This window comes from Apium graveolens, chromosome 6, assembly GCF_009905375.1.
Source record: "Apium graveolens cultivar Ventura chromosome 6, ASM990537v1, whole genome shotgun sequence".
NCBI lineage: Eukaryota > Viridiplantae > Streptophyta > Magnoliopsida > Apiales > Apiaceae > Apium > Apium graveolens.
Window position 1 is genome coordinate 250,486,826 of NC_133652.1, and position 72,089 is coordinate 250,558,914.

The 72,089-nt window shown below is 35.0% G+C and overlaps 2 protein-coding genes across 2 annotated transcripts; both read right to left on the bottom strand.

Annotated features, from left to right (window-relative positions):
• Window positions 1–36,014: 36,014 nt before the first annotated feature.
• LOC141667699 (uncharacterized) lies at window positions 36,015–37,281 on the bottom strand. Its single transcript, XM_074474296.1, has 3 exons — window positions 36,966–37,281; window positions 36,701–36,887; window positions 36,015–36,632 (listed from the first exon to the last, which is right to left on the bottom strand). The coding sequence occupies exons 1-3, from the start codon at window positions 37,121–37,123 to the stop codon at window positions 36,336–36,338; spliced, it is 642 nt and encodes a 213-aa protein (XP_074330397.1). The 5' UTR covers window positions 37,124–37,281; the 3' UTR covers window positions 36,015–36,335.
• An 8,276-nt stretch (window positions 37,282–45,557) lies between these two features.
• On the bottom strand, window positions 45,558–47,215 carry LOC141667524 (uncharacterized). The gene is made up of 2 exons (XM_074474049.1): window positions 47,129–47,215; window positions 45,558–47,031 (listed from the first exon to the last, which is right to left on the bottom strand). The coding sequence occupies exon 2, from the start codon at window positions 47,028–47,030 to the stop codon at window positions 45,837–45,839; it is 1,194 nt and encodes a 397-aa protein (XP_074330150.1). The 5' UTR covers window position 47,031; window positions 47,129–47,215; the 3' UTR covers window positions 45,558–45,836.
• Window positions 47,216–72,089: the final 24,874 nt, after the last annotated feature.

Genomic DNA, 72,089 nt, shown 5'->3' on the forward strand with positions numbered 1-72,089 from the left:
AAGGAAGAAGCCTCCTTGGATGCCAGCCTTCAATTAATATTAATTGATTCCCTTGATCCCTTGATGAACAGACATGTGATGAACTGTAAAAATTCTAAACACATGTGGGAAACTATTGAGGTAATTAATGAAGGCACAGAGGAAGTTAGGGAGAACAAGTTGGAAATCCTAACCTCTGAATATGAACATTTCAAATCAAATCCAGGAGAAGGAATTACTGAAGTGTTTGAGAGGTACAATGCGTTGATCAACAACCTGAACATCAATGGAAAGTATTATTCAATCAGGGAGGTCAAAAAAAAGTTCCTTTTAACACTGCCAGCTCATCTTGAATATAGAATCACTGCCATTAGAGAAGCTAGAGATCTGAGTGAGATTTCTTTGGACAGGCTCTATGGAGTGTTAAAAACTTATGAGTTGGAGCAGATTCAACAGAAGGAAGTCTACGGGAAGGATAGAATGGTCAGCACATCTAATGCACTTGTAGCTGAAGGTCAACAACAACAACAATCTCAACAGTTAGAAAGAATGGTACAGTTTTCCAAGGGTGAGGAAAATGAGTTAGTAGAAGATCCTCCTACTACAAATCAATCAAGTGATGATTTTTATTCCTTGGAAGAGCTGGAGCAATTGGAAGATGAATCAATGGCCCAAATTGTCAAGAGATTCTCCCATGTCAGATTCAGGAGGAATCCCAAGCTTAAGTACAAGTCCAACTACAACAAATTCCAGAAAGGTGGATCTTCATCCTCTAACACCAGCAGTGGTGGGTACAAAACATGAATGGTTGATCGGAGCACCATTAGATGCTATAACTGCAATGAGTTGGGACACTTTGCCACAGAATGTAGGAAGCCAAAGCAAGTAAGAAAGAACTCTGAAAGGGCTTATCTGGCAAAGGGAAGAAGCTGGGATGATACTGACAGTGAAGATGAAGATGAAGGAAATCTTGCTCTTATGGCTATTGATGGAAAAGCTTCATCGTCAAGAATAGAGGTAAAACTTTCTGATGCTGAAATGGTTTATCATCTAAGAGGTAACTTAGATTGTGCACGTCGTGATAATGAACTGTTAAGTTTACAGATCACAGACCTTGAGAAAGAGGTCAATGAATTAAGACTTGTGCACATTAATCAAGACAAATTAAAAGAACAGGTATCTTTTCTAGAGAATAGAGTTGACTGTTATAGAAAACTCGAAACTATTCTCAAAGACAAGATCACCGGTCTTGAGACTAAGGTTAGAGCCTACTTCAATTCTTGTTCGAAGGCTAAAGAGTTCTACAGTAAGCAAGCTGTTAATCAAACATCTGGAATAGGTTATGATTACAATGTTGCTATTGGAGAATTAGGCATAAACTCTCCTCCTCATGTCTGTGCTAAAGGGAGGGAAGTACCACATGTGCTTAAGGGTGTTGATGAACCCCTCTATAAAGCATCAATTGCTGAACCATTTGATGCGACCTCTTCTGTTATTCAAGAAGAAATACGTGCTGAAGATCTTGCTAATGAGAAGGTTGTTTCCAAGTCAAGTGTGTCGAAAGTTCCAGTCAAAATTGTGAAAGCAACTGAGACTAACTCAGACACACATGAGTTGGATAACAAAAATGCCATGTCTACCATGCATAAATTGCCTGCTGTTAATCACTCTCATAAAGCATGTGGTGTTTCTAATTGTATGTCTTGTGCTTTTAATATGATGTATGCTTATTTTAATGGTAAGCATGTGTCTAATGATAAGACTAGAAAGGAGACATTTGTGCCTAAGCTTAAACAGAAATTTGTTAAGGCTGTTTACAAGGTCAAATGTTCAGTCATTGAGAAAGTTGAGACAATTAAAATTAAAAATGTTGTTTTGCCTGACAAAGGACAGTTCTACAAGTATGCCGGGCCCAACCAAGTTTGGGTTCCGAAGAAGGTCTAATCCATTTGTAGTGCAGGGCATTAAACAAGTATAACCGGTAGTGTGGATTCTTGATAGTGGATCATCAAGACATATGACCGGAGATAGAGCCCTGCTATCAAATGTGGTTGAGAAAGCTGGCCCCCTGATTACCTTTGGAGATAACAGCAAAGGTTTATCTGAGGGATATGGCTATTTGCAAGCTGGGAATGTTATCATTGTAATTTTGTATATTGTGCTAGGTTATTATCAGGAAGCAGTATCCAACATATAGCACCAGTGACGAGACTTGAGAATATTATGACATATCAGGCACCTGCTGCACATTACACTTGGAATTGGACTCTAGGAAGATGTGTACAAGTGTACTCCTGGTTGGTGAGTCAAAAGAGGAAGTCAATGCACCTCAATTCATGGACTTTGCACTTGCAGATCTATTGGACTATGCAATATCTTCTTCACAATCTCACTTCAGGTTGGTATGAACTAGTGTACTGCTCAAGCAATCGTCATATTTATAACTCTCTAATCACTAGGCACAATCATATTGTTTAATATGTGCAGTGAGTTTTAGGAGTAAATCAAACTTCTTTCTACATTAGTGATTTCTTATTTCTTGTAAAATCCTTTGAAATCACTATTGTACATCATCTCTCTCAAAAGATTAAATGTATAATTTTCATTCATTATAGATCTTAAGTACATTTTATCTCTCTATATTGCCCTATGTTCTGTGACACAGGTTCAGTCTCCAATGGCTTTCTTTCATTGACAGTCATGAGGTTGAAAACCCACAACGTCTATCCCAGACTGTAAAGACAAACACAGAAACAGAACCAGCCAACACTCTCTTACCACTAAATGTAGTATGAATGCGCGTAAGGGAGATAGTGCCTTAGTGCACCACATAAGGAAGGTTCTGTAGTCAACCCAGTAGCTCTGTCTCCTACATAGATGAGTAGTATTTAAACCGAGACAACTGCTAGCCCCCATACATCTTCTCAAAAAGATGTAATGGCTGAAAAGGCACATAAACAGTTACTAGATTCATTCTCTCAACAGGGTGCGTCTATTGAATTTTGCCTGTCGGCCAAGGCATCCGATGTAGTGTCACCACTTCAAACATAAACAATTCTTGATGTACAAGGAGAGGTTACACACACAAAGGATGAGTTGACGGAAACAAGAGTTTCGACCATTTTAAGGTCAGATTCGATTGTTCAAGGTTCGTTAATGGACCAATTGCCTTTACAGGTATTAGGAGAGGATACTGATCTAAAAGCCATATGTCAGTGGTCAGTGTCTACCTCCCCAGGCTTAAATCCCCTGGATGCATCTGCGGATAGTGGATCTGACATAGGTACAGATCGGCAACTTGTTGACAATGATTCATATATTACCTGATGAGTCACAAGGAAATGTCTTCACAGACATTAGAAGGGAACTTTGATCTTTATGCTAAATTCTTTGGATCATTGTTTACCTTCCCAGAATTCAAATCTGGAACCCTAAAAGGGAAACTAGCAACTTGTAGATTATGACTCAGATTCATCTGACGAGTTTAACAAGGATGGGGATTTGCGAACTCCCATTGCACCACCTGTGACCTCCTTAAGGATGGCCAAGGTGATTTTCCTTGCAGGTACAGCTGGATTATGGAGCTATGAGAGAAGAGTGATACACTTGTGAGAATGAGTATAAACACGAGTGGAGAGAAGAGTGAAACTCATGTGAGGTACACTAAACACAATCACACACTCACAGTGAGGAAGAAAGAGAAACTACTTGTTATTTCTTTTCCAACCAAGTGAAATATGATAACTCCTTCAGACGACGGCATACATTCCTTCTTTAAGGGGGAGATAAAAGCTTAAGTAATAGTTTGGAGGATTCCTCAACTAAGGGGGAGAAATAGCAGGGAGGAAGAAAAAGATCCTAAAAATGTACACTACACCACACCATTGTTGTTTGTAACTACGGATCCTATTGTATGGGAGAGGTGGTAAACACAAGGTGATTTCCTAGTAAGGGAAGAAGCTGTTAGGGGAGTACCATTGGTTTTTATCTGCGGATCCTATTGTACGGGAGAGGTGGTAAAACGAAGGTGATCTTCTTTAATCAGTTAATTCTCATAGGGGGAGAAGCAAGAGATATGGGCTTCTCAACAGGAAATGTGGTTGTACATGTGAAGATGGAACTACTTGAAGATATGTTCAGTCTAGAGGAACATCTACTTGGAATCTGGAAAATGTTAAATCTAGTCCAGAACTTTTCTACTATTTACTTTGCATTTCTGTTTATATCTTTTTCTTATTTGTTAGTTGAGTTATCCTCTAGGTATTTGTGTGTTATTGTCTAACAAACAAATAGGGGGAGATTGTAAGTCATATGTCATAGGCCTATTTGTATATTCGAGGATTCAACTCAACTCAAATAAGAATGTAATAAGTAAATAGTGGATCGACCGTCAGAGAGATCTCGCAAAGTAATATCTGTCAAAGGATTCAGAAACAAGGTTCATCTACAGACTTGAGGAGTTAATTCACTGGAAGAAGTTCAAGAATTTGATCATGCCTCAGTGATATAAATCAAGATCGTGGATTTAATCAAGTGACAGAGATCTCGTCAGGGTATCATTTATTACAAGGATTTAATCTGAAGAAAATCAGAGTATCAAAGTCAAGACATGAAGAAACGTCACAGAAGTTAGTCACTCATGAACCAGACAGTACATCGAGTGTCAGCATTGAAGTGGCGGAATTGATTCATAAGTCTTAGTGATTTTCAGAAGATTATCAGAAGAATGGATGCTGCTCAGGGTTAGTATTAATTCTCTATTAACTAATTAAGTCATTTAATTTAATTAAGAAAATAAATTATATCTGCAAAGATTAATTTATTGATTAATTGAATTAAACTGATTAATTAATTTAGAATTAATATTGAGGATTTACAAGATTTTAATTGGTTTAAAATCTGCTTAAATTCAAAACAAGACAATTCATTTGAACTAGTATGACAATCGGTATGACAATTGATAGTCATACCGAAAGTCATGCCAATACATTTAATTGTCTTATTAGAATTTCTGTTTAGATTAAAATCTGTTATTAATTCAGCAAGACAATTTATTTGAACTAATATGACAATCGGTATGACAATCAATAGTCATACCGAAAGTCTTGCTAGTTCATTTTGATTGTCTTGCTAGTTGTAAATATTTTCATACCGAAAGTCTTGCTGGCCAAAGAGATTATCATGCCAGTACATTTTTCAGTTCGGTGTTTGATAAAAGAAGCAGAAGACTTTTATTGATCAACTCTCTTACAGAATCCAGAACACAGAAGTCAAGAACAAAACAGAAAAGAAAAACAAGAAGAAATATTTCATCTTTTCATCTGCATACTTCAAGATTAAATTTCTAGATTGTAAAGTTAAATCCAATCCACTAGAAATCTTTATCTTGCTCTTGTGTAACAATCTAGCGGATCAAAATCCCTAGAACTTAATCTCAAATGGCGTTTAGCATTTGATTCTAATTATTGCAAAAATAGAAAAAGTTCATGTCGAATTTATTCTAGATTTGTGATAATTGATTTGAGATTAATACCTTGTAATCGATACAGTTGTTGTAACACCTTTCAAGTTTAATAATATTTTTATTTAACTTGAATTTTGTTTCACATTTTTTATTCCGCATTTATTCAATTATTTGGTACTGTTTATATTCAACCCCCCCTTCTACAAACAAATTGGGACCTAACAAAAGGGCTTCATAGGGTGGCATCCCAATGCTGGCATGATAACTGTTGTTGTAAGCAAACTCTACCAGAGGTAAATGTTCGTCCCAACTTCTTTTGAAATCAATAGCACAAACACGTAACATGTCCTCGATTTTCTGGATTATTCTTTCACTTTGGCCATCCGTCTGGGGGTGATAGGCCGTACTCATATTCAGTCTTGTTCCCAAACATTCTTAAAAACTCTTCCAAAATCTTGAATTAAACCTTGGATCTCGATCAGATACAATAGACACAGGAACTCCATGACGAACTACAATTTCCTTCAGGTACATATGGACCAACTTGTCGAGCGAAAATCTTTCATTTATAGGCAGAAAATAAGCTGACTTGGTAAGTCTATCCACTATAACCCAAATAGCATCATGATTAGCCCTTGTCCTTGGTAATCCAACTATGAAATCCATGGCAGTATGTTCCCATTTCCACTCTGGAATCTCCAATGGCTATAACAATCCACTTGGTCTCTGATGCTCTGCTTTAGCTCTCTGACAGGTATAACATTTGCTAATCCATTCCACAATTTCCCTCTTCATGTATGGCCACCAATAATTCTTCTTTAAATCTTTGTACATTTTGGTACTCCCTGGATGGATGGAATACCTTGAATTATGTGCCTCCTATAAAATTTCATTTTTCAGCTCCGTTACTGGTGGAATCCAAATTCTAGATGAAAACCTCAGAATACCTTGGTCATCTTTCTGCGTGCATAACTCTTCCCCTACCAAGCGATTTATATCTTGATCCATTACATCTTCCTGACATTTCTTTATTTTCTCAAATAATTCCGGTTGGAAAGTCATATTGTATACTTTCGCTTCCTCAGACTTGCAAACTTTAATCTCCAATTCCAATTTCTGAAATTCCTTATATATATCTTCAGGTACTGATAACACATTCAACCTTTCCTTCCGACTCAATGCGTTTGCTACCACGTTCACTTTACCGGGATGATAATTAATCGAGCAATCATAGTCTTTGATCAACTCTAACCATCTCTTTTGTCTCATATTAAGTTCCTTCTGTGGGAATATGTACTTTAAGCTTTTGTGATCCGTGAAAATCTCGCACTTTTCTCCATACAAATAATGTCTCCAAATCTTCAAAGCGAAAACTATGGCTGCTAGCTCCAAATCATGAGTAGGATACTTCTGTTCATGTGGTTTCAATTGCCTTGACGCATACGCAATCACCTTTTCGTGCTGCATTAGAACACATCCTAATCCTTTGTGAGAAGCATCACTATAAATTATGAAATTCCCTTGATCATCTGGAAGTGACAAAACATGTGCCGTGATTAATCGTCGCTTCAACTCCTGAAAACTTTCCTCGCATTTGTCGTTCCAGATAAACTTCTCATTCTTTCGTGTAAGCTTTGTTAATGGTGTGGCAATCCTCGAGAAATTTTGAACAAATCGACGATAATATCCCGCCAATCCTAAGAAACTTCTTACCTCGGTGGGTGTTTTCGGTCTCTCCCAATTCGTAATTGCCTCGATCTTTGCCGGGTCCACTTTGATCCCTTCATTACTAACTATGTGCCCTAAGAACTGAACTTCCTGTAGCCAAAACTCACACTTTGAGAATTTAGCATATAACTTCTTTTTCCTTAAAATCTCCAAAGCCATTCTCACATGTTCCACATGATCCTCTTCCGTCTTTGAATAGATTAAAATATCTTCTATAAACACAATAACAAACTTATCCAAATACTCCTTGAAAATTCTGTTCATCAGGTCCATAAACGCTGCCGGGGCATTGGTCAACCCAAAAGACATCACTAAAAACTCGTAATGTCCATACCTTGTTCTGAAAGCTATCTTTGGTATATCTTCTGGCTTGATCTTTAGTTGATGATATCCTGATCTTAAATCAATTTTGGAGAAATACTTGGCTCCCTTCAACTGGTCGAACAGATCGTCAATTCTGGGTAACGGATACTTGTTCTTGATTGTCAGCTTGTTGAGCTCCCTATGGTCGATACACAGTCTCATGCTTCCATCTTTCTTCTTGACAAATAATACCGGGGCTCCCCACGGGGATACACTGGGTCTGATTACTCCTTTCTCTAACAACTCCTGCAATTTCTTCGCTAGCTCTTTCATCTCGACGAGCGCCATTCTATACGGGGCCTTGGATACTGGTTCTGTTCCAGGTGCTAAGTCGATCACAAATTCAATTTCTCTATCTGGAGGAAGTCCTGGTAACTCGTCGGGAAATACGTCTGGAAATTCATTCACAACTGGAATATTTTCAAATTTTGTTGGTTCTTGACTTCTGTCAATCACATATGCCATGAAATGCTCACATCCTTGTCGTAGTAACTTCTTGGCTTGAATCATCGTTAAGAACTTCTTTACTTGTTTTTGACCCTTGAACGTTACTATCCTTTCGTCTGGCATTTTCACCATTACCTTCTTATTTCGACAATCTATCTGAGCATCGTGCTTAGATAACCAATCTATCCCTAATATAACGTCAAATTCTCCTAACTTAAATGGTATCAAATCTATACAAAACTTACTACCAGAAATCTCAACCTCACAATTCCCACAAACTTGATTCACAGTTACACGTTCTTGATTTTCTAATTCCACAGTCATTATTTCATTTAAACACTCAACTGGACAATTTAACTTACTAACAAAATCTTGTGAAATAAACGATCGAGTTGCTCCCGAATCTATTAACACTTTGGCACATAAAGAATTCACATTAAGCATACCTGCCACGACATCCGTATCCTGGATCGCATCCTTCACCGACGTGTCAAAAACTCTAGCCCTTGGAGTCTCATTCACTGCTGGGGTAGATCCCATAATCCTTAATGCATTACAGACTGGGGATGATGTCTTGCAATCCCTGGCCATATGTCCTGGCTTTCCATATTTAAAGCATGTAAATCCAATGGCTGGAACCTTTATTGTTGGATTCCGGAAAGGCTGATCCTTACTTGCTGTTTCTCTTGCTGGCTGATTTCGGCACTCCCTCGAATAGTGCCCTTTCTGGTTGCATTTAAAACATATCACATTCAACTTATTACAAACTCCTCCATGCTTCTTTCCACAAACTTGACAATTTGGAAAAGTTAATTTCAACTGATTCGGCTGATTCACATTAGCTGGACGGTTGCCCAGGCCTCCGTCTCCTGCATTTTGTCTCCTGAAATTAAAATTTCTCCCTGGTTGAAACTTGCCCTTCTTAAAATTTGGAAGCTTCCCTGGTTGTGGATGACCCTCACTTCCCTCAACTTTCTATTTCTTGCTTTCTTTCTCCTTCTGGAACATTTCACTCTCTGTCTCTGCGATCATAGCCTTTTGTACTACTCCTGCATAGGTATCCAATTCAAAAATGGCTACCTTCCCTCTGATCTAGGGTTTCAAACCTTGCTGGAATCTTTTAGCCTTCTTCCTGTCAGTATCCACATACGACGGTACATACCTTGACAATTCCTCAAACTTACCCTCATAATCTGTTACCGACATGTTCCCTTGCTTTAATTCTAAAAACTTCAGCTCCATTTGATCCTGAACCAACTGAGGAAAATACTTTTCTAAAAACAATTCCATAAACCTTTCCCAAGTAATAACATCTGTACCTTCCAATGTCTTCACCATCTCCCACCAATAGGTGGCTTCATTCTTCAGATAGTAACTTGCAAACTCAACCTTCTATTCCTCCTTTACTTTCATTAAGGCAAATGCCTTCTCTATTTCCTTTAACCAAACATTTGCTTCAATTGGCTCTAAGGAACCCTTGAATTCTGGTGGGTTTACTGCTTGAAAAGTTTTAAAAGTTACCTGGGGGTTGGTCTGTCTTTGTTGTTGTTGTGCCAGGTGAACTGTTTGTTGGGCCAAGATTTGAAGAATCTGGGCTATTGCTGGGTCTATGGGTCTTGGGTTCACATTTGGGTTTGTATCATCTTGGTTGTTGTTGTTGTTGGTTTCTTCATTCTGGGTGTTGGTGCGGGTATTTCTTCTGGGAGGCATTTTCTGTAAAGAATCAATCAACTTATTTAGCTTTTGAATCAATCTTTTGCATAAAAGAATAGTTTTGCAAAATAGAAATATCTCTTTTTAAAAACAGTTGTAACTAAGTAAATTGCATGTTTCTTTACAGAATATAAGCAGTTATGGAAAACAGGGTACATGGTATCACAGGGGTATAACTGGTGCAATAGATAAGGTAAGGTAAAACAGGTGTAATAAAATAAATGACAGTGCTGGAAAGGAAAAAGGTATTGATATATATAGATCAAAAGTTTTAGGTAATACAAACGTAAAGACGCTTCGGAAGTAAAAGCAAAATGGTACAACAACCTACTCACTAGTCAGCATAGCTAGTCTATAAATACAACTCAAAAGTCTACTGATACACACTACACACTACTGTACATACTACATAACCATAACAACACTACTCAACATCTTCATCTCTGAATCTCTGGCTCATGGAAAATCTGGACCTCCTATCTCCTCCAGCTCCTCTAGAACCCACTTAGCCCACTCCACTAGGAAATCAGGGGTGATGTTCTCATGTGTAGCCTCAGCAATCCTCACAACAGCTGCTCTATGAAATGCCTGGAGCCTCTCCCTAAGTTGCCTCTCACCACTCCCCATCTCTCTGGTACGCATGATATGCAATAGCTCCTGGATCTGACCCTGTAGGAATCACTGCTCCATAAGGTAAGCCTCAAACTGATGATATGGGACATGATAGGAAGAGAACTGGAAAGGTACTCCTGTGACTGAATAACTAGTAAAGCCTGAATCAGCTGGTGGGGGTCCTCTGACAGGTGGCCTCATGCCTGGAGGTGGAATAGCCTGCAATGGTACGGGATGCAACACAGATGGAGGTAGTATAGCCAACACTGGTGAAACAACAGGACGTGGATCCGAAGATGGCACTCCAACTGAAGGCTCTGAGTGATCAGCTGATACGGGAATAAAAGAGTCGGCCATCGCTGCTATCTGAAATCATATCACAATATCAGAATCTCGAACCATAACGCAAATTATACTAATACCTGATATACCGAAGCACTCAACCTCTCGACGTTCTATCTTTCTATTCCTTACTTCTAATCCTAACCCTCTACCCATTCTCGTCAACCTAGGCTTGTGTCAGTGACTTATAACTTGTAGCTCTGATACCAAACCTGTGGCGCCCTCCAAACCCGGGTCAGAAGTTTGGGGTCCACACACTTTATTTATAACCTGCTTATAACAATAATAAAGATACCAATAATATGCAGTGACCCTATTTACTAACTACCACGGATCGCAACAGGTTAAAGTATGCACACAAGCCACACATCTACTTATATTACATACCGTTCAAATCCCAACTATTTCAAACTCAACTGAGTATTAAATATATTACAAACTTTTACAAACTTAAATTATTCCAAGAGAAGCCTACTAGCTCAGCTTCAACAACCTTAATCCCTAGCTCTCGCGCTGGACTGGGGATCCTTGATACCAACTGGTTCCTTTTTAACTGGAAAGAATATAAACAACATTGCACAAATGAGCTAACTAGCTCAGCAAGTCACAATGACAAAACTGAGAATAATGATCATCAAGTGAACATGATTATGATATCAAGTGAACAATGGATTATGATTTAGAATTGGATATTATATTTTCATGTTAAAAACTAAGGTTAGGCTGCTGATCAGTCACACACTAACCCCGAGCAAAGCACACAACACTGCTCTAACTACTGGATCCAAGGCACACATTGGCCTAACTTGACCATTATATGGTCTGACCACGAATCTGGTCCATAATTTTATAAAAACAATCCAATTCTAACATAATAACAGAATAAGCAATAATAATCAATAACCAGAATCATTAACAACAATGAGTGTTTAACAATGAAAGAGTTTCAATCCTTGTAAGGATCAATAAGGTAATTTCAAAGCTTGGATGCTGGGTAATGAAAGAATTGGATAACAAAGGAATTAATGTTTCAGGGTTTCAAGGATTTGGTCTTTCAAAGCATAAAATACAAAGATTTGATTGTGTAAGCAATCTGGTTCAGTGTTTAATATTTAGTTTGTATGTATTTGTGGAGTAGGATCGTATACTTGAGGTTCGTGTTTGGGTATACAACAATCAATGGTCTAGAAAGAATCAGGTTACGGCTCAAGATCAATAACTGGAATCAAGGTTTAGAGTACAGTGCTTCAAAGCACTTGCAATATCAACAAGACTATCAAGTACTACAGTATCTCGAGAAAGTTCAGAACACTTGCGTGGTATTAGCTTACTACACTGCACTCACTTCCAATCACAATCGTCTTACTCCTCAACTACCTGTTTCCCTTTCCTACGCCTTGCCTCTTCTGCTCACATATCATAAGCATCTATCAATAATCGACTCAGAGAGTTCTATTCAACACATACTTCTATCTACCCTTCGTTTTACCCAAATCCGATTAACGGATTGAAAGTTATGCAATAATCAAGTAAACATCGAATATATAGACTGATAGTCAATCAACAAGTCACATATAGCACATAATACATCACGTAGTCAATGATATATTATTTATAAAGAAGTCTCGGGTCATAAATAGGCTTTCTGATATTTAAAATGATTTTTAAAACATTTTTCGGAATTAAAACGGGTCGTTGGATCAATTTCGGGTTAATAAACAGGGTTCGGTAGGCCAATTCTGGCTCCGAAACAATTTTATACTAATTATCGAGCTTTGCAAATAATTTAGAATAATATTTTAAAGCTCGAAACTATTTTTCGGAATTTTTAAATCATTTTTAAATAATTAAATCTAATTAAATAATTGATTAAAATCAATTAATAATTAATTAAATCAATTAATCAATTAATTTTTGAATTAATTGACCAATTAATTAAATAAAAATTAACTGAAATTAATTAACTAATTAATTTAGATTTATTTTTAAATTAAAAATAATTTTCGGAATTAAAATAATATTTTCAGAATTTTCAGAAATTGAAAATGAATTTTTATAATAAAAATAAATCGGAAATATGATTTTTAAACATTTTATAAACAGGAATCCTATTTTTGAAAACTTTGCAAACTACATGGACTAAACTTCACCATCTTCAAAAATACAGGGACTAAACTGCAATTTTGCAGTTTCAGTCGCCGGAAAATCGGGGGTGGCCGGAGAACTCACCTCCGGCATCCTCCCACCACCATCACCTCCAAAATTAAACTACACAACACCAGGAACCTATATCTGCAATCAAAATTCATCAATAACCCCAGACTTGGCCGGAATTTGATCAAGAAACTCGCCGGTTTCGGGCGGGTTCGACGTAAACTTCAAAACTGAACTCCCTTCTCTACAGACCTCGTTGATTCATGAAACTTGTACGACTAGATTGTAAATTTCACAGAGAATACAATACACTATACCACAACATCAATCTATTTCAGAATAAGAAACCCCCAAATTTCAATTAAGAACATTCATACGGGTTATAAACCCTAATTTTAAAATTCGAAAATCAGACTCAAATTTGAACATGTTATTGAACTCCAAATCAGACGTATAATATATCAAAATCATCAGAAAAACAAGCTCTACAACCTGAAATCATCAAATCATACAAACAATCATCCGAACAAAAATTCATATTTTTAATAAATTTAATTCGAAAATAAATAAATTTCCAGAAAATAAACCTTTGATTCTGTAGTGAAACAAAGCTCAGAATCTGATAGAATACTTCAAATCCTTCGTTTTGGTTACTCAAGCTTTGAAAACAGAGATCGGTAACGCCTTCGTTTTGCTGTTTGATTCTTAGAACAGTTTATGTAAATAGGGTTTTTTCTCTGAAAATTATAGAATTAACTATCTGCAAATGATTTTGATACCAAATAAAATACGGAAAAAGGCTATTTATATTTACGGAATATTAGTATCCTGTTGGATCATTCCGGATATAAAACGGTACATTTATTTGTAAAAACTGATCCAAACGGTATCGGTTTTCGGGATAATTATCCAAATCAGTATAATTTGTACTGCGGTCTTGGTCTCAGCGCCTGGTTACACGTATTACGAAGTGATAATTGTGATAGTTTAATAAAAAGCTCCCATTTATCGAAAATACGGGTTTTATTGATTTACCGAAACGACTATTGTATCGAAAATGTTGCGCCGGGACCCGCGCAGGACAAACCGTACGCCGGATCGAAAAAGTTGAAACATGGAATATGCTCGGAATATTACAATTAGGTTAGGAAGGAGTTCTCGGAAGAGTTTCGGGTTCCAAAAACGTAACAACGGTTGGCGTCGGTTGGTTCCCGTTTTTATAAAATAGATTTTAAATACTCGGAAAAAGATTTTATAAATTTCATATGATCCTTATAAATCCTTAAATCAACATAAAAATAATTAGGAAGATATGACAATTATCTATGTTTTATTTTGGACATATAAAGATTAAAATACTCAATTAATATTATTTTTGAATATCCAAGTACATATAACATTTAACAATTAACTCACAGAATAGATACTGAACTCACATAATAATTATTTAATAGCAAAATAATTATACGATATATCCCGAATATTACATCATCTTGTAAGAAACTGGATAAATCTGAGTGGAAAGGACAGGTTATGTCCTAAAATTTGTGAACCATTTGAGGTATTGATAAATATAGATAAAGTTGTTCATGAGTGATATGACCGTCACATCAGTGTGTACATATAATGTATTTTACTTGTCAATGTTAAATCGATAAATATTGGGTTTGAATTAAGTGATTGATCAGGAGCCAATGAGGCTCTTGTCCAAGTTGTTCTGCATATAGTGATCGATCTAAATTCTTGATCGTTAAAGGCAAATCATTGAAAATGAATGTATATCTATAGTAAGTATGTCTGAACCCTCGAGTAGAAGGGTCTACTTAGAAATTAGAGTCAGATATGCTTGACAAATATCCTCACTTGTGTAACTAGACCAGATTCTGAGGACATAATCTTTTTAAGGGGGGAAGGATATAACGACTCCTGTAATCTTTTTGAATTATTTAATTGTGCAATTATGGAAATTATTAAATAAATAAAATATGCGTGTCGGTTTTGACCGCTATGTGTTGTTTGATTATTATCCATATGTGATTTACAGTGTACCGGGTTGTCCGCGCGATTAATTATGGGATCGTATTGAATTGTTTTCACTTTCAAAAATGGATTTAGTGCAAATTTATTTGCATAGATATTGGGAATGTTTCTAAAATTGTTTTTATGATTTTATAATTACAATAATTATTTTTAGGATTTTATAAAATTGAGAAATCAATATTTTATTAATTATTTATCTTTAAATGATTTTCTGAATGCTTTTATTTGCAAAATCCATATTTAATTCTAAAATTCTTCAAAAATTATGAAACTTATATTTATTTAAGTTTGGAATATTCTGAGAATTTTAAAATTATTTTGAAATTTTTTGGGATTAATTTCACCCGCACGTTGTTTCGTTTAACTGATAAAAGCGGGTACAAATTGCATTTTAGAAATTGTTTAAAAATTTCAAAATTTATGTTTTCTTAAACTTCAGGATATTTGCAACATTTTAAGACTGTTTTCATAACTTTATGAAATTGTTTTATGCACATTTTAGTTCGATAAATTGCGGAATTCGGTACAAAATTAAGTTGTCGGGTGTTAATTGTACACGTGTCTCTCTTTCGTTAATTGCAGGATACGTGTCAGCTGCCCCGTTAACAAAACAAAATAACACAAATACAGCCCTGCATCTCGACTTAGTCTCTCCTTCACTCCCGATTCACTCTCAAATTCTTTTATCTTCTCTCGCAACACTCGATCTCTCCTCTCCTCTCTTGTTTATTTCCTGCCATATCTTTATATATCTGCTTCCTGTTCCTTTCTTTTATTGCCGCCTTCTATTATGCGTCTCGCCCCTGTTATGCCTGTTTGTTCCGGTACAAGAAAAATCGCCGCCTTGGTTCCTTATTTTTCCGATTTGTTTCCGGTTGTTATCACCGAGTCTAGCTTCCTATTGTTCATTTCTTATTTTCCCCGTATGTATATGTATCCGTTGTGTGTAATATTGTGTGTGATGTATGTGAATTTGTGTGTGTGTGTTTGTATTGTGTTTAGGCATGCGTGGGTAGTGGCGCGTGGATGCGCGTGTGAATTCGTGAGATTGAATTGTTGCTGTGTTGCTGTGGTTCGAAATAATCCTAATATGAAATTTATTAATTTTGCAGGAAAATAAATGATTAATGTCCGTGATATAAATTATTTTCCGTGTGAAGAAAATATAAATATGTTTTGTTAATCGGTGGAATTCGCGTTGGAAACCCGAATTTAATCGGGAACCCGCGAATTTTATCGCCGTCGGCGATGAGCCTCGGCGAGCCGACCGTGGACTGTGATGATCGTTATCTGAGTCCTAAAATTTCAAAATATTAATTTAGTTCGAGAAATATTTATCCGATATTTAGAGTTTGTATTGAGACTTGGATTGCGTATTTAATTGTGATTGGGTTATGAATTTGAGTTGACGGGAGTTGTGATTGTTGTATTGTTGATTGGTTTGACGTCGAATCGTTTCGACAGGTAGTCCGATAAACAAAAGAGACACTGCCCGATTTCCGGGAAATTCACCTACGAAAATACGGAAGCGTATCTGACGATTATCGGGACGTCGAATGGTTATATAGATATATATGTGTTCTATATGGAACTCGATTGCACGATGTGATGAAATAATTTGCTAAAATACATAACCCTGATTTTGTAAAATTACAAGTATACGTAATTTCGGAAAGCAAACACCAAACGGATTTCTTGAGAATATGAACCCTGACTGTTGGGTGTGTTGTTATATTATAATAATCCATATAATAACGAGTCCGGTTTGAATATCGTTGAATAAAAATTAGTATTGAGGATATGTCAAGCATACCTAGACGTCTAACGTAGGGTATTTCGACCCTGTAGGTTATAATTGGAAACCTAGAAGTGGACGATGGGCTAGAAATGACCTAGTAGTCAGTCGACGAGCTCAGTAAAGTTTCAACGGAAAAACCTGAGTGTCTAAGTGGAATCCAATGGGATCGAGTGATTGGACGTAAAAGCCTAAGCGGCAGAATTGGCCCAGAAGTGATCAATAATAGTTGTAAAGCCTTGTAAGGCAAGTATTCCTGAACTTTTCTTCAAGATATATTACCAATGTTTTCGAACTATTTCATAACATGTCACTAAATATCCAAATAATTCTTATTTTATACTGCAAGTGCTTTAAACTATTAAACCTTGAACTCTGATTCTTTCTTGATCTTGAGCCGTAAGCCTTATTCTTTGGAAACCATCCTTTGTTGATCCTCAGATATCAAATCACACCAATATGATACTACTCCCCAAAGGTATAACTACCAAACACCAACATGTGAAACAAAACTGTTTGAAAACACAGAAACTTTTATACTGCAACCATTCTTTATAACCTCAAAGAACTATACTTTGAAAAATCATTTCTGACCTAATACCGGATGCTGATACAAATTGAAAACCATTTCTTATACATACCCTGAAATCCCCTTGAGATATCCATAAGCCTCCTTATGCTTTTACTGAAGTGTTTAACTATCGTTGATTATGAACTTGTTTTATTGAATTATATCATTTATCATATTGAACTGCTTTAGGATTGGATAGTTTTTATATATGTGGACCAGATTCGTGGTCAGACCATACCAATGGTCAAGTTAGGCCAATATGTGCCTTGGATCCAGTAATTAGAGCAGTGCTGTGTGCTTGCTCGGGGTTAGTGCGTGACTGATCAGCAGCCTAACCTTGGTTCTTAAAACTTAAAATGAATATCCAATTCTAATGATGAGTTAAAAAGAAACTTGATTCCTATGAATCATCTCATTTGATCATTGTTTAACCCCAGTTATCACTATTATGACTTGCTGAGCTAGTTAGCTCACCCTTGCGATTCTTTTATATATTTTACAGTTGAAAAGAATATGGATGATAGTGAAGTTCCTCAGTCCAAAGTGCGGGCTAAGGTTCCAGTTGAGTTGAATCGAGCTAGCAGAAGCTTCATGCGGTAGAAAGATAGTCGGATTGTAAGAATGATTTTATTATCAATTGCAAGTTAAATTAGTTGGGATTTGGTACGTTGTAATAAAAGTTAAGGTTGTGGCTTGTTTTCATACTTTAACCTGTTGTGATCCGTGGTTAGGTGAAACAGGGTCATTGCAATTAATATTTCATGTACAGGTTTATATATTGTAAATGTGTGGTGCACCCCAAACTTCTGACCCGGGTTTGGAGGGCACCACAACACTACTGCGACTGATCATCGTAAGTGGTCTTCCTGGCGCGGTAAACTCCTGTAATAAGTTCATCATCCAGTTAAATATTTCTGCAACACTACCCGGAGCATTTCGATCGAAAGGCTACGGATGGGTGATTGCCGAAGCATTGACAGGGTCAAACAGTTATAATGGTGTTTCCATCAAATGAAGTATCTCGTAACTTCATTTCCTTTAAACAATATTTCAAAGATTGAATCTAGTCAAGTCTTATATTGTAGTCTCATTTATATAATGAACCTTCGAAAACTTATTATACTTTGAACAGTGGTAGTTCAAGTAGATTTCTAAAATGGTATAAGTATAGTGAAGTAATTGGTAACTTCATCTTCCTTTAAGCTTATATCCAGTAAGTAATTACCTTACACTTGATAAAGGTTTCCTGTAAGTTATCCATTTAGATACTTGCATTATTGTTTACACTATATATTATCTTGCGAGCTGTAATGCTCACTCTTGCTTCATTTCTTCATCACATAACAACAGTGAGGAAAGATTGCCAGACTCAAGCAGACCCAGCGCAAGCGCGTGGGAAGCGTCCCGCGTCTTCCCGTTGATATCGTAGCTGCTATAGCTGCAGAGGTAGATCTATTTGTAGATCAGACATTCTACTTTTGGGAACCAATTATTTATAATTATAACTTGTGGCAGATAATAGTAATTAACTGTAAACTTATCAAGTAATCATTTTGGGTTGTAATAACTTTTAAATTATGGATTCAAGGACTTGTACTTATTTCAATTTCATCTCTGAGACTATAAAGTATTGTGGTGTATGTTAGTGTGGGGTCACATCATGAGGATATTTATTATTAATTAAGTTAAGTGATATTTGTGGAAAGAAAGACCGTGACGACCCGGATCCCCGAAGAAAGAAAGACCGTGATGACCCGGATCCCCGACCCCGGATCTGGAGGTGTTACATTACATAAGTCTTCAAGCTTCACATTCTCTTCTACTCCTGTCAGATTTTCAGGCTTCTTTAGAATTAAAGCATTACTAGTGAAATTATCATCATTTGGAAGTCCCAAGCCACCTCTTCTGCTAGCCATTCTAGCTTGGGAATTACCACTTTAGATCTTGTTAATGGTCTCAGAAGAATCCCTTTTTGGTGCAGGTGTCTGACTTCCCCACTGTACTTTGTCTTCTCTTCAAGGGTCAATTCTGGTTTATCAGAGTTTAAGCCTTCTGAATCAGAGTTTAAGTCTCTTTCAGGAATAGGATGATCAACTTTTGTTTCTTGAGTTGTATTGTCAACAACATGAGTAATATCAGAGGTTGTGACTGGTAAAGCTTCATCATTTATTTCTACAACTTGAGCAATGTCAGTGGTTGGAATGATTTATCGTTTCTTAGCCCAATCAGATCCAGGAATCACTTTTCTCTTCTTGTGAATCTGATTGGCTTCTTCAAGTACCTTTCCTTTATCAGCATCATCTTGAGCTTGGCTTACTGAATAAACTTGATCTATCAGTGTTTGAGTTTTGGGAGATGCTGATTTAGACTTTGATTTTGACTTTGACTTTGGATTTGACTTCTCACTAACCTTCTATTTCCCCTTATAACCTCTATCAGCATTTAAAAGTGTTTGAGACCTTAAAACGGGTCTTTAAACTTCAGTTTGGCTGATTTCTTTGATCACCACTCCTTTGGTTGGCCTTTGTCCAGGAATATCTTCATATGGTGAGACAGTATCGGTATTTACTGGTCTCAAAGATTTGAATTACTTGTCCATCATCCTTAGTTGTTCAAGATCAACTTCGGGATTTTCTCTTTAAGAAATCCTTCTACTCACCTTAGACTCAAAAGCTACTATTTTAGGATCCCTAGAGAATAGAGTTGTCTTCTTTCCTTTGTACTTCGAAGTCTGTAAAAACTGTCTTGCCTCAGCACCACCTTCTATCTCCTGAATACCTTGGTCTTCATCAAAATTTTGACTGTCAGAGTTTTCTTTGTAGTTATAGTCAGTTCTTTTGTAAGATTTGTTATTTCCCAACAATGTAACAACATAATTATAGAAGGGGGATTGATTCGAATTCTGGTTTCTTTTTGGTTTTATGAAAACTCTTTGTAATATATATAATCGTGTTTTTAAAAATATGAGATATGGACTGAGAAACATCATAGCATGACATTTATGAAAATTTGGGGACGTGAAGCGTTTGTAAAACGGCCTCTGACAAGCTTGGACCAAAATTAGATGGATACTATTTTGTGGGATACCCAAGTGAAACTAAAGGGTATAGTTTTTATAATCCTTCTGAGAATAAAGTGTTTATTGCTTGGACCGCTATATTTCTTGGGGGAGAACTACTTCCTAAAAAAACCAGTGGGAGGACAATGCATCTCGACGAAGATCGAGAACCACATGATAACATTGAACCAGAGTTTGAAAAATATTAGGATTTACATCAAAATGTTGAAAGTAATCATGTTCAGGAAACACGGGTTGTTTGTAGATCTAGTAGGATTCACCATGAGACCGAGAGAAATTATGGATTTCATTTAACTTAAGATGGTGATGTGATGCTTATAGATAATGATGAGCATCTCACCTACCAAGATGCTATGAATAGTCCAGACTCCGAGAGATGGCTGGATGCCATGAAATCTGAGATGGAATCCAGGTATCAAAATAAATTATTGACTTTAGTTGATCCACCCGTAGGGGTAAAACCTATAGGGTTAAAGAGGGTTTTCAAGAAGAAAACCAGAATGGATGGTAAAGTACAGACCTATAAGGCGCGACTAGTGGCAAAAGGTTTCAAACAAATTCATGGTATATACAATGATCACACTTTTTAACCAGTTGCTGTGGTCAAGTCCATCAGGATTTTGCTAGCAATAGTTGCTTACTTTGACTATGAGATTGGGAAAATGGATGTCAAAACCACTTTCTTGTATGGGAGCCTTGAAGAGGATGATATATGATACAACCTGAGGGTATTGTCGATCCAAAGTTTGCTAAGATGGTCTGTAATCTGCTTCTATCTATTTATAGATTAAAGCAAGCCTCAAGGAGATGATATATTCATTTTGAAGAAATAGTCAAAGAGTTTGGCTTTATTCAAAATGAAGATGAACCATGTGTTTGCAAGAAGGTTACAGATATGGAATGACATACCTTCTCTACAGGATGTTAAGACTTGGTTGAGAAATAGTTTCTAGATGAAAGACTTAGGCGATGCTACCTGTATATTAGAGATTAAGATCTATAGAGATATATTAAAAAGATTAATCGACTAGTCGGAGTACATACATTGATAAAGTATTGTATCATTTTAGGATGCAGGAGACAAAGAAAATATATGTTTCGATGTCTCATGTGATAGTGATCTCAAAAGATAATTTCCCCTAAATCATTAAATGATAAGGACCGTTTGATAAAGTTCCATATGCTTCAGAAATTGGATCTATAATGTGTATAATGATATGTATTTATCCTGATGGTTCGTATGCTTTGAGCATGACGACCAGATACCAGTCTAATCAAGGTGAGGGTCTCTGGATAGTTTTCAAGAATATTCTTAAGTACTTAAAGAAGACTAAAGAATTATTTTTGGTGTATGGAGAAGATAGGGAACTAGTTGTAAAGGGTTACACTGGTGCTAGTTTCTGAACCTAATTTTGGACAGACAAGGATGATTACGTGTTTATGTCTATTTTGTGTTTTGTCTAAATATAAGTGATGTTAGCTAGAATAGTTCATAGCAAGAACATTGATGATTCTATAATGGAAGCCGAACATATTGATGCTTTCGAGATAACTAAGAAGACTATTTAGGCATGTCCTTAGGCGATATCACCTTATTAATGAGATAAATGATCAAAGAGATATAAACGTAAAGTACATAGTAATGATAATATTACAGACCCACTGACTAAGGCTTTGTCGCAACAGAAGCATGATGGTCATACTAGTTCCATGAGTATTAGATACATGGGTGATTGGCTCTAGTGCAAGAGGGAGATTGTTAGTGTTTGTACCCTAGAGACAAGACTATGATGTTTTGGTTTAAGACATTTGGATTATTAATATTTATGTTCTATCGATTATTCCTTTTATAATTTATTAATTCTTAATTTATTGCGATATAAATGTTAGATTAATAAATGTCCTTGAAATATGATATATGAATTCTATATCTCTAAGTACGTAACTTAGAAATGAGATTATGAGAATAGTATAAATATTCATAAAGGTCCCTAGTTGAGTATTATTTTTAGGGACAAAAATAATGCATTAAGACTGGTGTGTTTGTTGACTGATGATCACATCTCATTGATCATAGATATAGTGATACTAAAGTCAAAAATATAGGCAGATGTAAATATACATGGTGTTGGACAAACCCAATGTGAGATTCTACATGTCTGTTGTATCATAAGTAATTCTCACTGTGATAATGATGTAATGGTCCTTAGACTTAAAATCATTATATTTTTATAGCAGAATTAATGTACTTTGATTACATTAAAAGTTACATTTGACTGGGTAATTATAAAAGTGTATTTTGGGTATATTATGAATCATATGAGAAAGAATGATCTAGAAAGGATTTAACCCTCCTAATTTAATGAGTGATATTATTGGCCTTTTGTGTGAGCTAGACTATATAAATGCGTGGCCACGCTCGAATGTTGATTTGATATGATAGTCTACTCATTGATCAAGGAAACTTGGATCAAACTATGATGAGGATGACATATTACGTGCCTCTAGTTTAATCTATAATATTTGGTTAAAGGGATTATATCACATTGTACATTATCACAAAAGGTTTAATCGAATTACCAATTTAATTATTATTACTTGGGTAGAAATGATGTATTACTAGATGTTAAATATATTTGTGATGTCATGTCTAATCTGAATTATTTAGTTTCAGAACTTAATATCAGGACTTATCAGGACTTACTGGAAATCAGGATTTACTGAAGATAAGAAGATATCAGAACTTAAGATATCAGAACTTGTGATATCAGAACTTAAGGAAGGATATGCTTCAGAAGTAAAGTGCGGCTGATTTCTAGGAGAGGATCTGGACTAAAACAAAGGAAGATATGCATTAGGAGTTGGATGACTAGAAGACTTGTAGAAGATAATATCTGATTGATAAATTTTAGGAAGAGATATATTTCATATCAATTAGAAGATATCTTATAACTGTGTACTATATAAACACAGCTTAGGGTTTACACTATAAGTGTTATCATTCACGAGAAAGATTATTCATTGTAACCCTAACAGCTCTTAGTGATATTGTTCATCACTGAGAGAGTAGTTTAACCTACTGTAACAGAGTTTATTACGATTGAATAAACTACTACTTTGTGTTCTAAATTGATTTGATTGTATAAACACTATATTCAACCCCCTTCTATAGTGTTGTGTGACCTAACAAGTGGTATCAGAGCATCTCTTTTGATATACAAACAGTGAGATCCAGTTTACAATCATGTCTAACGAAACAAAAACTCCACCTAAGCCCACCAAAACTCAAGATACTCAAAACAATCAAACCCAAGTCGATATGAAAGTTTTAGGGTTCCCATACTGAGTATCCTATATGGAAGGTAAAGATGGCTTTGTTTCTAGAAGCCACAGATCCAGAATACCTTGATAAAATTAATGATGGACCATATAAAACTACCAAGCTTTCTGTTATAGTTGCTGATCAACCAGTAAAGACCATACCAAAGGAGAAAGGTGATTACACACCTGAAGACATCTCATCTATTGCCAAGGATGCAAGGGCAAGGCATTTACTTCATAGTGCAATTGACAATGTCATGTCAAACATGTTAATTGGATGCAAGATTGCAAAGGAAATATGGGATGATTTGGAGACAAGATGCCAGGGAACTGAAGCCATCAAAAAGAACATGAAGATAATACTCACACAAGAGTATGAGCACTTTGACTCAAAATCTGATGAGTCACTAACTGATTTATATGACAGATTTACCAAACTCTTGAATGATCTATCACTGGTGGTCAAGGAATATGATCTTGAAGATTCAAATCTAAAATTTCTTTTAGCTCTTCCTGAAAATTGGATTTGAAGTCTACTACCATAAGAGACAACTATGACCTTGTTGAAACTACCCTTGATGAAATTTATGGTATGCTCAAGACTCAGAACTTGAGATGGATCAAAAGAGTAAAAGGCATGGAAGAAAGTCAAAGACAGTTGCACTTAAAGCTGAGGAGGAATCTCCTAAAATGGTTGTCTCAAAGAGGGGCAAAGTAAAGGCTCTCATCATACAGTCTTATTCAGAGTCATTATATTCTGATGATGATGATTCAGAATCTAAAAATTTATCTGAAGTGGATGTTGATGCAAAGATGATGCAACTGTGTGCTCTTATGGTGAAGGGTATCACAAAGGTAGCCTACAAGAAATTCAGAAAGGGTAAGAAGTTTTCCAGGAAAGGTGGAAGTTCTGAAAAGAAAGGGTTCAGAAAGACTTAAGGTAAAGGAGGAAAGTCTGACATATGAGACAACTCAAATGTCAAATGCTACAATTGTGGTGAAAAAGGCCACATCTCTCCTGACTACAAGAAAGGAAAAGGTGATAAAGGCCAGGCACTTATCACAAAGAAGAAAAACTGGGCAGACACTTTAGATTTTGAAGAAGAGGTGAACTATGCTTTGATGGCAAATGCTGATAGCAGTTCTGGAACTGCTGAATTGAAGGTACCTCATTCAACTCTTACTTTTCATACTGATGATATTTCTGAGCTAAGATTATATCTTAAAACCATGTTCATTAGTTTTAGAGATCAGACTTTAGAAAATGAAAGATTAAAATTTGAAAGTCTTGCTCTTAGAAACAGAAATGACTACTTAGAAAAAGAGTTAGTTATATTTCATCAAACTCAGAAAGAAAGAGATGAGGCTTTGTATGTTAAAGATGAACTCCTAAAACTTAATAAATATCTTAAATCTGAACTAGAAAAGGAAAAGGAGATAATCAAAACTTGGACTAACTCTGGAAAAACAACTCAGAAAATCTTAGAAAGTGGAAATTGGAAAGAAGGACTAGCTTACCTAGATGATAAAGAAGAAAAGGAAACTGTGTCATCTAAACCAAACTGTACCAAGAAAGCTGAAAAGCCTAAAGTTAATCCTGTCAAGTTTGTGTCGAATTCAGACAAGTCAAAATTTGAAAAGATGAAAGACTCTAAAACATAAGTCAAAGAAAAGTCAACTTCTGACAAATTAAAACAGGATAAACCAGCTGTAGTAAACATTGGCTTAATGACGAAGAAGCAGCTTAAGTATAAGCTGAAAGAGATTAGAAAAAAGAACAAGGTAAAGGAAGCTAGGAAAAATAGGAATAGAAAGGAAGGTGTGAATAAAAGTAATAATTATATGCATGTTCCTAATGCTCCTAGAAAGAAATGCTATAATTGTGGAAACTCTAACCATCTTGCTTCTTTTTGCAGGAAAAATAAAGATATAAACTCTTTAGCTCCTAGATCAGGAGTTAAGAGTCAGTCTGTTAGGTTTAAACCATAAAATCCTTGTTTTCATTGTGGTAGTTTATGGCATTCTATTTATACTTTTAAGGAATATCATAGTTTGTACTACGATTATTATCAAATAAAACCTTCTTTAAAGAAAGTTAGTGTAATTCCTTCTAGTGTAAATTCTGATGCAAAGTCTTTGTGATTTATGTCAAAAGGCAAAACAAAGAAAATCTTCATTCAAGAGCAAAACTGAATCCTCAATTCTTGAGCCTTATCACTTACTGCATGTTGATCTATTTGGTCCAGTCAATGTCATGTCTATTGCAAAGAAGAAATATGTTATGGTTATAGTAGATGAGTTCACAATATACACTTGGGTGTATTTCTTGCATAAGAAGAATGAAACTGCATCTACTCTAACTGATCATGTCAGACAACCGGATAAGTTAGTCAAAGATTCTGTTAAAATAATAAGAAGTGATAATGGCACTGAGTTCAAGAATTCAATCATGGAAGAGTTCTGCAAAGAGCATGGAATAAAGCAGGAATTTTCTGCACCTGGAACTCCACAGCAGAATGGAGTTGTAGAAAGAAAGAACAAGACTATTATTGAAGTTGCACGAACTATGCTGGATGAAGCAAAGCTACCAACCTATTTTTGGGCTGAAGCTGTGCAGACTGCTTGTTTTACACAGAATGCTACACTCATAAACAAGCATGGAAAAACACCATATGAGATGGTGAAGAAAAAGAAGCCAAATCTGAAATACTTTCATGTATTTGGATGTAAGTGTTTTGTTCTTAAGACTCATCCTGAACAGCTGTCAAAATTTGATCTAAAAGCTGATGAAGGAATTTTTGTTGGATATCCACTTTCCACAAAAGCCTTCAGAGTCTAAAATTTAAGAACAAGGCTTGTCATGGAATCTATCAATGTATCTTTTGATGATAAAAAGATTACTGGACTTGAAGATTTCAATGATCATGATCAGTTGAGATTTAAAAATGAAGATATAAATTCTGATTTTGTAAATTCTGATGACCTAAATCCTGATCCTGTAAGTTCTGACGGGTTAAATTATGATGTCATTGAAACTGTGGTAACTACTCCTAAGGAAAATGCACCTATTCAGGGGGAGCAAGCTGATGAACATACCACATCTCAAGAAGCATCAGAACGAGTCACTAGCTCTTCAAGTTCCGATTCATCAAGTGCTGATGAGCCAAATTCTGACAATTCTGGAAACTCTGATTCTTCAATTCCTGAAGGATCCAACTCAAATTCTGGAATCTCAGAGAGCATAACTTCAGGGGGAGCATCAGAAAATACTGATGGAGACAACATGGATCACGGGGGAGTATCCAGTTCTAGAGATCAACTTCCATCTGCAAGGAAGTGGACTAAATCACACACACCTGACTTAATAATTGGAGATCCTGAAGCAGGTGTAAGAACTAGAACAACAACAAATGAATGTCTCTATCATTCTTTTCTATCTTAGACTGAACCAAAGAAAGTGGAAGAAGATCTTCAAGATGCTAATTAGGTGCAAGCAATGCAGGAAGAGTTAAATGAATTTGAAAGAAATAAAGTATGGACCCTAGTGCCAAGACCAAAGAACAGATCAATTGTTGGCACAACATGGGTGTTCAGAAACAAAACTGACAGTGATGGCATAATAACAAGGAACAAAGCAAGGCTGGTTGCTAAAGGTTACTCTCAACAGGAGGGTATTAACTATGATGAAACATTTGCTCCAGTTGCTAGATTAGAAGCCATAAGAATCTTTTTGGCTTATGCTACTCACAAGAAGTTTAAAGTCTTTCAAATAGATGTGAAAAGTGCTTTTCTCAATGGAGAATTGGAAGAAGAAGTATATGTTGAACAACCTCCAGGCTTTGTAGATCCAAAATTTCCAAATCATGTCTACAGGCTTGAAAAAGCACTTTATGGCCTAAAACAAGCTCCTAGAGCATGGTATGAGACTCTGACACAATTCCTTCTGTAAAGTGGATTTCACAGAGGCACAATTGACAAGACTTTATTCTACCTCAACCATGGAAAACACTTACTTTTGGTACAAATATATGTTGATGATATCATCTTTGGCTCTACAAATACAAAACTTAGTGAAAGATTTTTAAACCTAATGCAGTCAAGATATCAAATGAGTATGATGGGAGAACATATCTATTTTCTGGGACTTCAAGTCAAGCAAACTGAAGAAGGTACTTTCATAAATCAATCCAAGTACACCAGAAATTTACTCAAGAAATTTGGAATGCAAGACAGTTCAACTGCATCCACTCCTATGGCCACTGCCACCAAGTTAGATAAAGATACTGGAACATCAGTAGATATTACTAACTATAGAGGTATAATTGGCTCTTTACTCTATTTAACTGCAAGTAGACCACATATCATGTATGTTACTTGTCTTTGTGCAAGATTTCAGGCAGATCCAAGAGAACTTTATCTAATAGCTGTGAAAAGAATTTTCAAGTACCTCAAGGGTATAGCTGATCTAGGATTGTGGTATCCTAGAGAATCAGATTTTAAGCTAATAGGTTACTCAGATGCAGATTTTGCAGGATGCAAAATAGACAGGAAAAACACTAGTGGAAGCTGCCAATTTCTTGGAGGCATATTGGTTTCTTGGTTTAGCAAGAAACATAAATCAATTTCCATATCAACTATAGAAGTAGAATATATTGTTGCAGGAAGCTGTTGTACACAGATTCTTTGGATGAAGAATCAGTTACTGGGCTATGGGTTAGAATTTCCTAAATACCTATGTACTATGATAATTAAAGTGCTATTGCTATGACAGGAAATCCAGTTCAACACTCAATGACAAAGCACATCAGCATTAGGTACCATTTCATAAGGGAACATGTGATGGAAGGTACAATGGAATTGCATTTTATTCCAACATATCAACAACTAGCGTATATCTTCTAAAACAACTATGTGAAGCTACCTTTACAAGACTGGTAAATGAACTTGGAATGGTTTCAGGTTCTTTCTCTAAATCTGTTTAGTTTTTGTTCTCATGCATCAGACTTTATGATCAGTGTTTACATATTTTCTTTTCTTCATGTAATCTGTGCTTAAATTGTAAAATATTAAACACTGCTTATTATCTGATGTGATTCTATAAACTCTGAAAGTGTTTTGAATGTTCTGTGACTATTCAATCCAATGAGGATTATCTTGTTAGATGTTGTCTTAGTAGTCTTTAACAAACTATGTATCCAATGATTGAATTAGTTATTTATGAGGAAATCAATAACACAAGCAAATTATGATTTTGATTTTAGTCAAATTTACTTTGTATATCTTATTACTAAGTCACAAACTAGATTATTGCTTCTTATCTGTCAAATTCTGATGTCAGTAAATCTTAAGGATGAACTACATGCTTGATAAGCCTTACTTATCTAAAGAAAATAAAAGAAAAGAAAAATTGAAATCAGGTACTCCTTTGAGATCTAGAGTAAATATGTGAAAGGGAAGACCCAAGTACATTTCTGGTATTAAGTAATATGCATTAGAAAAGCAAATTAATTTTTTTTGGTGATTTTCACATTTTCTGATTACTGGAGAAATACTCTGATAACAACATAAATTCTGATGGTAGTTGTAACTCATTTACACTGAGAAGCCACTGTCTAAAGAATTTCAAAAGATGCATAAAATGAGCACAAATAGTTGAGGTGGATTCTTGCATAACTTTATTCTACAGTAGACTTCACAATTAAAGATAGATTTTAAGCATTTTTCTTAGTTATGCCTTATTTCTAAGATATACTGAAGTTTGTCAGACTTTAATCTTTATCTGATCATTTGCACATAGACACACTCTCACTCCATATGAATGATGAAAAATACTGTGGTGATTAAGTTGTTTCAGATAAACAGTTAAGTATTATTTGCATAAATTCTGAGGACAAGTTCTGATGATTAAACTCTGAAGAAACCAGTCAGTATTTGTGTGAAGAATCACAAAAACAGTCATTCATTTTTCTGAGTACAGAAGCCATGTTCTGATGACAGTTAAATTCTGATAAGAGTCAAGTTCTGATGCAAACTCCGATGCTTACGTATCACATTTTAATTACTTGACTTATTTTTAGTATTTACTATAACGGTTATATTTCACAGGAAAGTAATCAAGTGAAGATAAAAACAGTGATAATCATTTGGTTAATGGATTGCGTGTTTGTTTTGGTAACCGCATGTGAGAAATAATTACTGCATGTTTACCGTGCCAACTAATAATATTTTGACTGTTTACATGCTGCCAGGTTTAAAATGTTGGTTTTACTTCCAAAAAGAGTCATTGAGTGGAAAGAGTATAAATATTAGAGATAAAAGATTATCAAATCTTTTAACTTCTCTCTTATCTTCTCTCTTGTTTCTTTACTCTCTCTCTCTCTCTCTCTCTCTCTCTCTCTCTCTCTTTTTCTCTATTTTCTGACGGACTTTATTACAGGCATTTAATCAAACATCTTGCAAACACACATTTTTTCACTTAATTTCTCACAAAAATGGCACCAAAGGACCTTATCTATGATGGAGCCAAGTTTATTTCCAATAACTACATGGCTATTCTCAACAAGGACGAGGCTCATTCAGAACTTCACTTCATTCAAGATTTTCTTGCTCGAAGTGAAATTGGGTATGCTCTGACCCAACCACAGACTCTCTCAGGCAAGCAAATTCTGGAGTTTTGCAGGTCTGGAGTCTATGATGGTGGTGGTGAGAATAGGTCCCCAAGCATTATTTTTACAACAACAGAACATGAGCACTTGGTCACCTTGTCAACTATTCGACAAGCATTGCATTTTCCAGAAAACTGTACTTACAGTTCACAAGTTAGAGAGTCAATACTTTAAAATATGATGGCAAATCTTGGCTATGAGAAATCTTTGTCCAAGCTGGGACAACTGAAGAGGCCCTACATCAGGAGGGAGTGGAGCTTCTTTTTTGACTATATTACCAAAGCCTTTGCCAACAAATGCTCCAACTTTGATGCTATTCCAATCATGAGTCAGCAAATTGGGCATGCTCTTGTTAATCAAATTCATTTTGATTATGTAAGTGATGTGCTAGGTTTTATTGGGGATAGGATGAAAGAGGACCCAAATACTGTTTATTTTGCTAGGTTTTGTCAGCTTATTTACAGTTTTTGTTGTTCTGATAAGCCCCAAAATTTTAGTGAGACAATTGAACCCTTTAAACTTCATAAAAGGGCTTTCATAGACTTATTATATGCTGATAATAAGAAGAATATACTAAGACCCCTCCAAATTCCTCAATCTGTAAAGTAGTTCTTAGTAAACTCTGATCCTCACACATACACAACCATATATTCTGATGTTGCACCTACACATCCTTCTACTTCTCAACCTCCACCAACACAGCCTTCCAATACTCAACCACAGCCTACTATCAGAACCTACTATCAACCAGCACAACCCTCTCAACAATAACCATCAGCACCTACTATCAGAACCTCACCTCTCAAATCCAAAACCAAACCAACCTCTGGTACTTCTCTAAAGGTGCCATTTGTCAAATCTGATACATCCTCTAGGCCCAAAACCAAAAGGACTATCTCTGTTCCTAAATCTCCACCAAGGAGAAGAAGAAGGATGATTCTGAGAGATGAATCTGATGAGGATAAACAAGTCCAGGTTCCTGCATCAGAACCTGTGACAGTAGGAGCTGAAGAATCAACTCTTCAGAAGGAGAATGAAGCTGAGGGTTCTGGGATTTGAAAAGGGAAAGGTCTTCAAATTCTGATACAGATCATATAATTCCACCATCTAGAAGATCAAGTAATACTAGGGCATGTGTGAAAATTACACAATCTCAATATGAAGATGCTGAGGAAGGGGATCAGGAATATCTGATCTCATCAGAACCTATTGTAATTGAAGCCCTTCCAACACCTAAAGACACTGTTCATGACACAGTGATCACACCTCCTATCTCTCTATTCAAAGAAAATGTCACAGTTGAAGATTCAGGATTAAGTCCAACAATTGACATTCACATGTTGAATATTCCAACTGTGTTGTATCTGGAAGCACCACCAGTAAATGCTGAAATTCGTACTACTCCAATTCTGGATTTGGAACCTGAAGATCAAAATTTGGAAACAAAAGCTCCAGAATCTCCTTCAATAACACACACTCTGGTGTTATCAGAAAATAATGAGATTTTATCAGATTCTGGAGATAGTGCTCCAGCAAGTGCTCCAGTAAATGCTCCAATTCTTGGAAAGGAGGCACTGCTTAAATTTGTTGAAGAAGATGCTCCTGTTCCATGGGAGGAAACTTTCAGAGGAGTTGAGTGGACAAAGAAGTGGAATGAACCCGACTTCATTCCTAGCTCACATGTTCAGTTAGAACATATTTCAAAAGCTGATGAGTTGCTGACAAGTTCTGATTTCAAGCAACAACTTAAAGTTACTGCTCTCAGTACTAAAAATCTTCAAGGTCTACATTCCAAGACTCATAAAAAGGTTGATAAACTTCAGGAAAATACTGGTAAGCTGGACCTAATGCTCAAGCTAGACAAGAATAGGTTTATTAGACCAATTCATGAAAAAGTGGAAGCTATTGAGCAAGTTCAAACCAAGCAGCAGGCTCAACTGGACGAGGTCTTGCAGAATCAAGCCTCTCAACAAACACAGCTCAATGAAATCCAATCTTCAGTGGAACTCCTTCTTTCTCTACTCCTGCTAGATGATTCCAAAAAGGGGGAGAAGGTAGTTAAGTCCAAATGCTCAATTAGAAAAACACTGAAGAAAAAAGATGATTCTGAAGATGACCAGGGAAACCCTAGCAAGGGATAAGGTCAAGGTCAAGGCAAGCAAAGTAGCAGAGTTTCTTTACAGAAACTAATTTCTGATTCTAGCAAATCTTCTACATTGAAGAATTCAAGTTCTAAAGCTGTGAATGCTCAAACTCTGATAGCAAGTTATGATAATCAAATTCTGATGACAAAGTCTGATATTCTGATTCTGTCTGGAAGTCAAGACTCTCCGAAGTTTTTATAAACTCTGAAGCTTAAGGGAAGGGAGACTACTGTCTACTATAAGGATCCCAAGATTCAGACACTTGATGAAGAAATTGCTAAAAGATTGTTTCTCAAGCATAATCCTGGAATGGATTTAGAGACTCTAAAGGAGGAAGAAGCAAGATTTGTTGCTGAGAAGACAAATCCGAAATCTAAAGCTTCTAATGCAAAGAAGCCTCCAGGCCTAAGGAGAAAGGTATAGTGATAAAAGAAAGAACTGCCACATAGATTCCTACATCAAGGACTAGATCTCAAACTACTACTGATCCCAAAGACAAGGGAAATGAAAAGTTGGGGAGACAGTTAAGAAACAGGAAATGAAGATTCCTCCACATCTGATGGATCCTGTGTGCAAGTTCGTTCAAGTCTTTGATGATGCTGCTGCAGAAGATGAAACTGTTGAAACTCTAAAAAGAAGAAAGATGACATGAGAATCTAAGACAACCTCTGACATAGCTCGAGTTGTTCAGAGTGTGGAAATTTCAGAACAGCAAGCTACAGAAGAATCTGCAAATCCTGAATAAGTCATCAAGACATCAACCTCTAACAGAGCTCAAGTTGATTTGAACAAGATGACAGTTACTGATAAGAAGAAACTCTAATGGAAAAATGTTACGCCATCAGATCCTAAGAAAAGTCAACTGCTATATGATTTATTGACTGTTGGATTGAATTCCAGAGAAGCAAGAGACATATCTGGGTTAGGATCAAGTGAAGCCAAGATCAAAACAGGAGTTGAAGTAACTATCAAAGATCCATTTTTATTAACTGACAAACCACTTAAGGAAGTTACACGGAAACACCTTGACAAGGTTATATCTGCTCAAGTGGTACTGGATACTCATGATAAGAGTAAAGTTGAGAAAAAGCTGATTCTATTTCTTAAAGATGGAAGAACGTACAGAATGTCCGAATCATATGTGCTGAATAAATCTCTTAAAGAACTTCAATTCTTTCATTATATTTTGGAGATAAAGTCTGAGGTTACCAGAAGATGGTCAAATTTCATGACGAAAACCATAAGGGATAAAGCCAGAATCTCTGGATCAAGGGTTGTAGAATTTATTCCAAAGATAGTTGAAGATGATGGAAGAGAAATTCCAATGAAGAAGAATTCTGCTAATATGGAAGTTATTCTGAAAGAAAAATGTATATGCTACAATGAAGACTCCTCTCATCCAAGGGTAATCAGACTTCGTGATGGATTGGAAAGAAATCACATTTCAGCACTTAGGACTCCCATCTACCAGATTGGAAGTCAAGATGAAGAATTGAAGCAAGTCAAGGCTACATCAGCTCAAGCCCTGAGAAATGTAGAAAAGAAGCTGATATCAAACTTTGTCAAGAATCATTTTGGATTTAGATTGATTCAATAAAATTGGTAAAAGCTGTAAGGATTGTAAGTTGTAGTTAGTTGTCTAAATAAACTCTCATTGCATTTGTACTTAAATGTTTTTGACATCATCAAATCTATTTACTTGTATATTTTTCATAATTTACAAGTTAGGGGAGATTGTTAGATATATTTGTGATATCAAGTCTAATCTGATTTGTTTAGTTTCAGAATTTAATATGAGGACTTATCAAGACTTACTGGAAATCAGGATTTACTGAAGACATGAAGATATCAGAACTTAAGGTATCAGAACTTGTGATATCAGAACTTAAGGAAGGATATGCTTTAAAGGTAAAGTGCGGCTGATTTCTAGGAGAGGATCTGGACTAAAACAAAGGAAGATATGCTTTAGGAGTTGGACGACTAGAAGACTTGTAGATGATAATCTCTGATTGATATATTTTAGAAAGAGATATATTTCATATCAATTAGAAGATATCTTGTAACTATGTACTATATAAACACAACTTAGGGTTTACACTATAAGTGTTATCATTCACGAGAAAGATTATTCATTGTAACCCTAGCAACTCTTAGTGATATTATTCATCACTGAGAGAGTAGTTTAACCTACTGTAATAGAGTTTATTACGATTGAATAAACTATACTTTGTGTTCTAAATCGATTTGATTGTATAAATACTATATTCAACCCCCTTCTATAGTGTTGTGTGACCTAACACTAGATGCCGCTCATTATTTATAATTTTTAATAAGAGATATTAAAATTATAGCCAACGTAATAATAACCCACTGGGCACACAAAGAACACTTGAAGGAGAAAAAAATTAAATGGGTTAATGATCTTGTTGGTCACTGAAGTCAGCTAAATGTATCAAGTGAATCACTGAACTGGAATCGGTATCAAATTGGTCACTCAAGTAAGCTACGCATATCTTCCGTTAGTTGTTATCATTATTCAATTACGGAATTTGTTGATGTGTTAAAATGTGTCTGATTTGGCATCCAAGTGGCAGGGTAACGGCTCTTTTGAGCCATCTCAGCATGTAACGGCTCCAAAAAGAGGAAATAGCATGTATATATATATCATCTGTATATATGTAAATTAGGGTTCATATACATTTTATTAACATTCTCTCGCTCTTACTAAAAATCAGTCAATTCCTTCTACTATAATCATACAGCTATGCTCAGATACAGAAGCCCTAACACCAACACTTCATCAAGTTCTTCGATTGGTTCGGAGTTGAAAAATTGTTTTTGTGGGAAACCCGGTAGAATCTTCATGTCTTGGTCTTTAAAAAATCCCGGAAGAAGATTTTTGACATGTTACAAGCCACATGTATGATTTTCTTTTTTTTAATGTATTAACATCTTTATATATTAATTTGAAAGCTTTGATTTTAAATTGTTAAAATTTTTGCAGGGTTGTAATTTTTTTGAGTGGTATGACAATGACTTTAGTGGAAGAACTAAAGATGTTGTAGAGCATTTGAATAATAGGAGGATTTTTCTGGAAGAAAAAATGAGTTTGGTGGAAGAGAAGCTTGCCATGGAGGTTGAGAAGAAGCTTGCAGTGGAGGATGCTAACAAGAAACTTGGAAGAACCGTCAAAATTTTTAGTTATATAATAATTGTGTTGGTAGCTGCATTGATGTTGAAATGCACTAATAATTGATAAAAATGTAATGTTTAACAAGATGTATTGTGATCGGTTTGGTAGAATGATATCTATGTTTAACAAAAGTTCATTTCATAGCAAACTTAAAGATAATAACATCCATTATGTAGACAAGTCTGTTGATGACACATAATTAAAAAGGGTCTTAAAAAGGATCTTAAAAATAACATTCAAAATACAAGTCTGTTGATTACACAATATTACAAAGGGTCTTAAAAGTCTTGAGCAAGATTTTCTGCATTTTCTTCCCTGATAGTACCATATTTCCCACCATCAATACTCTTGTTAGTAGTCATGCAGCTAGACATTGAAGCTTGAGTATGTAGTGCAGGCTTCCTCCTTATTTCCAACTTCTTTCTCTGACTCGGAACCGTGTTCAATTCAGATGCTTCAGATGCTTTGTTGTTAGTCCTCCAAGGTGTACAAGCTTTCCTCTTTGGTTTGTATGTCCTTTTTGGCTTATCTGCTGTTGTATTCTCTTTTGACTTCCCTTTGTCTTTGCTGGTTTCGCCACGTGTAGGTGGATTTGGACACTTGTTTTTCCTATGTCCAGTACCACCACATACACTACAATGCATAATTCTTGGTGTAGCATACGTAAGAATTTCAGATCCTTTATGACTTACTCTACTCCTTTTGCCTCCCTCCCATGCTTCCCTTCATCGAAGTTTTTTTGGACGACCTCTCAATTTTTTGGGAATATCAGGTGGTAATAATGGATCAGTGGTCTCAAATTCCCAAAACTCCTCTCCTTTTATGGCCTCCAGAGGTTGACTGTATGATCTTAAGTACATGTCCCTTTTAAAGTAATCAGAAACAAAGTTGATTGCTTGTTGCCTGCTATTATGTATAGCTGCTATCGCATGAGCACATGGTATTCCAGTTAATTGGAACACTCGACAAGCGCACGTTTTATTAACCAAATCCACTGTCACAACTCTCACACCGTATTTAACCTGCACAAAAACTTCATATATTAATATTTAAAAACTTGAATTAAAACTAGATGCATGACTTTACTTACAGCATAAGTCCCAGCTCCATCCCATGTGGCATTCCAATTTCTGGCTTCGGTTACATAAAAGTCAAGTTTCTTTTTAATTTTTGGACAAAGGATTTGATCACTGTTAAGCATTTTTTCCCTTTTATTTTTAATTCTGGTCACGAGCTTAAATGTAATCTCTTGTATCATTGTCAAAACTGGCATATATCTGCATCCAATTGGTAATAAAAAATATAAATAAAAATATATCAATTTCAAGATAGCTTGCAAATTTATATAATTGTACCTCTCGCTTATGATCCATGCATTGAAGCATTCAGACATGTTATTCTCCACATTATCCGCTTTTGATGTTGTTGTAAAATAAGCTTTAGTCCATGATTTAGCATCAAGGTTCCTAAGTTGGTCATAAGCAGGCCTGGAATTTTTGGCAATGGTGTTCATAACTTTCTAATGCTGCACAGGATGTGTTGCTGTTGCCGCTAACCAGAATGTTTTCCTTAAGAATGCAGATGGATATTTTTTTCTGAAGTTGGAGTATAAATGTCGAGTACAGAATCTATGTTCTGCTCCTGGCATGTAATATTTCATTGCATTTTCCAGGCCCTGGAGAAGAAGAAAATTGAAACAACTATGAGTTCAGGCTTGAGTTAAGACACAAGTTTGAGAAAATAGAAAAATATGGATGGTCAATGGGTCTATGTAAATAATTAAGCAATAACACTGCCAACATAATGAGTTCTGTAATTTGACCTTTGAACAGATAGATAATGAGTTCTAGAAGGAATGATGTGTAACATTTTCACACAATTATAGTCTTTTATATAAGCATCAACTGTTGATACTTTCATATATGCATGTTTGCATTAACAACTACAGGCAAAAATAAGAGTACGGTCAGATTATTGAGAAATAGAATTATTCAGATTATTGGCAACTATAGGAAGTACTTGAAAGGAATATGTCCTAAGTCCAATCATGTATTAGGATTTAGGAATAACTTTTATGTAATCTGTTTTGATTTCATTGATATTAATAAAGACTTGTTTTGTTTTTATTACGGGCTTTATCTATTTAAGTGTTTAAATAAGATATACCATAGTTTAGAGTAAAGCTTTTTATGGATTATGATGAGATCATAATAGTGAGACCTAAAAAGATGATAACTCTAAACTTAAATAGTTCCTGGTCATAGGATTACTAACTGGTAATTAATAATCCGCAAAGATCGGTACATACTATGCTTGCTTCATTATGAAGGATGTCTGTTATCATAGACATTTGTGTGGTGACACTATATCTAGTATGTAGGTGCTTATTATGGAATAAGTTCACTGAACATGACTCGCCCAGTTGAACAACTGATGGAGTTCACTCACGTGTCAGCAGTTGTTCGCTTAGTGATAGTTGTACAAGTATCCTTAGACTTGAGGTCATCATAGTCATCTTGTGTACACTGAACTATGCTTTGGTTTAGTTCTTAGTCTCGAGGGACAATTATTAGGGCTCTTCTGGGTATAGAAATTTGTACACGAAGATAGTGTATGATCAATAAAGGATCTACCCCTTCCAGTGAAGGAAGCGAATGTTCAAGGCTGATCCACTTATGCTAGTTCAGGAATCTCTGGCCAGAGTAAATGAAATTAGGAAGGAGTTTCTAATTTGCATAGAACTACGCATAGTAAATGGTAAGCAAGTGATTGAATTAGATAGGCTTGACACGAGATCCATGCCTTGTATTTAATCGGGACATTGTAGGGTAGAAGGAGTTTATTGTACGGTAACTATTCACTGACAGGTTCTTGGTATTCTAAGCAGTGAATTCATATTATCCGGATAGTCGCGATATGTTGAGAAACATCACTCACGATGTAGAATAAATGTGATTAATTAATTAATCATATTTAATAAATTAGAGAATTTATATAAATAATGATAAAATAGTTTTATTATTATTTATTTCTACTACCGGCTTAATATTGAACCTACAGGGTCACACCATAAAAAGAGAATGATTTTATGGTGGAGGAATTAATTAATAATGGCTAATAATTATTTATTTGTGAAATAAATAATTAATTGGCAAATTTAATAATTGATTAAATGAGATTTAATTGATTATAAATTAATTAAGAAAAGTTCTTAATATTATTAATTAAGGATTTAATTTTTGGAAATTAAATCAAGAGAGAGAATTATTTCTAAAGTGTTTAGAAAAAGGATTAATAATTAAAAGGTGTTTTAATTATTAATGAGAATAATAAATGGGATAATAATAATATTATTTATGGGAAAATTTCAGCTGAAAATTTTGCCTATAAATACACTATTATAGACCCTATTTTATTTGAACCCGAGAAACCCAAAAGTTTCAGAAAACCAAATTCTCTCCACCTCCTCCTCCTCCTCCTAAAAGTCGTTTTCTTGGTGGATACCGGTGGAGTGCTTCACACTTGAGGAGCAACTGCTAAGGATCTCTGATCGTTGTCTCCGAATTAATTTTAAAAGGTTAGATTCGATCCCTCGAATTTTTATTCACGATTTATATGCTTTTATTTGGATTTTGTATGTGTAAAAGTATTTTTCCATGCCCCGCTGCGATTAAAAATCCAACAATGGTATCAGAGCATAGGTTGTATGCATATAGATCTGTGGTAAAAATTTCAGAATTTTATGTGCTTGTATGAATTAATTATGATTTTTACAAGTTATATCATGGATTAATTTTGTCTGATGAGAAATCGTTTCTCAGAATAATTTTGAATGTTGATCTGGGTTCTACAAGTGTTGTAGATCGTCTGGGTATTTTTTTCATAATTTTAGGATGTATAGATTTTTTATTATGAATTTTTGAAGTTCTAGCAATTAAATTCGTAATTAAATAAATAAATATATGTGTATATTGTATATATATATATTTGTATTGCTGCATCTGCTGTAGTGCATCTGCTGTACTGTTTGTTGAATGAACGCTAATCAAGAAGCCAAAAGAGATGACAGAAACGGCAGGAACCCAGGTACGGCGCGTGCAGCACAAACGCTGGGAAAACGGTGTTGCGCATTCTGGGAATGCGTTGCACCCTGTAACGCATTCACGGAATGTGTTACACCTTTTAAATGGCTTAAAAGGCTGTAACGCATCACCGGAATGCGTTACAGGGCTTGTAACGCGTTCCTGTAATGCGTTACAGCCCGACTGTTTACATTAAAATTGATTTTCTGGGAGTTTTGTAACTCCGTTTTGGGCGTGCAATATACCGTTGGATTCATTTTTCCGAGACGGATCTAATGGAGTGATCAATTTTAGTTTATATAAAAGTTTTGAACTATTTATATTACCATGAAGTGTTTTAAAGATGTTTTTGACTGTTTTAATTGAATTTAAATGCTTCATGTGATACATAGAGATGTATAATACTTAGACCAATGTGCTAGATGATGTAACATGCCTACCTTGATGTTTATTCATGTTGATATATGTGATATATGCTTAGTTTATCATGCGATGATAGATTTTGGTGAACTTAAATGAACATAAGGCGTTTGTTAGACAACCTAGTATAGTGAAATTGTTTCATAACCTTAAGAATAATATTATGAATACAATCATGAGATTCTTGTGTTTATGAAACACGTAATTAAATATGAATTTTCGATATGAGAGAAAGGATGATTCTGTCAACAACAGATTTTTATCTGTAAGAAAGGGTTATTAAGTGACGCCTCTTGACAATGCTCCACCCGATCTGGGAATTATCTGATTATTGATTATTGATTTGAAATATTTAATTTAAAAGGAAGAATTTCTTTATAATATGATTATGATTGTAACGTAATATAATCCCTCTAAAATTAAATAATATCAAGTAGTAATTGGCCAATGATACAACGGGCTTGTGTCGGTCATAGCCTTCCAATATGATAGAAAAGTAGTTCTTATTTTTGAATCATTGTCGGTTCGTGCTACAGCCGAGGGCTTTGATTTCGAAATAAGAAATACTTGTCTGTTACATAGAGATGTGTACATTGAATAAGAATCTAAAGGTCGGTACGTGCTACAGCTGTGGGCCTTTGGGGACTGATTCAACTGTACGGAATGTTGGGTTAGACTTGACTTAGAATATTGAGTTTGTCGTGCTACAGCCGAGACTCAATTATTCAAGAGGCTAAAGTTTGATTAGGGAATAACATGAGATGTAATTGACAAGAGTTGTCTGCCTATTAAACATTACATGGCGGTTCGTGCTACATCCGGGGTCGTGTAATGGAATGTAGGATCCCTAATCCCACTAGCATTATGAATGCTTAATTTTTCACGTAGGGGGTTGAATAAATTAGGAAAACTAGTGGGAGCCACTTATGAATAAAGACCCGATTCATATAGTGTTTTGAAATGAAATCGAATATTTGCTAAGTGTTGTTATGTGTTTATCATTTACAGATTTACTTTGTACGTTATGTCTTCTGCACAATCACTTAGTTACATACTGGATGCTCACAAATTGACTGGTCCTAATTATGCTGACTGGCTTCGAAACTTGAGAATTGTTCTCAGGATTGAGAAGCTGGAATACGTGATTGACTCACCTAAGCCTATTGAACCTGCTAGTGATGCACATAATGATGAACACGTTGTGTATCGTAAGTGGATAGATGATGCAAATGTTGCTCAATGCATCATGCTAGCTTCCATGAACATTGAGCTACAGAAGCAACATGAGCATATGGATGCTCACACTATCCTCATGCATCTACAAGAGTTGTATGATGTGGCAGGGAGGACAGCTCGATATGAGATATCAAAGGAGCTGTTTGGGTGTAGGATGTCTGAGGGATCATCTGTGAATGACCATGTACTTAAGATGATCAATTTGATTGAACGTCTTGGACAACTTGGTTTTGCCATGGATGGGGAGCTGAGCCAAGACTTGGTCTTGCAATCGCTTCCGAGTTCGTTCTCGCAGTTTGTTGTGAACTTTCACATGAATAAGTTGGATGTCAGCCTGCCTGAACTCCACAACATGTTGAAGACTGCGGAATCGAATTTTCCCCCTAAGAAGAGTTCTGTTCTTCTAATTAGTGAAGGTTCCAATCCTAAGAAAAGGAAGAGGAACTCTTCCAAGAAGAAGAAAGTAGGTGAAAAAATGCCGGTTCCACCAAAAGCTGAAGACCCCACGAGCAAAGTTGTTTGCTTTCACTGTAACAAGGTGGGGCACTGGAAGAGGAACTGCAAGGTTTACCTTGCAGAATTGAAGAAGAAGGGTAGTGAGACTACCGCTTCTGATTCAGGTATGTTCATGATAGAAGTGAATATGTCATTTCTACTTAGGTATTAGATACCGCCTGTGGTTCTCAAATCTGCAATTTGTTGCAGAGACCAAGGAGAAGTAGGACTCTTGAGGAAGAGGAGGTGATTCTACTGATGGAAATGGAGCAAGAGTTGCTGCTGTAGATGTAGAATCATTTCATTTACACATGCCTACGGGCAAGACTATTGTTTGAAATAATTGTTATTTTGTTCCCTCGATTGTGAGGAATATTATTCCCATGTTAGACTTGGCTGGATTTTTCATTTATTATTGAGAATAATGAATGATTTATTCTTAGAGATAATATTCTTTATGGACGTGGTGCTTTAAATAATGGTCTGTATGTATGTGACATAATTTATTTCAGATTGAACAAACTAATAAAAGAAAAGGGATGATGAAAATCACACTTGATAGTGGCACTGCAGTCTCCATTTAGTAGACATGGAGAGAGGACTGCAAATTTGCTAGGAATGGTACACACAGATGTATGTGGACCAATGTCTAAGCAAGCCATGGGTGGATTTTCATACTTCATTACTTTCATAGATGATAGATCTGGATTCGGATATGTGTTTAATGAAATACAAGTCTGAGGCCTTTGAAAAGTTCAAAGAATATAAGTATGAAGTGGAGAAACAACCAAACATAGTATAATAACTCTTCGATCAGATCGAGGTGGTAAATACTTTAATGGAGTGTTTCTAGATTATCTCTAAGTAAATGGTATAGTCTCCCACTAGACTCCTCCAGATTGGTATCTGAAAGGAGAAATCGAACTTTGTTAGATATAGTTCGGTCCATGATGAGCTATGCAAATCTTCCAGTATTCCTATGGGGTTATGCATTGGAAACCTCAGCATATTTACTGAATAAGGTGCTTTCCAAAATCTGTTCCTCAAACTCCGTATGAGATATGGAAAGAAAGGAAACCGAGTCTTAAACACGTTAAGATTTGGGGATGTCCAGCTTATGTCAAGTAAGTTGACCCAGATAAGCTGGAATATCGATCCGTAAAATATAGTTTTGTGGGATATCCTAAAGAGACTTTAGGGTATTACTTTTGCACCGATCATCGGGTGTTTGTCTCCAGACATGCTACCTTCTTGGAAAAGGAGTTTATCCTTGAAGGAAACAGTGGGAGCAAAATTGAACTTGATGAAGTTCAAGAAGCACAAACTACTACGGATCAAGTGGAAACACCTGTTCTGACTGAACAACCTTTTGTGGAACAGCCCATTCATAGGTCAGGGAGAGTGTCTCACCAACCTGAGAGGTAATATGGCCTTGTCATTGAGAATGACAATGAGTTGTTAATCATTTGATGATGACGACCCTGTGACCTATAATGAGGCTATGAGTAGTGTTGACTCAGAGAAATGGCATAGTGCCATGAATTCCAGAATGTAATCTATGTATACGGTATACAAAAGATAGATTATAGCAGATGGCCAGGTGGAGACCTAAAAGGCCAGGCTTTTGGGAAAAGGATTCAAACAAAGGCAATGGATTGACTTTGATAAAACTTTTTACATGAAGCCCTGTTAAAATCAGTTCGGATTTTGCTTGCGATTAATGTGGTTTAAAGCAAGCTTCTCGAAAGATGGAACATTCGTTTTGATGAGATAATCAAAGAGTTTGATTTTATCGAAAACGTAGATGAACCATGCGTCTACAAAAGGGTTAGTGGAAGCGCGGTAACATTTCTTATATTGTATTGAATTAGAGTTGACACACACAACAATATAGCAGACCCACTCACAAAGCTACTTTTTGAAAGTCACTTTGATCGTCATAAAGATGAGATGGGTATTAGATACCAGAGTGATTGGCTTTAGTACAAGTGGGAGATTGAAAGGAATATGTCCTAAGTCCAATCATGTATTAGGATTTAGGAATAACTTTTATGTAATCTGTTTTGATTTCATTGATATTAATAAAGACTTGTTTTGTTTTTATTACGGGCTTTATCTATTTAAGTGTTTAAATAAGATATACCATAGTTTAGAGTAAAGCTTTTTATGGATTATGATGAGATCATAATAGTGAGACCTAAAAAGATGATAACTCTAAACTTAAATAGTTCCTGGTCATAGGATTACTAACTGGTAATTAATAATCCGCAAAGATCGGTACATACTATGCTTGCTTCATTATGAAGGATGTCTGTTCTCATAGACATTTGTGTGGTGACACTATAGCTAGTATGTAGGTGCTTATTATGGAATAAGTTCACTGAACATGACTCGCCCAACTGAACAACTGATGGAGTTCACTCACGTGTCAGCAGTTGTTCGCTTAGTGATAGTTGTACAAGTATCCTTAGACTTGAGGTCATCATAGTCATCTTGTGTACACTGAACTATGCTTTGGTTTAGTTCTTAGTCTCCAGGGACAATTATTAGGGCTCTTCTGGGTATAGGAATTTGTACACGAAGATAGTGTATGATCAATAAAGGATCTACCCCTTCCAGTGAAGGAAGCGAATGTTCAAGGCTGATCCACTTATGCTAGTTCAGGAATCTCTGGCCAGAGTAAATGAAATTAGGAAGGAGTTTCTAATTTGCATAGAACTACGCATAGTAAATGGTAAGCAAGTGATTGAATTAGATAGGCTTGGCACGAGATCCATGCCTTGTATTTAATCGGGACATTATAGGGTAGAAGGAGTTTATTGTACGGTAACTATTCACTGATAGGTTCTTGGTATTCTAAGCAGTGAATTCATATTATCCGGATAGTCGCGATATGTTGAGAAGCATCACTCACGATGTAGAATAAATGTGATTAATTAATTAATCATATTTAATAAATTAGAGAATTTATATAAATAATGATAAAATAGTTTTATTATTATTTATTTCTACTACCGGCTTAATATTGAACCTACAGGGTCACACCATAAAAAGAGAATGATTTTATGGTGGAGGAATTAATTAATAATGGCTAATAATTATTTATTTGTGAAATAAATAATTAATTGGCAAATTTAATAATTGATTAAATGAGATTTAATTGATTATAAATTAATTAAGAAAAGTTCTTAATATTATTAATTAAGGATTTAATTTTTGGAAATTAAATCAAGAGAGAGAATTATTTCTAAAGTGTTTAGAAAAAGGATTAATAATTAAAAGGTGTTTTAATTATTAATGAGAATAATAAATGGGATAATAATAATATTATTTATGGGAAAATTTCAGCTGAAAATTTTGCCTATAAATACACTATTATAGACCCTATTTTATTTGAACCCGAGAAACCCAAAAGTTTCAGAAAACCAAATTCTCTCCACCTCCTCCTCCTCCTCCTCCTAAAAGTCGTTTTCTTGGTGGATACCGGTGGAGTGCTTCACACTTGAGGATCAACTGCTAAGGATCTCTGATCGTTGTCTCCGAATTAATTTTAAAAGGTTAGATTCGATCCCTCGAATTTTTATTCACGATTTATATGCTTTTATTTGGATTTTGTATGTGTAAAAGTGTTTTTCCACGCCCCGCTGCGATTAAAAATCCAACAGTACTTACAGTCTGGAAAAAAGAAAACAAATTAACAAGATGTAACTTCTGTTGATCGCTTATGACTGTAAAACCATAACCATCGCCGAGATTCAAGTCTTCCACCAGTAGCTCCAAAAACTAGCTCCACGAGTCCGTGTTCTCAGTCTCCACGACAGCAAACGCGACGGGATACATCTGATTATTACCGTCACGTCCCACGGCAGATAGCAGCTGCCCTCCACACACCGTTTTCAGAAAATAACCGTCAAGCCCTAGTATAGGTCTGCAACCAAGTTTCCAACCTTCCTTCAAAGCATGATAACACACGTACATTCTTTTAAACTTGGCTTAAGAATTCATATCCATCCTGGTAGTACTAATTTTTATTGTATTTTTAGAATTCACCTTTAGTACTTCACTTGCAAAATCTCTAACTCTAGCATAATGTTCCTTTAGACTGTCGTAAACCCCTTCTAATGCAGCTTTCCTCACTCTGATACATTTAATTCTTGTAACCTCTATCTCCATTTCTTTTTTAATAACCTCAATCATGTCTTTAATCTTCCATTGGGGGTCTTTTCTTATTCGATCACCGTATTTTTCAGTCAAATACTTAACTATGGCATGCTTGTTCGTATAAGGCTTCGTGCAACAATGATTATCCACCAAAGTCTTAATTTGAACATTCTCAGAATCTTTAATTCTGGTGCACCATATATAAATTGGGCACCCTTGTTCACAAATAATTTGACATCTCTGAGAATCGTTCTTCACGAAGTAGACTGCCCTCCTATCATTTAAACCATATTGTCTAAGAGTTGATCTAAATTCATCCATAGACAAAAATTTCATACCTATTTTAAACTTGATAGCTGCCTCTTTCTCATGTCCTGCTTTAAAAAGTTTTTCTCTTTTTCTTCTTTTATCCATAATCAGATTATCCCCTATAAACCCTTTTCTGCTAATTTCATCTTCAGATGAGAAATCAATCGATCTCAGCTCATCACTCTCAAAACTAGACTCGTGACTGCTAATATCTCTAAACTTATCGCTAGCCAATTGCTCCTTAAATAACTTTTGTGATTGCCTACATTCATTCAGCTCTTCATCGCTATCAACTAGACTAGAACAATCAGATTCACTTGATTCAGTTTCACTAAAGTATTCTGGATCATTTTCACTATCACTCAAATCACCATTAAATATTTTATTTTCAGTGTCATTCATTGGAAAAGCAAAGTCAAAAGAATGATCTATATAGAGGTCGATCTTACCGTAGGGCATTGACACATTAATTACCTCTCTAACAGAATCATCATCATATAAAATCTTGATACCATCACTAAAATTATGATCATTCGTTTTAAAATAAACAATTGCTGAAGAATCATAATCAAATTCCTTACTAAAATCGTCCAGATCGTGAAAGGAGAACTCATTCGTATCAAGATTAACTGCATCCACCTTCCCACCATGGTAGCTCGGTTTTGTAATATCCAAATCACCATGATGATGTATATAAACATAGACCCTTGTCGACATCCTGTAAAAATTGTAAAAATTGAAAAGAACAGATGATTGTTAGATATATTATCTTCAATATATGATATATGATTGTTAGATATGTATGTATATATTACCTTACTAATTGATATGCATACTATAATTGCAGTTTTTTGATTTGTTAAAATTAGGGTTTTACTTCCCTTAATTTACTAACCTCATTTGAGTTACACTACGATGAATAAATGTATAAACTGGAGTTCACATAAACTATTGTTAATTAACCATAGTTACTTTAACAGACGTTAGCCACATAGATTAAATGTTAGCCACCTTAGCAATTTCCGTCAAAAATGTAAAATGAATAAATCGAATGTACAATCGGGTCAAGATAGTGACCAATTTGATACCGGTTTCAGTTCAGTGATCTACTTGATATATTTAGCTGACTTCAGTGACCAACAAGATCATTAACCCAAATTTAAATTATGAATTTAAATTAAATAAGTAATTTGTTTTATTTATGATATTAATTAAGTATGACTTAATTAATTAAATAAATAAAATAGAGAAATTACTTAAACTAATTCCGAAATAAGTTATTAATTAATTAAGAGTGACTTAATTAATTAATAAATTGGGATTTCAGATTAGTATTAATTATAATTAGATTATAATTAGAAAACTTATTCTTCTCTCTCTCTATATAAACTCTTTGACGGCTGATTTATATATAAGGATATAGGGTTTACAAAACCCTAGCCGTTCAAGGAGAAAGAGGAAGAGAGGTAGAGTTGGAGTTTTCGGGTGTTAGTACACATCAATCCTTCAAGAAAAGCATTCGTGTGGATACCGTAGAGCGTAGATCGCGAGAGCGGGATACGTGGTCATTCAACAAAGTTTAGAACTCCATTACTTTTTTATTAATGAACTCGTAAAGCTTCTTTCAGGTATATATTCTTACTACGAATTAAATATCTATTTTTGCATGAATCCTGAGTAGGGTTTTGATTTTATTCTGATTTTAATTTAATTTTACATTATTTCCGTTGCGTTTATGTGCTCGAAACCCTTCACACAAAGTAAATAAACACAAAGTTTAAAAACTTTCTGGTGGATTTTTCTTTCCACCAGAGATATATATTGAAGAAAGCTCTATGATGCAAATTGCACACAGCTACTTACAAGTATATCTTACAACTTATAACTTGAGAGTGTTTCTAAAGATACGTCTTTCTTGTTCTACCTGTTGTTCTAGTTACCCTAAAATACTTTCTACACTTGATTTATATATTCACCAAGTTTACATGTGCAATAAGACAAGAATAATATTAATATCAACTAGGTCCAAGCACATGCTTCTTCATTTCTCTGTCCAATGCAATCTGAGTTAGATACAACATCTTTGAACGAGCTTGTTTTGCAGGGAAATTGAAATGCTTCATTTTCTTCTAAAACCTACAATCAGGCTGCCATATTCCTTTTGTGCACTATCAACTCATTTGACTCTATCAGCTTCTATCAAGTAACTATCAACTGCTATCTTTGTTGATTATCCGTTAAGGCTAAAATGGTGTTATCCATTGAAGCTTTATTGAGTTATCTGTTCTCTACAAGTGTCATCCGTTAAAGATTTCTTGTTAACATCCGTTGAAGCTTTATTTGATATCAATTGAAGACCTCTTGACTAGCTTATCCGTTGAAGGCATATTGAGTTATCCATTGAAGCTTGTAGATTCATCCATTGAAGCTTGTGGTTTAGCAATTAAAGATGTTTCCTTAGCAGTTGATACTCTTTCACTTATACAAAATTACAAGGCATTTTATATTTACACTTAACCCACCTATTTTGTATATCTTTCTAGTGGTCAAAATGACTTAGAAACTACAATAGAAACTACAATAACTACCAAATTCCTCATCTATCATAGTGTACATAATGTGCTACATACTTATTAACATAAGCTACTCCTTCAACGGATAAACAAACTGTGGTTATCCGTTGAAGGCTACAAAATGACACCTGATAAATCTACTTAAGGTATTTTGGTGAATTATCATCAAGACTACAATATATTCCTAAAAATCTTCCCCAATTTATGTCTAGTGGAATTATAGACATAAATTCAGGTTGACTTGATGATAACAAAACACCCTATAAAGATAATACATTGAGAAGTAGATAAACTGCAAAGTACTACACTATAATAGAAATATATAAAGATGGTTGACAGAAGTTTACATGCCATTTTCAAGGTGCTCCTCTAGACTAAGCAGATTATTTCCTTTTCCTTGATTCCCTTATTTTCCTTCCCAACTTCTCATTGTTTTCCTCAATCTGGATTTGGAGTTGTTTGTAAAATTCAACTTCATCTTCTTCATTTATATCCAACATCTCCTACATCTCTTTGAGAGTTTTATTGAGATTTTAAGCTAGTCTTCAATTCTGAAAAATCTTCTGACATACTTCTCATATCTAAACTCCATGATCCAGTAAGGTTTCATGTGCACTCTATTTCCAGGAATTGGAATAGTTAGAACCCTTGGTAGTGCACTAGGATCTCTCCAACATTGTCTGATTTGACTTATCTTCTTGAGTATTTCTGATTTGGCAACCTTTGTAAATCCAAAGTCTTTCTTCATTGCAGAAAATACCTTGACTAAGACATTGTAACTTTCCTTAAGAATCTTATAGAATGGCCATGTTATCTCATTACCACCCTTGTATCCGAAAACCAATCTTTCTAGAAGTTTATAAGTAGCAGCAATTCCTCTAACTACTTCTAATTCTTCAAAAAAGAGTCGAATGCCATACTGGGGCAAAGTCGTCGAGACTATATCTATCAGAAAATTCTATGATGTCACAAATGTAGAGTTGATTATCTTTGTTAATAGCGGGCTTCTGTGGTTTTGAGATGGCTTTCATTGAAGGTAGGGTTGGCTTGTTCTTCCTTCTTGAAGTTCTCTTTTTGGTAGGAAAAGGGATATTTAAATCAGGGTTTGGTAAGCTCTCTCAATATATAGGTTCATCCTTGGGCACTATTGGTTCACCATGAAAATTTACCTTAGGATTGACCTTGATTTCAGATGTTTCCATTATGTATACAGTTGGTTGAATTGAAAGAATAAGTTGGGATGGTTCACTTTTTTCTTCTACAATTTTGCTTGGCCTTTTTTCTCTCACATTTACTCTTTTGCCTATTTTCCACTCAGGCTTCTCTTCTTTTTCATTAGTTATTTTTTTCAGTTGTAGTAGCAGGCTTCTCAATCTTCTTTTGAGCTTCCTTAGCATCCTGCTTTTTCTTTGGCTTTGAATTTGTCTTTAATTTCAAATCTTCTTCATGCTTAGCTTCTACAAATTGGGGATGTCCACTAATTATACAGATCATTTTTCCATGTATGTAAATTCTAGCTATCCTTTTTCTCAACATTGCATCATTGGTTGTCTTGTAGCCAACAATTGATTTGCCCATGAGTTTCTGCTCATCAGGCTTGGGAGGTGAGTAATCAAGCGCCATTGGGTGTGTAATAACTCAAATTTTTGAGACTTTGTAAAATGCTTGATGAATAGTAACCCTGACAATCGGGGAAAGTTTTTTAGCCCACACTATGTTGTGCATGAGAAATTTAGTTTCCGAGTCGATAACATGATTATAAGTACCAAATAAGTGTATGTAAACGCTATTAGTTTTCGAAGAAAATGAACTTTGAAAAATGACCATATCTACGAACTATCAAGGATTACGAGAATCAAAATATAATTATAAATTTAAAATCCTACAAATTTAAACCCAAGTACGAGACTTCAAAACGGAAAGGACGTATAAGAAAGGATTTACCCCACGAACCGTTTACGAAGCATTATTAGGGAAACGAATAAGCGATCGAGCGAACACGTAAGCGAATAAATAAACGTATCAAGCTAACCATACAAGTTAACTAGAGTAAGAAACTAACTAGAGTAAGAAACTAACCATGGTTAATAACCAAATAGTAACCTAGCTAATAGAAATGATAACATAGTTAGTGAATAGTGGTGAAATAGTAACCAAGTACCTAAGCTAGTATTATATCTCAGAAACTAGGATGGCTAGCAAGATTTTATTTGTTTTCCTAGTACTAGGTGATATATACAAAATTATATCACCAATATTTCACAATAAGCATTCAAGAAACCATAAAAACTCTCTCTTCTTCCCCTTGAAGCTTTCATTCGGCCAAAACAAAAAGAAAGGAGAAATCAAATTCAAAAATCCAATTTCTAGGCATGGCAAAATTCTACAATTAAATCCTAAGCTTCCTACATCCTAAACTAAGGTAAGATAAATTTTTGAGAGCATTATATTAAGGTTTTATGGGTGAAATAAAATCAAGAAAGTGATGATGAATAATAATGAATAGTAACTCTTCTAGATTTCTTGATTTTATGGCTTGACCTAGGTTCCTTAAACTCAACCAAGTATCCCCAAGACTCCATCATCAAGGATAACACATCAAAAGATTTCAAGAAAGGTATAAATCCTTGACCAAACTTTGTTTAAGGTTTAAGTTTCAAGAAACTTTGAGATCTTAGCTATAAACCTAGGTTTAGTAGTTCTTTTGCTATTATCTTGATGATTAGTTATTTAGTATTAAGGTTGATGTTTGTTGCCTCAAGAACATGATGTTATTGAGAGGAGTTAGTGTGTAGATCATGATATGATGGTTTTTGATGGTTGCATAATGATTTAGGACGTAAATGAAACTCGAATCGTAATCGTAACCTCGTTAAAACGAACAAAACACAACTTAAAGTTTCTGCAAAAGTTCTCAAGTGTATAAACTGTAGTTTATTAAAACATAAGACTTGATTATGATATACAATGTTATGAGGATGGTTTAGGCGCATGAATCGCTTGATTTTAATTTACGGATCAAAAGTTATGATCATTTTAGTAAAAGTGATTTACCCGATAAAACTGCTATGAATTACAAATTTTGGAAATAGAAATGATCGACTTGAGAATATTCAAAAATCATGAAATTTTTACAGAGAGTAAGAAATAGAGTTTATTAACTGTTATAATAATTTCAAGTGAAAATATAGATTTCTCAATTTTATAAAAATGTCGGAGCCGAGACCGCGCGATTAGAAAACCATTAAGAATCGTAAGCGGAGTCGAGGATTGAAGTGTAAATGGCATAAACAGACATAGGGGATTTCAAAAAGAAAGCGAACATAACGAGTACTTGTGATTAATGGAATAATAAGAGTAAAATGAGTTGTGTGAATGATTAATAAGTATCACGTATATACGAGTCCCCATGAATAAGAATGGGATCTAACGAAACGATACATGTTTATGATTATAGATTTCCGAGCGGACCCTAGAACATCCTCTACTTCAAAGTACCCAGGAAAGTTTTCGAACCCAGCTCCATATACTGTTGTGTTGTGAAAAAGTTGTTTTACTGTCTTTCATACAAATGTCATGCTTGCCATGATAATAGCATTTTTAGTTTTACGCATCAATAGCGATGATGTTACGATGTATATATCGGAAAATATTTTAGCGCTACCATAAGCGTTATTTATAAATCATAAGATCGAGAGTTGGTCGGAGATTTAAAACGAAAACCCGAGGACTATCCCGGTGATATTTTGGACGATCAAAAGTCCGTACTTATTTTATTCCAAGGGACTCGATGTCCACTTGCGAAGTAATTAAATACCTCAAATTTTATTTAAAAATGATTTCTAAAGATCGTATTCCCTCAACTCTATTTAATCACCCGAGCAATGAATATTATTTCAGATATTCATTTTAAAAGAGAGAAGTTTTTTCCAACATTTATTTTATTTTAAAACCAATTTTTTTATATATATTAAAGATTAATATAATTACTTAAACATAAATTAGTTGAGGAATATTATTTCAAATATTCTTTTAAAGAAGAACTATTTGAGGTTTAATTATTTAATAATTATTATTTAATTATTCAGTATTTATTAAATGATTTAATATCATTTAAAAATCATAAAACCTATTTTAAAATATTTTCCGAGTTTCAAAAAATCATACTAATACTTTCATATCATCGAAGAATATTATCTCGATATATTTTAAATATTTTGATTATAATTTCAAAAGGAACTCCCCCTTAATCATTTATCTGTTGATAACGGTCAACTCACATTACCTTAGTACTTCCTCTGAAAATTTTCGGAAGTACATATATATATACATATAAGATGAGTTATTTCTATCAACAAGCAAAACGCTTGGGGAACTTTAATGTGGTTCGAGTTCTCGAGATATGATGGAATTCTTCAAAGGACATGGAGGGGTAGACTCTAGTACGAAGAGTACTATGGAGACTACCAAAGGTACCGCAGACGAAGGTACACTGTGTACTCAGGAACTTGTGAAGTATGTGTATCCCCGAAATGGGACACGTAGCCCGAATGCGGAAAGGGTGATAACCGGGATACGAAGGTGTCATCCTTCTACTGGTAGAAAAGGTTACTATTTTCCGTATTACGACTGATCATCATATGCGGTGGCTCCAGTGAATGTCCTAAATTCTTCCAATTGGAATGGAGATGCAATACCATAACCCAAGCCTAGGTGCTGAGTTTACCATTAAGGTATTTGCATACTAATAAGTCAATAAAAGTATTATTTTGAAATAAGGTGTGTATCACCGAGCAGTATGATTTCTAAATAAACATATTTATTATATATGAAATTAGACATGAACTTCTTATACAGTCTTTTCATACTATACAATATTATACTGGGCATTATAGCTCACACTTGTTTTCTTAAATTGACAGAACATAACAGTGAATCAAGATGCCTAACATGAAACTCACGGCCAGGAAACGGGTAGGAAACAGCCAGCTGTTCTGTAGGATGTTTGGTGTTGTACCTCAGGTAGATCGAATAAGCTGGATTGGTTTTCAGTTATTTTTAGTCCGGCTTATTTACAAATATGACTTATGTAAGATAATAAATAAGAAACATATATTGGCCGATGGTCTAACCTTACTTAAAAGCTACTTCCACGATGAGACTTAATTACTTTTGGGATCGTAATAACTATCACTTTGTGGATTGATACACTCTAGTAATGCATGGTTCGTTTCCAAGACAATAACCTGTAAGTGTATCTGTGTTCATAAGTGTGGGGTCATAAAGGTGTGAGTATTTATATAATGTTGTATGAGATAAGTGTTATACACGATTCAAGATGGCGTGGCCTCTTAGATCCCTGACCCTGGATTTTGTGGTGCCACAGGGTGTTTGCTTGTGAATCTGAAAGTTGAAGGTTTAGGCTTGAGCACCACAATAGTCTTGAGTTCATTTGTAATTTAAGTTTCTCCCTTTCCACCCTTTCCCAGCTTTAATTCTCCTAATGTAATTGGCTTCAACTATGTGAAATGTTTCACTGATTATGATTTTTTTGCAGTTGAGCCAAATACTTGAGCAATTCTTTCATCTATTTTATATTTCTTTTCTTTAAACTTTAACTCAGCTGCAGCTATGTTGATAAGGTCTATGTAACCTAACTTCCCCTTGACTGATATCTTTGGTAAAGTAATAGAAGGAACTATTACCTTAGTGACTTGAATATGCACATCCTTCTCCCCCATTTTGTTATCATCAAGTTGAAGTGTAGGGGTTGAAGTTTGTGCAGCCACTAGCAGTTGGAGCAACTGAGTTTGGGTTTCTTGACCTTGAAGTATCTTGGCCAAGGAATCTTTAATATTAGATCTTCTTGTATTCAAGGCCTCAACGTTTCTTGATAGGTCACTTTCTTTCCTGAGCTTTTGCTGTATTTCTCTCATTGTTGCTGCATGAAGCTTCTCATCCAGCTTTTTGTACGATTCCTACTTGACTTAATCAATAGAGAGTTTTAGATCATCCAAATCTAGAGCCTATTTGAGGTGTTGAATCTTGTGTAGCTGGAGGGACTTTAAATGGGCTTACAGAAGTGATGTTGTACTAGCACTGCAAGTAGTTGCTAGAGCTGTTTGAGTCTATGAGAAAAGTTTGAATAGAGTGGAGTTGAAATGATGAGAGCTGCACTCCTTGATAAACATCCAGTCAGGACTATCTCTTGTAGAACTAGGGCCTGCATCTCCCCCTAACTTCATTCCAGTTTCTTCACCAAACTCTTCATCACTATCATCAGCTACATGAGGTATAGTAAAGATTGCATGTTTGGCCCTTTGTATTGATTCAGTTGTGTGTACTAAATTCAATGTCCTCCCTGCCTCCTCATTACCCTGAATAGCCAGTGTTTGATAGGCTGTTACAGGATGAGTAAATGTCTCAGCATCTAAGGAAATAGAATCTATAACAGCTCTATAATGTTGTTGATATAGTCTTTTCTTTTCAGCATCACTGACATCCATTGACTCACTAGCAATGGCTTCCTCCCTTATTTCTCTTGTACCTACTTTTCTCTCATTTTCTCTATATTCTTGCATCAAGGGCTCCCCCTGGCTCACTGTCCTCACACCCTCACCTTCACCTACTAAGGTGGAACTTCTTTCACTCACTTTTTCCATACTAGAAGAAATAGTGTGCATTATTGAACTATCATCCTCTCCTTTTTCCTAGGAGCAACCCGGCCTCTCAATGAATTCACTCCCTTCCCTCATTCTTAGAAGTGATTGGACAACCACTAAATCATCTGCACTTGTAATAGAATTTGAAATATCAAGGGTTTGTGCACTGATTGTCAACGGATGTGAAATAGCCGTTGAAGGTGTGGTTGTGACTATCAATGGATAACTGTTGTGAAGCATACCCGTTGAAGGACAATCACTTATCAACGAATGATGGATTTCTATTGATGAAGAAGTCATAAAAGGAATAAAAGTTGAAACTATTGTGGAGTCTGTGGAGATTGATTTTAAATTTTGGTGCACATACCCCTCAACAGTTTGAGAAAGAATGGGCAAGTGATCCAGTAAATTATCAATTAAATGATGATCACTTGTTTGAATATGGGGCTTCTCCAAGAGTTTAAGAGATGGAGAATCATGAATTGATGCAGAAATCATGTCCACATCCAGAGAGATAGTTGGAGAGTTATGTTTTTGAGGTGTTTCGATTGTTAAAGAGTGGGACTATGACTCCACATTACTGGAGCCACATCAACCTGACTTTGAGAAGGTGCAGGTACTAAGTCTGGGACTTGAGTTTGCACTGTGTGGGTACCCTATGACTCCGTCATGGTTTTAGATTTACTTTTTATGATATAAGTTTGAGCTAGGTCTTTAGTGTCCCTACCCCTTTTGTTCTGTGCTCCTGGTTGAGAGCTTATTTCAATAGTCACGTCCTTTTGGGAGGATGCAACTAGGGATATGCTAACTTCTTTTTGTATCACTATAGTCTTTTGAGAGACTAGAGTGTGTCTAGTTTGGGTTACACTGAACTCACCCTCCTTATCCTTGGGGCTTCTTTGATGTTCACCCCTTCCCTCACCTTTCTTACCACCCTCATGTGCTTTAGTGGTTTTTACAACTAGTGTCTTTTGAGAGACAGTAGAGGTGGTTTTCTTTGGCTTGGATTTAGAATTTTTTTGGTTTAGTGGCTTGGGTAGGAATCGGTTTGGTCATTGTCACAGACTCCATAGCCACTGTTGAAGGCAAAGAAATTTGAGGTTGGGAAGAGATAGAGACATAGGTTGTTACCTAACTTACCTGAGGTGCTAGAAAGATCGGAAGATAATTGAGAGGCTCCTCACTATTGAGGTTAATCCTGATAAGTTCTACAAGCACCCTTTTATCTTGAACCCAACATTCTAATTTGTAATTTGGGTTCTCAATTTGTAAATCCTTAGAAACATGGTTAGCCAACATCATGAAAAATCTAGCATAGTACATATTTCTAGGTCTCTCTTGAATATCCCCTAATTTATACCCTATCTTTAGCATGACATAGTTGCTAAAATTATAGTACTAATCAGACAAGAGCATATATAGCATGTTAATTAGAGCAGAAGTAATATCATCAAAATTGCTAATTTTACCAGAGAAAACTTTGATAAATGCATCACACAAGTAACTCCATTCTTTCCTAAGTCCTTTTCTTTTAATGCTACCTAGACTAGCAGTGCCTAAAGCATAACCCATGGACTTAAGCATGTTAATAATATCAGTGTCAGTTTGTGGAGTAATTGTGTTATTTTCTGGCAATTTAAAGCCTGATTGGACCTCATCAGAGTTGATACAGTATTTGTTACCTTTGAGAGTAAAGGCAATGGTCATGTATTTAGATTTAAAGACAGCAGAGGTCCAAATCTCTTCTACCACTTCACAATAAATGACTGGTGCTTCGAGCATAGAATACTTGAGCTTGCAGTTGCTAATGAACTCCATAATTCTCTGATAGTCTTCATGATCAACACTCTTGTCCACCAGAGCAATGAAATTGTTCTTCTCATACACAAACCATGTATGAGACATAATCTTCACAACTGGTGCCATTTGCTAAGTTTACAGTTACAGAGAGAAAGAGGGTTTTGGGTAGGAAAGAGAGTAAAATTTGCCTTAAAAAATTAGAGAAAGATAAAAGTAAGATCTGAAAATGAATTTGGCTTTCATACTTTCCCAAATTAAGACACATAAATGATTAAAATAAAAATAGATATCAAATGATATATGCCAAAAATAACCGTTTAAAAATAAAGTAAGCTGTAGAAATTCTAAAATTATCCATCAACATATACATACACGACTGTAAGTATATATTAACGAATGATGTTTTAGAATAAACAGTTATGATTGATCAACGAATGTCAAATATGCCATTATCCGTAAAGGGACAATGTATCCAGATATATATTTGACTTTCAACGGATAATTTGTATCCGTTGAAGAAGTAATTTTGACTTAGCCAAAATTTCACTTCTTCGTGACTTGATCAAGAAAATCAAATTTATTTCTGGCTTCATCTCAAATTGGATAGACATCAATGACAGAAATTAAGAGTAGTTTAACATACTTAACTCACTTACCAACCTAGTAAAAGTTGATTCATCAAGTGGCTTGGTAAATATGTTTGGAAGTTGCTGCTCACTTGGAACAAAATGAAGTTCCACAGTACCATTCATAACATGTTCTCTTATAAAATGATACTTGATGTCAATGTGTTTAATCCTTGAATGTTGTACAAGATTTTTAGTAATAGCAATGACACTTGTGTTGTCACAGAAGATTGGAATTTTATGCACATGTATACCATAATCGAACAATTGATTTCTTATCCATATTATCTGTGCACAACAGTTGCCAACAGCAATATATTCAGCTTCAGTTGTAGAAGTAGAAACTGAATTTTGTTTCTAACTAAACCAGGGCACCAATTTATTTCCTAGAAATTGACATGTCCCTGTTGAACTTTTTCTATCAATCTAGCAACCTGCATAATCTGCATCTGAATAGCCAATTATATCAAAACCAGAATCTCTAGGGTACCAAAAGCCAAGTTTTGGTGTCCCTTTGAGATATCTGAAAATTCTCTTAATAGCTACTAAGTGAGATTCCCAAGGATCAGCTTGGAATCTAGCACAAAGACATGTAGCAAACATTATATCTAGTCTACTAGCTGTCAAATATAAAAGTGAGCCAACCATACCTCTATAGCTTGAAATGTCCACAAACTTTTCAGTTGTGTTCAATTCAAGTTTAGTGGTAGTGGCCATGGGAGTTTGTGCAGATGCGCAATCCATTAAATCAAACTTCTTTAAAAGATCATAAATATATTTAGTTTGACTAATGAATATTCTATCACTAACTTGCTTAACTTGTAAACCAAGAAAATAAGTTAGTTCTCCCATCATGCTCATTTCATAATTGCTTTGCATCAATTTGAAAAACTTTTTACAGAGTTTATCATCTGTAGAGCTAAATATTATATCATCTACATAAATTTGAACAATTATACTAGAGCCATTCACATTTCTAAATAAGAGAGTTTTGTCAACAGTAACTTTAGTGAAGTGATTTTCTAAAAGGAACTTTGAAAAGGTTTCATACCAAGCTCTAGGTGCTTGCTTCTATCCATAAAGTGCTTTCAATAGATAATATACATAGTGTGGAAAGTTGGGGTCTTCAAAATCTGAAGGTTGACTGAAATAGACTTCCTCCTCCAATTCTTCATTCAAAAATGCACTTTTCACATCCATTTGATAGACTTTGAAATTGGCATGGGTTGCATAGGCTAGAAAGATTTTGATAGCTTCAAGTCTTGAAAATGGAGGAAATGTCTCAGCAAATATATTCCTTCTTGTTGTGAGTAACCTTTTGTAATCAATCTATCTTTTTTCCTTATGACTATGCCATTTTCATCTATCTTATTTCTGAATACCCACTTAGTATCAATAGAATTCTTATTTTTAGGTTTGGGTACCGACTTCCATACTTTGTTTCTTTTAAATTGGTTTATCTCTTCCTGCATAGCTAAAACCCAATCTGGATACATTAGAGCATCTTCTACCTTTTTTGGTTCTTCCTGTGCTAAAAAGCTACTGTACACACATTCATCTTGAGTTGCTCTCCTGGTTTGCACTCTAGATATTGCATCACAAATGATTAGTTCAAATAGATGATTCTTAGTCCATTTTCTTTGAGGTGATAGATTTACTCTAGATAAAGTGGCCTCATTGGTGTCTTGATGTGTGACTGAGTGTTGACTAGTTGATACTCCCCCTAAGTTGGTGGATCTTGATTTGAAGATGGGGTTCTGTAAAATAATGATCTAGATGACCTTCAGCGCCTATTGAAGAATGATCATCAACGAATGTTGTATTTTTTCTTTCAAAGGATGATGCACTCTGTCTTTCAACGGATGCAATACCATTTTTTAAAGGATACGGCACTTTATCTTTCTACGGATGCTACATTTTGTCTTATAACGGATACAGCAGTCTGGGCATCAACTGATGTTGGGTTATTTGATGGCAAGTTTGAATATTCTTTTTCTACTCCTTCTAGACCACTTTCTTCTTAAGTTTCTTAGACTTTCCACCACTAATTTAGGTGATTCAAGATCAACCTTTATCTTGAGGGTAGGTCTTTGAAACATCTGATTAGTTTGAGATTCATCAAGCACATTATGATTAATATGATATGACATAGGTTGTGCATACATGTTATTTCATATAGGCATGATATATGGCATTTATGGCATATTAAATGCAGCATAGTAAGGATTGTGTGCAAATGGCATATTAGCAAAATGTGCATTTGAATTCCGTGGAGGCATAACAGGCATGGCATGCATAGGTGACATAGGCATGTTAGGAAAAGAATGACGTACATATATGGGTGCATTCTCAACAGACTTGTAATTAGTAGAAAGATGATTAACACTACCATACTTTTTACATGTCTTTCTAGGTGCATACTTATCAGGAGTATAATTTTTATGTTTGTTAATCCCTAATTTCTCATTCATATTAGTTTTCCTTCTATATTTTATTTTAATCTCAATTTTTTCCAACCTGTCATTCAATTGCTTAATTGAAAGATGTCCTACATTCACCTTACCAGCACTCTTGGTTTTGCTTGACTCTCCTGAAAAAAATTCTTTGTCACTGAACCATATTTCTCCTTCAATGGATGAGTTTCATCTTTCAACGGATGAACTTCATCATCCGTTGATTCAATATCTGTTGGCATGCCATTAATTAAATATGGGTTCAGTTTTTTCTTGTCTTTCTTCCAGGCTTCTTCACAAAATGATTCAATCCCTTAAACTTTAGCAATTTGTGCACTAACATCCCTAGAAGATTTCTAGGCTTTAATGACTTCTTGTTCTCGTTCAAGCTGCTTTCTCAGAATTTCTTCTTTCTTCAAAGACTCTGTTAACTCATCTTTAGCAATTTTACACTGAATTTTTAATTTCTCAAACTCAATAAATTGAGTTTCTAACACAACATTTCTATCACTCAAAAGAAAATAATTCTCTTTAATTCTAGTGTTCTATTTTGTGAGTGATATAAGTGTGACATACAAATGATACAGTTCAGTTGACATATCATTAATCACATTATTGCATTCATCTTTAGAAAGCTGTGAAAGATTAGTAGTGATTACCTGATTTCTAGATGAGCTAACCTCTATTTCATCTGACTTGTCCATAAGAGCAAGGTTGACATAATTCATGTCTTCATCTGCATCATCTTGATTAGCTTCCCAGTCTTTTTCTTAAGTTATGAATGCCTTCTCTTTCTTTTTGAGCAACTCAAAATATTTCTTTTTATAGTCTACAGACTCAACCCTTTTCTTTTCAAAGCCTAGCTTTATGCACACATTTGAAAAATGACCACTCAGCCCACACTTGAAACATTTGAAATTGGTTTTGTCAACCATGTTTCAGTTTGGCCTCACAGCTCCAGAATTTTTCTTAAATTTGATATTTTCATATCTTCTAGACAGAAAGGCTATATGCTCATCAACTTCATCCATGTCATCTTGGATTGGACAGTCTTCCTCTTCAGCCAGCAACCCTTTTCCCTTGCTCATCTCAGATCTGCCTTCACAAACATTACTATTTGATGCAGTTTTATCAGCTTCAACCTTCATTTCTGTGGTGCCCTCCATACCCGGGTCAGAAGTTTGGGGTCCACAACACATACACATTATATAAACCTGTATAGGAAATATTATTTGCAATGACCCTGTTTCACATAACCACGGATCACAATAGGTTAAAGTATGAAAACACGCCAAAATCTTAACTTTTATTACAATGTACCAAATCCCACCTAATTTAACTTTACAACTGATAATAAAATCATTCTTACAATCTGACTATCTCTCTACCGCATGAAGCTTCTGCTAGCTCGATCTATCTCAACTGGAACCTTAGCCCGTACTTTTGGATTGAGGATTTCATTATCATCCATATTCTTTTCAACTGTAAAATATATAAAAGAGTCGCAAGGGTGAGCTAACTAGCTCAACAAGTCTTAATAGGGATAACTGTGGTTAAGCAATAATCAAATGAAATGATTCAGAGGAATCAAGTTTCTTTTTAACTAATCATTAGAATTAGATATTTATTTTAAGTTTTAAAACCAAGGTTAGGCTGCTGATCAGTCACGCACTAACCCCGAGCAAAGCACACAACGCTGCTCTAATTACGGGATCCAAGGCACACATTGGCCTAACTTGACCATTGGTATGGTCTGACCATGAATCTGGTCCACATATATAAAAACTATCAAATCCTAAAGCAGTTCAATATGATAAAAAATATAATTCGATAACACAAGATCATAATCAATGATGATTAAATATGTGAATAAAATGTAAGGAAACTCATGGATATCACAAGGGTATATCAGTGTATATAAAAGAAACGGCTTCCAAACTGTAAAAAGAATCAGGTATTAGACAAATAGTGATTTTTCGAGGTCTAGTTCTTTGATGTTATAAAGAATGGCCGGAGTATAAAAGTTTCTGTGTTTTCAAACAATTTTCTTCCAGTGTTTGGTGTTTGGTAGTAATACATTTAGGGAGTAGTATCATATTTGTGTGATTTGGTATCTTGAGGATCAACAAAGGATGGTTTACGAAGAATAAGGCTTATAGCTCAAGATAAAGAAAAATCAGGGTTCAAGGGTAAATAGTCTAAAGGACTTGCCATATAAAACAGGAGTTATTTTGCATAATAAAGACATGTTATGAAACAGTTCAAAAATATTTGCTATGTATTTTGGAGAAAAGTTCAGAAATACTTGCCTTACAGGCTTTACAACTATTACTGATCAATTCTGAGCCGACTCTGCCACTCAGGCTTTAACGTCCAACCACTAGATTCCATTGGATTCGACTTCGACACTCAGGTTTTTCCTGTTGAAACTCTACTGAGCTCGTCAATTGATTGCTAGGTTATCTTTAGTTCATCATCCACTTTCAGTGTTCCCGACTATAACCGGGAAAAAGAAAGAATGGGGCGGTAACACCAACAAGACACACACCTCTACACACGCGCACAACTGCGTAGACCACCCGACCGGAAGAAATCCGGTGGCGGCCGGAAAACCCATAGGGGGCAAATCAGAAAGAAACACAGGGAATCACCGGGCATACGCGGCAACACCACGGGGAAGAAACAAAAGAATCGAAGGAGAGATTGAAAATAGACTAAGAGAGTGATACAGAGAGATTTTGTGGAAGAGATATAAGATGTTTGTGTCTGTTTTGCAATATTTCTTTATTTTTCCATACTGTTGCGTGGCACAGGAAGCTGTAAGAGTCTACCACGTGTCCACTTTTCCAACTGGGAACCCAATATTGTATCGTCTTTAATCTTTTAACGGAACAACTTGTGAAATAAAAATTAATCCAAATGACCCCAACATATTCTTAAAATCTTATAAATATCCCGAAACTAATAAAATAAGGTTTTCATAATTTTTAAAGCATTTTTGAAACATAACTCGTACCCGTATTTCACAATTAGTGAACCGAGTCGCACTTAAAACAAATCCAGAAAATCACGAAAATAGTCTTAAAATGTTAGAAATATCCCGAAGTAAATAAAAACATAAATTTCGTAATTTTAAAATAATTTCTAAAATACACCTTATAACCGCGTTTAACAAATAAACGAAACAACGTCCGGGTAAAATAAATCCCGAAAATTTCCAAAATAATTTTAAAATTCTCGGAATATTCCAAACTTAAATAAATATGAGTTTCATAATTTTTGAAGAATTCTATAATTAAATATGGATTTTACAAATAAAAGTAATCAGAAAATCATTTAAAGATAAATAATTAGTAAAATATTGATTTCTCAATTTTATAAAATCCTAAAAATAATTAATGTAATTATAAAATCATAAAATCAATTTTAGAGACACTTCAAATATTTATACAAATAAATTTGCATTAAATCCACTTTAAAAGTGAAACAATTGAATATAATTCCTTAATTAATCACGCTAACAATCCGGTACATTAAAAATCACACCTAAATAATAATCAAACAACACATAGCGGCCAAAACCAATACACATATTTTATTTAATAATTTCCATAATAATCACATATTTAAATAATTCAAAAACACACGAGTCGTTATATCCTTCCCCCCTTAAAAAGATTCTGTCCTCAGAATCTGGTCTAATTACATAAGTGAGGATATTTGTCAAGCATATCTGACTCTAGTTTCCAAGTAGACTCTTCTACTCGAAGATTTCGAACGTACCTACTATAGATATACACTCATTTTCAATGACTCACCTTTAACGATTAAGAGTTTGGGTTGATCACTCTATGCAGAACAAAGTTGGACAAGAGCTCCATTGGCTCCTGATCAATCACTTAATTTAAATCAGATACTTGTCGTTTTTAACTTTAATAGGCTAAACACACTACATGTGCACACTGTTGCGACGGTAACATCAACTCATGAACAACTTTATCTATATTTATCAATACCTCGAATGGTTCACTAATTTTAGGACTTAACCTGTCTCTTCTACTTAGACTTATCTAGTCTTTTTCAAGATGAAACTTGTACTAACACTACTGGTCCTATTTCTATACTCATATTCTCTCTCGATACAATTTCGCCTTCTTTCTTTGTCTACTCCGAGTTGCTTCAATCAATATTACTTCGCTCTTGGTGTGCTGAATTAATTTAGAATTTGACAACTTTCTTTCTCTCACTTTATCTCAATAAAATGGGGACCTACACTTGCGCTCACATGAAGCTGGGTAAAATGGTATATTCAAAGCTGACATTGATGATAAATGATCCTTCCAATATTTCCTTAAAACTCAACCACTCAACATGTCTTACATTTCCTGAATCACCTCCGTACTTTGACTCTCCGTTTAAGGATGATAGGCGGTGCTCATTTTCAGCTTTAGTTTCCAAACATTTAAACATCTCTTACTCTTTTTCATCAGTTAGGGCTGAAAAGTAATCTCATATATTCACGTATTATTACCTTTTAGTATTTGAACTTCAGATTCTACTCTTTCCAATTTGTTTATTAATTCCTTGGTGGTCTTAATTACATCCAATCCTTTCTGTCGGCATAAGGCATCTGTTATCATACGGCTTTGCTTTGGTAGTTGTTAATGGATTAATTCAAAATCTTTTACTAATCTTAGTCAAAATTTCATTCTTGAAAACTTAACTATAGTTGCTTTTTTTTATCTTTGGAAAAAAATCCTTGGGCAATTCCATGTAGACTTTCTTATTCTTTGAGTAACTAAGGATGTTATCAATAAATACAGTTTGCTTATCTGAGTACTCTTTATACACCATGTTCCTTAATTGCTTATAGTCACATGATACACTTGTTATTTCACGTAATATCACCAGAGCTTGCAATGCTCTTAACTCACTTTAATCGTAATCTCTGATATGTTCTCAAGTTGGTTCTTAAGTTAATTCTCGAGATATAACATACTTCTTGAATTAGGTCTCGTAAGTAGTCAATTCTTTATAAGGTCTCACTTCTTCTTATTCGTTGTTTTATTGAACTCCCACTAATCAGTACATAATCTCATAATTTTATTCGTTTTCTCCAACAATATCACTGATACATTTTACGATTCGCTTCTTATACCTAGTTATCACTATTTTTCTTTAAATTTCCATATATCTTGGCATTTCTTCAATAAATTAAATACTTTATATTGTGAATTCCCTGTGGAATCTCATTTCTTAATTTTTTTACTTGTAGTATCCAAGTGCTGGAAGAAAATCTGAAGATATCGTGATTGTTCTCCTGGGCGCATAAATTTCCTTTTTCTAACTACTAACATCGTGATCCATTATCTTCTCTTGACATCTTATCTTTCCCTTCACAACTTCAACTGAAAGGTCACACTATCCATCTTTCTTCCTTTTGGATTATGAACTTTAGCTTCCAATTCCAACTTGCAGAATCCTATAGTTAATTCTTCTGGTATAGTCTCTATGTTCGTTCTTTCCTTTTTGCTTATCGCTTGCCACTAAATTTGCTTTTCCTCGTAAATACCTACTTCAAACTCTTATGGTCCATATAGATCTTACACCTTTCTTCATATATATCATGTCTCCCAATCTTTCAAAACAAATATTATTACTGTTAGTCCTAATGATAAGTAGGATACTTCTGCTCATAAGGTTTCGGTTGTCTGGATGCATATACAATAACTTTGTTGTACTGTATCAACACACATCCTATTCCCTTATAAGAAGTGTCACTATAAACTACAAAATCTTCTTGATATTTTCAAAGTGATAAGGCAGGTGTTGTAACCATTCCCTCATTTAACTTCGCAAAACTTTCTTCAAACTCCTCTATTTCCTATAAACATCACGCTTTTCCTAGTAAGCTTCGTCAAAGGTATCGCAATCTTCAAGAATCTTGAACAAATTTCCGATAATAAACTTCCAATAATAAAACTTCTTGCTTTTGTTAGTGCTTTTGGTGTTTCTTTATTTATAGTAACCTTAATTTCTACTGAATCACCTTTGGTCTCCTCCTCCCCACTGACTATTTATGCTTTCTACCCTCAAAACTTTCACCTTGTACACTTTTCATACAACTTCTTTATTCTTCTACTTCTCAGCTATCATTAAATATTTTGCATGGTTCTCCTTTGACTTTAAGGAACATAAATACAACTTATTCAGATCTTCCTTTAAGATTCTGTTCATCAAGTTTAAATATTACTGGTATATCGATTAATCCAAGTGACCTTACTAGAATTTTATAGCAACAGTACTTAATTCTGAAAATTATCTTTGATATGTCCATAGGTTTAATCTTCAATTGGTGAAATACCAAGTCTTAAATCAATTTTATAAAAGTATTTTGCTTCTTTCGTTTGATCAAACAAATTATTGATTCGAGGTAATAGATACTTGCTCTTTAATGGTAAACTTGGTGACCTTCATTTCTCTATCGGGAGGAAATATTGATAACTCATTTGGAAACATATCTTGAAACTCCTTAATTGCTATAAGATCTTCAAATTTTGTTTGCTTCTGACTTTTATTTATCTCATAGTCACCATAATGCTCACATCTTGATCACCATAATCACTGTTAACAAATTCTTAACCCTCCTTTTTCCTTTATGCCTCATCATATTCTCATTTAACGTCTTCAGGACTATCTCTTCATCACAATGGTTCATTTAGGCATCATGCTTCCATAGTTAGTCCATTCCTTAGAATAATATCAAGTCCTCTTATCTCAAATGATATCAGTTTTTCACAACTTTTTGCTAGAAATCTCAATTCCATCATTGGTGTTCACTTTTGTAACACTTACACGTTCTTGACTTGCTAGTCCTTTAATCATAATCTTATCAATTTAACAGGGTAATTCATTTCATCAACAAAACCTTGGGAGCTAAACAATCAAGTTGCTCTCACATCTTTCAATACTTTAACGCCTAAGGTATTCATGATAATCATTCACATTACCACATCCGTGTTCTAAATAACATATTTCATAGGAAAATCGTAATTTCTCGTTCTCGGAGACGTATTCCTCATTGGAGTAGATTCCCTTGACTCTTAGTGCATCCCTGACTGGGACTAGTGATTTGCAATTCTCTCCATATGCCCCTGTTTGCTTTCCTTGCGTGAGAGGTAGATGGAGCTTTGCCCGCTTGGTCCATAATACGTTAATTTCTGTTTGAAAAACTCTTGCAAAGAACGACAGTACAATGAAACAACTAGAAGGATTCACAATTTAACAAAATTTAGAGTTGAAAAGAAAGAATAAACAAGGATTTGAATATGAATGAGACAACCACATTGGTACTTAAGATGGCCAGTCTTTCGTACCATATGGTATACAGCACATGACTAGGTGGCGTCCCACCTGACTCTTTGTAATTCTGACAAAGTGTCTCACCATAACACTGTTTATCCCAATCAGAAAGAAAAACTTGAGGGAAACAATTAAATTTGAAAGGAATGCAATATCCTCCTTTTCGATATCATAGCAAAGAGTTTATTTAAGAAAAGAAGTTCATATTTATTTAGGAATCAAAAGGAATATACGTTGTAATATTGAAGACAAGAACGATACCATTGGTCACCATCCACATTTCACTTGCATTCATCTTTCGAGCTTGATCGATCATATCTTAATTGCGTCATATAACAACTTTAGAAGGTACACTGTGATGCCTTCGTAATTAAGCATTATGGTAGATTCCTACTTCTCACGTCTTGCATCTTTAACATCACACCTACATGTATAATAATTTAACAATTCGATCATAATAACGTTCTTACCAGATAACCTCGAGTGTTCTCCTCTTTAATTTGGGATAACCATGAATTATTCAACATAGCGATCCTTTTGTTAATAATCTTCTTCTTTTGGAAAGGTCTGGAAATCTTCCCAATATCCTTCGATCACGCCCAGGCTCTTTTTAAATCAATAAATTCTTTAAACTCTAATGGTCTCTGCAACTGGATAAATAATTACTCCGTACACGGATTTTGTTATTAACCTTGTCAAACAATGTTTGCACCTTACCGTTAGGAATAATCAACTTCTTCATAATCGCAAGTTACTCTATTCTCTGAATTGACAATACTAAGTCTGAAACAAGTATTCTTCCAGATGATCCGGGTCTTTTAGCAAACAAGAAACTCAAGTAGTAACTTGACAACCAATGTTTAAAACTTATTTTATTCAAAAAGGCTTTTGAAAATCTTGTAAGGGAAAATCTTTTTCGAAAACTTAAAAAAAAAATTGAAAATCACGAATCTGGTTGTCCTTACTAAATGAGTTGGTTGTTGTCCTTCTTACCTATAACAAAGTACCATATTAAAGAAATAATCACATAAAAGTCCGTTCACTCCAATCTACCTTTTCTCCTTTATCATGTCCATTTGTCTTCCTTAATCGATGAAAACTTCAATTGTCATTGCATGTTATCTTATTCGTAGCTTCATATCAAAGCTTTCATACTGGTAATACTCCCGACATTATCGTTGCAGTAGTTAAGTAGAACAGGCTATCCAATAGTCAACAAGTCTATTTCATAGAACAAAGTTTCCTCGTATCACATCACATCACTACTTTACATATTGCATTTATCATAGCACCATAATTTAATTCCACCAAAAATTCCAGGTTTATACCTTTCTCTCTAACTCTTTCAAAATTCATCTAATTCATCCCACAACTATTCACGGGTGGCTTAGTCACTAATGGCTTCTTTTAACCCGGTAACAGCTATCCTTTAAAACACTTATATCTTCTCTCTAAATTTCTTCTCACCTTTATTTATATCTCAAGTGCTCACCATTTACTGTAGCTCTCGAATCCATCCTCGTACGTACAATCGCTTCATAGGACAAGTTCTAAACTGGGGGTATAGAACAGGGGGTAGGGTAAACTGAAAGATACATTCACAGCTGAAAATCCAGTAAAATAAGAATAAATGAAGGGAGGTTTTTAAATAGGTAGTCTCATAACAAGAGGTGGTAGAATATCATGGAATAACTTGAAGAGGTGCAACTGTTAGAACAGAAAGTAGTACCATTAATGTTGGTGGAGGAACAAGGTGCAAATCCAATCTGAGAGAAGATGATGATCCTTGAATGGAAAGCTCCAAACGATCAAATGACACCGGGAAATTAAGATCTGCCATTGCCGTTGTCTGGAAATGACGTCGCAAGTTAAGAATCCCGAATCGTAATACGAACCGTGTCGGAGACCTAATATACAATTGATCTCAACCTCACAATGTTTTATCTTTCTATTTCCTATTCCTAATCCTAACCCTCTACCCAATCCCGACAATCTAGGCTTATTTCAGTGACTTATAACCTGTGGCTCTGATACCAACCTGTGGCGCCCTCCAAACCCGGGTCAGAAGTTTGGGGTCCACAACACAGACACAGTATATAAACCTGTATAGTAAATATTATTTGCAATGACCCTGTTTCATATAACCACGGATCGCAACAGGTTAAAGTATGAAAATAAGCCAAAATCTTAACTTTTATTACAACGTACCAAATCCCAACTAATTTAACTTTACAACTGATAATAAAATCATTCTTACAATCTGACTATCTCTCTACCGCATGAAGCTTCCGCTAGCTCGATCCAACTCAACTGAAACCTTAGTCCGTACTTTTAGATTGAGGATTTCACTATCATCTATATTCTTTTCAACTGTAAAATATATAAAAGAGTCGCAAGGGCGAGCTAACTAGCTCAGCAAGTCTTAATAGGGATAACTATGGTTAAGCAATAATCAAATAAATGATTCAGAGGAATCAAGTTTCTTTTTAACTAATCATTAGAATTGGATATTTATTTTAATTTTTAAAACCAAGGTTAGGCTGCTGATCAGTCACGCATTAACCCCGAGCAAAGCACACAGCACTGCTCTAATTACTGGATCCAAGGCACACATTGGCCTAACTTGACCATTGGTATGGTCTGACCACGAATCTGGTCCACATATATAAAAGCTATCCAATCCTAAAGCAGTTCAATATGATAAACAATATAATTCGATAACACAAGATCATAATCAATGATTATTAAACATTTGAATAAAATATAAGGAAACTCATGGATATCACAAGGGTATATCAGGGTATATACAAGAAACGGCTTCCAATCTGTAAAAGAATCAGGTATTAGACAAATAGTGATTTTTCGAGGTATAGTTCTTTGATGTTATAAAGAATGGCTGGAGTATAAAAGTTTCTGTGTTTTCAAACAATTTTCTTCCAGTGTTTGGTAGTTATACATTTGGGGAGTAGTATCATATTTGTGTGATTTGGTATCTTGCGGATCAACAAAGGATGGTTTACAAAGAATAAGGCTTACAACTCAAGATAAAGAAAAATCAGGGTTCAAGGGTAAATAGTCTAAAGCACTTGCAATATAAAACATGAGTTATTTTGCATAATAACGACATGTTATGAAATAGTTCGAAAATATTTGCGATGTATTTTGGAGAAAAGTTCAGAAATACTTGCCTTACAAGCTTTACAACTATTACTGATCAATTCTGAGCCGACTCTGCCGCTCAGGCTTTAACGTCCAACCACTAGATTCCATTGGATTCGACTTCGACACTCAGGTTTTTCCTGTTGAAACTCTACTGAGTTCGTCAATTGATTGCTTGGTTATCTTTAGTTCATCATCCACTTTCAGTGTTCCCGACTATAACCGGGAAAAAGAAAGAATGGGGCGGCAACACCAACAAGACACACACCTCTACACACGCGCACAATTGCGTAGACCACCCGACCGGAAGAAATCTGGCAGCGGCCGGAAAACCCATAGGCGGCAAATCAGAAAGAAACACAGGGAATCACCGGGCATACACAACAACACCACGGGGAAGAAACAAAAGATTTGAAGGAGAGATTGAAAAGAGACTGAGAGAGAGTGATACAGAGAGATTTTGTGGAAGAGATATGAGATCTTTGTGTCATTTTTGCAATATTTATTTATTTTTCCATACTGACGCGTGGCACAGGAAGCTGCAAGAGTCTACCACGTGTCCACTTTTCCAACTGGGAACCCAATATTGTATCGTCTTTAATCTTTTAACGGAACAACTTGCGAAATGAAAATTAATCCAAATGACCCGAACATATTCTTAAAATCTTAAAAATATCCCGAAACTAATAAAATAAGGTTTTCATAATTTTTAAAGAATTTTTGAAACATAACTCGTACCCGTATTTCACAATTAGTGAACCGAGTCGCACTTAAACCAAATCCAGAAAATCACGAAAATAGTCTTAAAATGTTAGAAATATCCCGAAGTAAATAAAAACATAAATTTCGTAATTTTAAAATAATTTTTAAAATGCACTTTATACTCGCTTTTAACAAATAAATGAAACAACGTGCGGGTAAAATAAATTCTGAAAATTTCCAAATTTTTTTTAAAATTCTCGGAATATTCCGAACTTAAATAAATATGAGTTTTATAATTTTTGAAGAAATCTAGAATTAAATATGGATTTTAAAAATAAAAATAATCAGAAAATCATTTAAAGATAAATAATTAGTAAAATATTGATTTCTCAATTTTATAAAATCCTAAAAATAATTAATGTAATTATAAAATCATAAA

Bases quoted from the DNA above. Each gene is read 5' to 3' on its own strand.
- LOC141667699 (XM_074474296.1), bottom strand. From the start codon at position 37,123: ATGAACACCATTGCCAAAAATTCCAGGCCTGCTTATGACCAACTTAGG. The intron at 36,888-36,965 runs GTACAATTATAT...AATTGGATGCAG, and splicing joins GCATGGATCATAAGCGAGAG to ATATATGCCAGTTTTGACAA. The intron at 36,633-36,700 runs GTAAGTAAAGTC...GTTTTTGTGCAG, and splicing joins ATGGAGCTGGGACTTATGCT to GTTAAATACGGTGTGAGAGT.
- LOC141667524 (XM_074474049.1), bottom strand. From the start codon at position 47,030: ATGTCGACAAGGGTCTATGTTTATATACATCATCATGGTGATTTGGAT.